Here is a 68,680-nt window from a genome sequence, read left to right on the forward strand (position 1 = left end):
CAGGGTAAGCCACCACTTGCAATACAGGCATCCTGTATCAGGGAACCGGTTCTAGTCCTGGCTGCTTTGCTTCTGATCTGGCTTCCGATCCAGCTCCCTGCTGATGCTCCTGGGAATACAGCAGATGATGGGCCACGTGCTGGGGACCCTGCCAGCCATGTGAGAGAGCCCAGTGGAGTTCCGGGATCCAGGGTTCAGCCTGGGCCAATCCTGGTTGTTCTGGCCATTTGGAGAGTGAACCAACACACAGATGGAGGATCTCTCTGTGTCTTCTCTTTCTCTCTCTCTCTCTCTCTCTCTCTCTCTCTCTCTCTCTCTCTCTCTCTCTGATGCTCTGCCTTTCAAATAAGGAAATCTTAGAAAAGAGAGGAACAAGAAAGGATCTTGGAGAAGGCCCCGTCCCTGACTGGACTCAGCGTCTCTGTGGTTCAGTTATTGACAGCTGAAGGTGTGGAGAAGATGCAGACACGCGCGGTCCACACCCCGCCCTCCCGCAGCCCCCCCCCCGGGGGGGGAATTACTCAGCAGGGGGTGAGCCAGGGCCTCCTGAGCGGGGCCTCTGGTGGGGGGGGGGTCTTGACTTCCTTCCGGCTCTGATGATTATAGCTATAATAATGACACCAATAAGAATAATAGGACCCAGATGTTTCTGGACTCCGCCTCTGGGCCAGGCACTGTGCTGAGAGCTCTACAGTATTCACTGTGCCCGCAGCCCCCGCGAGGCAGGCAGGGGCATCATCACCGCGACTTTGCCAATGGGGAAACCGAGGCTTGCCTAGCCAGAAAGTGGGGGCCTTGGTTTCCAATGCCGCATTGAGGACCCAGAGCCTCGGCTTTCTCCCATCTCCCTCCCAGGAGAGCAGAAGCATATGACAGCCACGTGGCTCTTTCAAGGCCAAACTCAAGTTGCTGGTTTGGAGAATGTAACTAATGCTAGCAGTCATTCATTCAAGGATCGTGTATGGGGACCAGTGTTGTGGTGCAGCGGGGTAAGCCACTGCCTACCGCACTGACATCCTATATGAGTGGTTCTACTTTTTTTATTTTTTTTTTTTTAAGAGTATTAGTACGGCTGGCGCCGTGGCTTAACAGGCTGGTCCTCCGCCTTGCGGCGCCGGCACACCAGGTTCTAGTGCCGGTCGGGGCGCCAGATTCTGTCCCGGTTGCCCCTCTTCCAGGCCAGCTCTCTGCTATGGCCCGGGAAGGCAGTGGAGGATGGCCCAGGTCCTTGGGCCCTGCACCCGCATGGGAGACCAGGAGAAGCACCTGGCTCCTGGCTTAGGATCAGCACGATGTGCCGGCCGCAGCGGCCATTGGAGGGTGAACCAACGGCAAAAAGGAAAAGACCTTTCTCTCTGTCTCTCTCTCTCACTGTCCACTCTGCCTGTAAAAAAATAAAAAATAAAAAAAAATAAGGTGGGCAGTGGCATTGTGGTGCAGTGGGTAAAGTTGCTGCCTGCAATGCCAGCATCCCATATGGGTGCCAGTTCGAGCTCTGGCTGCTCCACTTCCGATCCAACTCCCTGCCAATGCACCTGGGAAAGCAGCAGGGGATGCCCAAGTCTCTGGGTCCTTGGACCCACATGGAAGACCTGGAGGAAGCTCCTGGCTCCTGGCTTCCGTGTGGCCCAGCCCCGGTCATTGGGGAGTGGACCAGTGGATGGAAGATCTCTGTGCCTCACCTTTTCTCTGTGACTTTGCCTTTCAAACAAATAAATTCTTAAAAAAAAAAAAAAAAAGAAGGTGCGTGATCACCTCCTATGTGCCAGGCATAGCTAACGGGACCCCAACACAATCGTGGCCACTGCCTTCAAGCAGCCTAGTGTACTACATTGTTCCTCTGATGGCCCCTGTCCAAGTGCAGGCACGACGTGTAACAATGCAGATCCTCAGGCCCTACTCCTGACTCCTGTTCTCAGAATCAGACTCTTTGAAGCTGGAACCTGGGTATCTGCTCTTACAGGCTTTCCTAGTGACCCATAAATATGAGAGATGTGGGAACTCCAGCCTGGAGGCAAGGCCTCCTAGACAAGCAATCAGCACAGAGTGAAGGGAGTTTTCCAAGTGGATGATGGGGGGTTGTCAGGGAAGGCTTCTGGGAAGAGGTGACCCCTAAGATGAGGCTTGAGAGGTGAATAGGAGTGAAGAGGCCAAGAGAAGGGGGGAAGAGACACAGCAACAAAGAAGTCACAGTCCTGGGCCTTGGGAGTTCACAGGTGACGGAGCAGGGGAAGGGGAGGGTGACCTGGCAGAATGACGCACCCAGGGACTGTGAGGGCTTGGAAGGGGCACCTGCCACAGCCTGAGGAACCAGGGGAGACTTCCCAGAGGCGGTGCCCAGCCCTGAGCACCTGCTTCATCATGTCTTGGGTGAAGAGAAGGAGCCAGGGAGAGCATCAGCGTTGGCGGGAGGTGTGGTCTCCAGGGCTGGGGGCGCCTCCCACCAGACTCCGACATTTGGGGGGGGGTGCTGATCTTCCTCAGATCTGATGTGGCTTTCACCTCCATTGTCAAAGCTAAGCCTCTGTTTGTTTGAACTAAGTCCTTCTATGTGGAGTACTCGGTGCCTAGCAGCCAGCAGCGACATTTGAATAAGTGGAGAATTCCTTTGTAACGTGACCCAGAGAACACCTGCTTCTTTCAGAAGAAGCTTGGGCTCTGTCCCTCCTGGAATAACCCACATGGCCACCACGGGTGACTCATGGTTTTCTTTGTTGTTGTTTTCATTTTATTCCAAAGGTAGAGCGGTAGACAGACAGATCTCCTAGGCCCTGGTTCACTTCCCAGTGCCTGCAACAGCCAGGGCTGGGCCAGGGCAAAGTCGGAGCCTGGAACCCAGCCTGAATCTCCAAAGTGGGTGGCAGGGACTACGTGAGCCACCGCCTGCTGCCCCCCAGGGTGAATACTGGCAGGAAGTGGCGCCAGGCCTCCACTCTGGGTGCTCTGGATGCGGGCATCGCAAGTGGTACCTGAACCGCCGTGCCAAATGCCGGCTCCCTTGGCGGCTCATCTCTAGGCCAGGCTGGGTCCATGGCCAGCAACCTGTCCTCGGACACTTGTTGCTGGAGCCGCCTGCGCCTTCGTCGCTTCCGTTGACAGAGGAAGCTTATCACAGCCCTGACTTCTCTCAGAGTTGTTCTGACGATGGAATCAACTTTCTTCAACGTTTACTGATTTGTATTTATTTGAGAGAGACAGAGAGAAAGTGTGCTATATAAGGGGGAGGCACATCAAATGAGAACCGGGGAGAGGAGAGACCCAGGCAGAGGCCCAGCACTTGCAAACGTCCTGAGGTGGTAATAAGGCTGGGTGTTTAAGCACCCAACAAACAGCCAACATGACTAGAGTGTGATCTTGTCCTTACTGTTGTCATTTCATATATGAAGAAAGGACGCCCAGAGACAGCAAGTGACTTGCCCAAGAACACACAGCAAGGGATGCAGGCAAGGTTTGCACCTGGGTTTTTTTTGTTTTTTGTTTTTAAGATTTTATTTATTCATCTGAGAGGCAGAGTTACAGTCAGAGAGAGAGAGAGAGAAAGGTCTTCCATCTGTTGGTTCACTCCCCAGATGGCCACAATGGCCAGAGCTGCGCCGATCCAAAGCCAGGAGCCAGGAGCTTCCTCCAGGTCTCCCACACAGGTGCAAGGCCCCAAACACTTGGGCCATCCTCCACTGCTTTCCCAGGCCATAACAGGGAGCTGGGTTGGAAGAGGAGCAGCTGGGACTCGAACTGGCGCCCACATGGGATGCTGGCACTGCAGGTGGGAGCTTAGCCTACTGCACCACAGTGCTAGACCCCAGTTTATTTATTTAAAAGATTTACTTCTGGGCCGGCGCCGCGGCTCACTAGGCTAATCCTCCGCCTTGTGGCGCCGGCACACCGGATTCTAGTCCCAGTCGGGGCACCAATCCTGTCCCGGTTGCCCCTCTTCCAGGCCAGCTCTCTGCTGTGGCCAGGGAGTGCAGTGGAGGATGGCCCAAGTCCTTGGGTCCTGCACCCCATGGGAGACCAGGAGAAGCACCTGGCTCCTGCCATCGGATCAGCGCGGTGCGCCGGCCGCAGCGCGCCTACCGCAGCGGCCATTGGAGGGTGAACCAACGGCAAAAGGAAGACCTTTCTCTCTGTCTCTCTCTCACTGTCCACTCTGCCTGTCAAAAAATAAATAAATAAAAATAAAAGATTTACTTCTTTATTATTTAATTTTATTTTAAAGATTTTTTATTATTTATTGTTTTAAACATTTTATTTTTTCCTACCTTTGGCCTGGCTCAGCCCTAGCTGTTACCGCCATTTGGGGGAGTGAACTAGCAGATAAGAAAACCTCTCTGTCTCTCCCTCTCTCTCTGACTTTCAAACACACAAATAAATCTTTTTAAATTTATTTTTATAGAAAACTTTTATTTAATAAATATAAATTTTGAAAGTACAACTTTTGGATTATAGCGGTTCTTCCCTCCATAACCACCCTCCCACCCACGAACCAACCCATAACCTTTTTTTTTTTTTTTTAAAGAAGTTAGAGCAGGAGTGGGAGGAGCAGCCCTGGCAGAGGGCTCAGCGTGAGCGAAGGCCCAGAGGTTGGAAGGGGCTGTCACGTTCCAGACACGGAAGGCAGGTGAGCTCAGAGGAGGAGTGAGCGAGGTGCCCTTGGTTCTCATGGTGGAGATAGCCACTGAGTGTAGCCTTTAGGGCCCCGGGGGCAGAATAAGGAGCGTGCGTGCATTGTATCCTAAGGGCAACAGCAGCCGTGGGAGGGTTTTGAACACCCTGGCTGCTGTGTGCAGAATACATCTGCGGGGGTGAGGGTGTGGGAAGGAGACCACCCTGGAGGCCACGGCAACAGCCCAGGGGACAGAGGCAGTGGGAATGGAAAGATCTGACAGGTGCTTCTAAGGCAGAAGCTGTCGCACGAGGTGGCTGACTGGGTGTGCATGCAGGAGAAGCCCTGGTTTGCGGGCCGGGGGACTGGGTGGATGGTGGCACCACTTGAAGGCCACCTAACTGATGAGGTCCCTAGAATGAACAGCCTCAGAGGTCGGAGAACCAGGCACGGAGCCGAGTGCCCACCGAAGCCGGGAGAGGTGCAGGCAGAGTCCTGGGGGCAGAGGGAGTGCAGAGGGGTCCTGGCAGGGGGATGGGATGGCAGCGATGCAGCAGCTGGACAGGAGCTGGACACAGAGGTAGGAAGAGGAGGATGTGGTGTGGAGACTGGAGGCCACTGTGGTGCACACGTAAGGGGAGTGGAGGTGCCCCGGGGAGTCCCCGAATGCCAATCAGATAAGTCAGCGAAGAGAAACTCCGCCTAGTTCTAGCAGAGAAAACCATCTGGAACAGGTTTTTAGCCTAGCAGTTAAGATGCCCACATCCCGAGCCGGCGCCACGGCTCACTAGGCTAATCCTCCGCCTTGTGGCGCCGGCACACCGGGTTCTAGTCCCGGTCGGGGCGCCGGTTCTGTCCTGGCTGCCCCTCTTCCAGGCCAGCTCTCTGCTGTGGCCAGGGAGTGCAGTGGAGGATGGCTCAAGTCCTTGGGCCCTGCACTCCATGGGAGACCAGGAGAAGCACCTGGCTCCTGCCATCGGATCAGCATGGTGCACCAGCCGCAGCGCGCCAGCCACGGCGGCCATTGGAGGGTGAACCAACGGCAAAAGGAAGACCTTTCTCTCTGTCTCTCTCTCTCTCACTGTCCACTCTGCCTGTCAAAAATTAAAAAAAAGGAAAAAAAAAAAAAGATGCCCACATCCCATCATCCCATATGGACTTCCTGGGTTTGTTTCCTGGCTCTGCCTCCCGACTCCAGCTTCCTGCTAATGTAGACCCAAGGAGGCAGTGCTGATGGCTCAAATAGCTGGGTTTCCAGGGTCGACGTTGTGGCATATCGAGTTAAGCCACCACCTGTGATGCCAGCATCCCATATGGGTGCCGGTTTGAGTCCACTTCCGATCCATCTCCCTGGGAAAGCAGCAGATGACCCAAGTGCTTGGGCCCCTGCACCCATGTGGGAGACCTAGATGAAGCTCCAGGCTCCTGACTTCGGCCCAGCCCAGCCCCGGCCATTGTGGCCATTTGTGGAATGAACCAGCAGATGGAATATCTCTCTGTCTCTCCCTCTCTCTCTTTCTCTGTAACTCTGACTTTCAAATAAATATATCTAAAAAAAAAAAAAAAAAGAAGAAGAAGAAGAAGAAGAAAACATGAGTTCCTGCCACTCACGTAGGAGACCTGGACTGTGTTCCTGGGTCCCCGCATTGGCCCCAGGCCAGCTCTGGCTGTTCCAGGCATTAGGAGAGTAAACCAGAGGACAGGAACTCTCGTGGGCTCTCTCCCTCTGCCTCTCTAAATAAATAAAAATCACTTTGTTTTTGACAGGCAGAGTGGACAGTGAGAGAGAGAGAGAGACAGAGAGAAAGGTCTTCCTTTTCCATAAGTTTACCCTCCAATGGCCACTGTGACCAGCACACTGCGGCCGGCACACTGCGCTGATCCGAAGCCAGGAGCTTCTCCTGGTCTCCAATGGGGTGCAGGGCCCAAGCACTTGGGCCATCCTCCACTGCACTCCTGGGCCACAGCAGAGAGCTGGCCTGGAAGAGGGGCAACCGGGACAGAATCCGCGCCCCAACCGGGACTAGAACCCGGTGTGCCGGTGCCGCAGGCGGGGGATTAGCCTAGTGAGCCACGGCGCCGGCCATGCTCGCCTTTTAAAAAAGTGGCCGGTGCCGTGGCTCACTAGGCTAATCCCCCGCCTGCGGCACCGGCACACCGGGTTCTAGTCCCGGTCGGGGCACCGATCCTGTCCCGGTTGCCCCTCTTCCAGGCCAGCTCTCTGCTGTGGCCCGGGAGTGCAGTGGAGGATGGCCCAAGTGCTTGGGCCCTGCACCCATAAGGGAGACCAGGAGAAGCACCTGGCTCCTGCCATCGGATCAGCGCGGTGCGCCGGTCGCAGCGTGCCAGCCGCGGCGGCCATTGGAGGGTGAACCAATGGCAAAGGAAGACCTTTCTCTCTGTCTCTCTCTGTCTCTCACTGTCCACTCTGCCTGTCAAAAAAAAAAAAAAAAAAAAAGGCGAGCACATGGTTCTTCCTACGCTGTGGGAAATCCGTAGCAAGTGTGCACGAGGCAGTTAAAAGGTGCTCGTCCACAGACAGAAACTCTCAGGAGAATACACGAGGCCCCCCTGGGGGAACCTTTTTGGGAATGGAACTAGAGAGGCTGGAGCACCGTGATGGGCGTGCTTGGCATTATTTATCCTTTTCTTTTGTAATTTGAGCCTTATGGATATTTAAATAATTATTTTAATTAATTAATTGATTTTATTTGTCTGAAAGGCAGAGAGAGAGAGAGTGAGATCGCCCATGTGCTGGTTAACAACCCAAATGCCTGCAACAGCCAGCGCTGCCTCATGGGTGGCAGGGATCCAAGCAACACCTGCTGCCTTCCAGGTTGGAAGCTGGAATCCAGGGTGGAGTCGGAAGTAGAACCCAGGCTCTTCCATATGCCACGTGGGTGCCCCAAAGCAGGTCTTAGCCAGTACACTACAGACCCGCCCCTAACTCATTATTAAGAAAAATGCATATGTTTGAAAACAGACTTTGGGATCTGAATATTATCTCTCTCTCAGGCTTGAATCAATTTTGGTTTCTCTGAGCTGCTTTTCCCACATGTGTAAAGTGGGGATAATAGTGGTTCTGCTTTCATTCGTTAAATGAGATAATAAAATGAGATCATCAATATCAAGTGCCAGCACCATAGTGAGCACACGTCAACTAAGCATTAGCACTGATAATTAGTAGTTAGTCGGTGCAGTGGGTTAAGCTGCTGCCTGTGACGTCTGCATCCCATGTGGGTGCTGGTTCAAGTCCCCGCTGCTCCACTCCTAGCCATCTTCCTGCTAATGGTCTGGGAAAGCAGCAGAAGCTGGCCCATGTGGGAGACCCAGAAGAAACTCCGGGATCCTGGCTTTGGCTTGGCCCAGCCTTGGTTGTTGCAGCCATTTGGGGAGTGAACCAGTGAATGGAAGATATTCTCTCTCTCTCTCTCTCTCGCTCTTGCTCTCTAACTCTGTTTTTCAGGTAAATAATTTTGGGGGCCAACACCGTGGTATGGTAGGTTAAGCACCACCTGCAGCACCAGCATCCTATATGGGTGCTGGTTCAAGTCCCGGCTGCTCCACTTCTGATCCAGCTCCCTGCTAATAGCCTGGGAAAGTAGCAAAAGATGCCCAAATGCTTCGGTCCCTGCACCCACATGGGAGACCCGGAAGAAGCTCCTGACTTCGGATCAGCTCAGCTCTGGCCCTTGCGGCCATTTGGGGAGTGAACCAGCAGATGGAAGACCTCTGTCTCTCTCCCTGCTTCTGCCTCTCTGTAACTCTGCCTTTCAAGTAAATAAATAGTTTAAAGAAAAATAATAATTATTTATTAGTAGGAAGTTAGATGGGCACACCCCCTGCAGGGAAGCCGCCTGGATGCACAGGGCTTTGCCAGGGGAGGAGCTGGCACTGCCTCTCTGCTCCTGGGCCAAACCCGGCTGCGAACAGGGCCCCTGGACGACCAAAGGGGCCGGCGGGCGGGCCGGCAAGGACCGTCAGGGCGTCCCCACCCCGCGAGCTGGGGGTGCCTGACCCGGAGATTTGGGGGCCAGCCTCTCCCTTCTCTTGGGGCTCCCAGGCCCCTGCCAGGGCCCCTGAGGGGCACTGTCTGGGAAGTGAAGCTTCCAGGCAAGCAGCCCAAGTCTCGGAGGGAGGGGAGGCCTCGAGGAGTCCCAGGGGCCGGGCGGGGCGTCCCCAGGGCCCTCACAGGTTCCACCTCCCCCGGTCCTGTCCTTCAAGGACCTGGAGGCCAGACGGCCACGTTGAAGGTCGGAGGCTCATGGGCGGCGCCCGCACATGCGAAGCCTGCCACCCACCGGGCGAGAGCGGTACTGCAGGCGCGGCGCCCGCCCCGCCAGGCCCAGACCCCCTGCCGGAAAAGCTGGCTAAGCGCCTCTCCCGCGCCCCAGCCAGGGGTCCCGGCCCTCAGGGGGCTTACAGCCTGGCGGGGGTCTCTTGGTAGCAACTTGCTAGTCTGCTTCTCGAGGAAAGCCTTTGTTCTTATAACGCAAGTAACAGACGCGGGTGCTTCAAAAAGTTCTTGGAAAATGGAGTTAAAAGAGTTTATTTTCATGCAAAAAATTTTGGAACCCAGGCATATATTTTTTCACAATATGCATTTTCCATCAACTTTTGGAAGACTTCCTCCTATATTCATGGCAGAATCCTTTGAAAAACAACAAATAATAATTCACCATTTTTTTTTTTTAATTTATATATTTGAAAGGCAGAATGAGAGAGAGGGAGAGACAGAGAGAGGTCCACCATTCACTGGTTCACTCTCCAAATGGCCACAACAGCCAGTTTTGGGTCAGGCCGCAGCCAGGGGCCAGGAGGTCCATCCGGGTCTCCCAGGTGGGTGCAGGGGGGCCCAAGTACTTGGACCATCTTCCACTCCTTTCCCAGGGAGCTGGATTGGAAGTGGAACAGCCAGGACTTGAACAGGTGCTCTGATATGGGATGCCAGCATTGCAAATGATGGCTAACCCACTATGCCACAATGCCAGCATGTTCTACAATGGTGGAACATTTTAAAAAAGAAATTATAGGTCAGACATCACTCCTGTTAAACTGTGATTATAGTCCTTACAGTTTTTCTATGCAGTTTTACAAACATGGAAGCATATGTGTTATAATATTTTGTAGCCTGCCATGTTGTTTCTAACAGCTTTGTTGAGATACAGTGTGTGGGGGAGACAGATACCATCACATTCCAATAGACCTTTTCTCATGACGTACACCTGCTGTTTATTTTCTTCTTCTTCTTTTGTAATTTTTTTAAAGGCAGAGTGACAAAGAGAAAGAGACAGACAGAGAGCTCTTGCTCTTGTTTAATTCCCAAATGCTCACAACATCCAGGGCTGGGCCAGGCTGAAGCCAGGAGGCAGGAACTCTATCTGGGTCTCCCACGTGGGTGCAGGAGCCCAAGTCCTTGGCTCATCCTCTGCTGCTTTCCCAAGTGCATGAGCAGGGAGCTGGATGGCCAGCAGGACAGCCAAGACTCAAGCCAGCACTCCAGGACGGGACGCCGGCACTGCAGGCGGCGGCGGAACCCGCTGCGCCCAAAACTGCCCGTAGCAGTCAGTGACTAATAATAAGGACAGGATGCTACGTGCTTTGCCCACATCATCACATTCAGTCACCCCAACAAACCTAACAGGAGATGTTCTAATTTTCCTCATTCTACCGATGAAGAAACCGAGGCACAGAAAGGCGAAGCGATTTGTGCGGCAGAAGCAGCAGAGCCAGGACATGGGCCCAGCAAGGCCTGAGAATCTGCATCTTCACCATTTTGCCGTTCATTCTCCTGGCCAGGCTGCAAGGGAATTCAGGGGAATCAGGAAGTAGAAATCTCTGGGAGCAGCGGAAACGGCTCAGCAGGTGTTGCTGCTGCCACCACTAGCAATGCTGGCATCTCTATGGGAGTCCTGGCTGCTCTGCTTCCAATCCAGCTCCCTGCTAACGCGCTTGGGGAGGCAGCAGAAGATGGCCCAGGCGCTTGGGTCCCTGCCACTCACAAGCTGGGTCACTCAGAAGCAGTTCTGGGCTCCTGGCTTCAGCCTGGCTGTTGCAGGCATTTGGGGGAGAGAACTGGATGATGGAAGATCTCATTTTTTCTGTCTCTCCCTCTCTGTCACTTTGCCTTTCAAATAAATAAATCTTGCTTAAAGATAAATAAAATGTATATCAAGAGAAAAAGGTTAGCCAGCGCCGCGGCTCAATAGGCTAATCCTCTGCCTAGCGGCGCCGGCACACCAGGTTCTAGTCCCGGTCGGGGCACCGGATTCTGTCCCGGTTGCCCCTCTTCCAGGCCAGCTCTCTGCCATGGCCTGGGAGTGCAGTGGGGGATGGCCCAAGTCCTTGGGCCCTGCACCCGCATGGGAGACCAGGAGAAGCACCTGGCTCCTGGCTTCGGATCAGTGTGGTGCACCGGCCACGGTGGCCATTGGAGGGTGAACCAACGGCAAAAAGGAAGACCTTTCTCTCTGTCTCTCTCTCTCTCACTGTCCACTCTACCTGTCAAAAAAAAAAAAAAAAGAGAGAGAGAGAGGAAAAAAAGGCTCAGAGAGGTAAAGCAGATGGCCGCTGGTCCTCTCGTGGGGAGGGCGAGGCCCAGGACTCAAACCACAGTGGGGTCAGCATCTGCATCCATGCTCTGACCTGCACAGCTACACCACTCTGCCTGCCTTACAGGACTGCCCCTCTCCTGACCACACCCAGCCTTCTGTGCAAACTACAGTCGGGGCTCTGTCCCCATGGTAAAACTGACCACGGAAAACCTCAGACAAGATCCTGTCTTGTCCCTGACTTTGTGGGTGAGTAGTGACTTAAATTTTTTTTTAAAAAAGATTTATTTATTTATTAGAAAGTCAGAGTTACACACAGAAAGATGGAGAAGCAGGGAGAGAGAGAGAAAGGTCTTCCACCCATTGGTTCACTTCCCAATTGGCTGCAATGGCTGGAGCTGTGCCGATCTGAAGCCAGGAGCCAGGAACTTCTTCTGGTCTCCCACGTGGATGCAAGGGCCCAAAGACTTGGGGCCATCTTCCACTGTTTTCCCAGGCCCATATGGGATGTCGGCACTGCAGGCAGTGGCTTTACCCACTAAGACACAGCACCGGCCCTGGGTGGGTAGTGACTTAGATGTCACCTCCTTCAGAAAGCCTTCCTTGACTGATCTCCAAAGTCCAAACCAAATGCCCTTCTGCTCTGCTTCCGTAGACCCCAGTGCCTTCCCCCTTGGCGATGACAGTGCCAACAGTTCACAGTTACTGAGTGCTCACGTGCGTCAGGCACTGCGCTAAGGCCACTTGCAGCATCGAAGCAGCATCTTGTAACTCAAATGTGTAAGCTTTGGGGTCAGACTTCTGGATCTGAGTCGTAGCTCCATCATTTAAAACTTAAGCAATGACCTGACCTTGTGCTTTGTTTCCTCAGCTGTAAAATGGGATAAGGATAGCCCCTACGACATGGTCACCACCCATCGAGTACATGTATTAAATAATCACACTGTGCTCCATAAATATGCACAATTAAAGTAATCAGAAATGCCAGGGGCCAGCATGTGGTGCAGCGCATCACGCTGGCATCCTATGTCGGAGGAGCGTTCCAGACCCGGCGGTTCCAGCTCGGATTCGGCGTCCTGCTAATGCGCCTGGGAAGCAGCAGGTGGTGGCTCAAGTACTTTCCCTGCTGCCCACGTGGGAGACCTGAATGGAGTTCCTGCTCCTGACTTCAGCCTGGCCCAGCCCAGGTTGTTGTTGCAGGTATCTGGGGAGTGAACCAGTACATGGAAGCTCTCCTTCTCTTTTTCTCCCCTCCCCCCACTCACTCTCTCTCTCTCACTGTCACTGTGACACTCAAATAAATAAATATTTCTTTTTTTTTTTTTTGCTACAAAAAAGGATTTTATTTTGGGAAAATGACCTCTAATTTATGGCAAGTTTTCCTTTTACAAATGAAACCACAGAACAGCACAATCTGATTCAGTCTTTTTTTTTTTTTTTTTTTTTTTTTGGACAGGCAGAGCGGATAGTGAGAGAGACAGAGAGAAAGGTCTTCCTTTGCTGTTGGTTCACCCTCCAATGGCCACTGCAGCCGGCGCATCGTGCTGATCCTAAGCCAGGAGCCAGGTGCTTCTCCTGATCTCCCATGCGGGTGCAGGGCCCAAGGACTTGGGCCATCCTCCACTGCCTTCCCGGGTCATAGCAGAGAGCTGGCCTGGAAGAGGGGCAACCGGGATAGAATCCGGCGCCCCGACCAGGACTAGAACCTGGTGTGTTGGCGCTGCAAGGCGGAGGATTAGCCTGTTGAGCCATGGCACTCGCCCTGATTCAGTCTTAAAGGCTGGCGTGCTGAGTAAGGAATGTTCTTCTTCTTCGTAGGAGCTCCTTCTTTACGCCGTCGGGTACCAGGGCTCTGCCTTTCGGGGCGACTTCAGCCTCCAAGTCATCAACAGTAACGTGTTCTAGTCCTTTTTCCTTAATTACCTCTCATGCAAAATCAAAAAACAAATCATGTCATTTAAAATCATTACCTTTCCAGTGTGCCTTCAATTGGCCCTTCCAGCCACACTTAACTCTCAGCACCTCTTTGAGGCGTTCTCTTTCTCCAGTTTCGATCAAATTTTTTTTTTTAATTGGGACAGGTGGAGTTAGTGAGAGAGAGAGACAGAGAGAAAGGTCTTCCTTCTGTTGGTTCACCCCCACAATGGCCGCTACAGCCGGTGCACTGCGCTGATCCGAAGCCAGGAGCCAGGTGCTTCCTCCTGGTCTCCCATGCAGGTGCAGGGCCCAAGCACTTGGACCATCCTCCACTGCCTTCCCGGGCCATAGCAGAGAGCTGGCCTGGAAGAGGGGCAATCGGGACAGAATTCAGTGCCCCAACTGCGACTAGAACCCGGGGTGCCAGCACTGCAGGCGGAGGATTAGCCAAGTGAGTCGCGGCGCCAACGATCAACTTTTGGTTAATCGCTGCTCTCATCTGCGTGTCTTTGTTCATCTTGCTAACCTAGACATCAACTTGTATTTTCAGATATACAACACAGAGCATTTTCTTCTAAATCCACTAGGCAAGCACCCTAACATGTTTAAGAGTCTATCAACACCATCACTGCGGGCGAGGGCTGTCCCTTCCCAGCAACGAAATGGCCCTTGCGCTGACGACCCTTACCTACCACACCCTCGGGCTGCCCGGATTTAGACCCTCAGTGGCTCGGGCACTGAATACACAGAAAGCTAGAACACACATTTCCGGGGCAGGGTCTCAGTATTTATTCATTTTAACATCAGAGTCACTCACACACACACACACACACACACACAGGTCTTCCATCTGCTGGTTCACTCCCCAAATGGCTGTAACAGCTGGAGCTGGGCCAAGCCAAAGCCAAGACCCTAGAGCTTCCTCTGGGTTTCCCACATGGGTACAGGAGCCCAAGCACTTGGGCCGTCCTCACCACTGTTTCTCAGGTGCATTAGCAGGGAGCTGATTCTGAAGTGGAGCAGCTGGGACTTGAACTGGTGCCCATATGGGATGCCAGTGCTGCAGACCGTGACTTTAACTCTGTGCCACAGAGCCAACCCCTAAATAAATAAACATTTTTTAAAAAGATTTATTTATTTATTCAAAAGGCAGAGTTACAGAGAGGCAGAGGCAGAGAGAGAAAGAGAGAGAGAGAAAGTCTTCCATCTGCTGGTTTACTCCCCAAATGGCCACAAGGTTGATCCGAAACCAATAGCCAGGAGATTCTCCCAGGTCACCCACATGGGTGCAGGAACCCAAGGGCTTGGACCAAACAATATTGGAGAGCCGGATTGGAGGAAGAATAGCTGGACACAGGACACGAACCAGCATCCATATGGGATGCCATACCACAGGTGGCTACTTTATCCACTACGCCACAGTGCCAGGCCCCCATAAATAAATCTTTTTTTAAAAAAAGAACACCAGCTATCTCCTAGGAGTGTTATAATGACTAAATTAGTACCAGTGATGGGCCACTCCATAGTAAGTGCTTAATAAATGACAGCTAGTATCTATCACTCTGTTAATCCCCTGGGATACCACCAGTTTACACCTGAGACTCTTAAGAGGTGACTGGACTCACCCACGATTATGTAGCTAAAGCAGCAGGCCTGGGACTTGAACTTGATACCAAGACCCACGCTGTCCTGCCTCCCCACTGCAGACCCCACCAATCGGTTGTACTAACTCGCTTGTTGTCAATGGCTCCCTCTAGAACGGGTGTTCCATAGGACCACTTCTGTGGCCCCAACCCAAGCCGGGGGGGGGGGGGCCTAACCGAGTGCACAGCAGATGCTGAGCAGCGCAGACAAGCTACACAGAGGACCGAAGTGCTGCTGCTCATGCACCCTGGTCTCCACCCCCCTCCCCCCAGCCTGCTGAGAAGATGCCTCGGTGGGGGTGGAGGGCCGGTATTTGCTGCAGCAGTAAAGACCCTGCTCTGGCAACCCGCACCGCGTCCTGGAGGGCTTGGGTTCAAGTCCCAGCTCTGCCCCCGACTCCAGCTTCCTGTTAATTACACCCTGGGAGGCAGCAGGTGATGGCTCAACGACTCGGTTCCTGCCACCGACGTGGGAGACCCCGGTGAGGTTCTCAGCTCCTGGCTTCAGCCCCAGCTGCTGTGAACATCGGGAGAGTGAACCAGAAAATGGAAGAATTCTGTGTCTCTTTGCCTTTCAAAAGATAATAAAATGCTGGAAAGAAAAGAATGCTTCAGTGCTTGTCCTAGGGTTAGGCTCTTGACAGATAAATATTTATTGGTTTGGGAACTAAAGGTGCTCTTGGCACAGAGCAGGCCCCAGATAAGATTTCCCCTAAGCAGGCCCTGGCCTTGGCTAGGCAGCCTCCCCCAGCCTCGTCCCCACGCCTGCCCCACCACCAGCAGCTGTCCCGGGGGCGGGCAGAGGTGCTCACTGGCCAGCTCCCTGTGACAAGGACAGAGGGCGTCAGAGAGAGCCTGGTAGCCTCCGCGTGAGGGTAAACACCACCAGCTGCTGGGGAGGGGGGTGACTTGAAACCCAGGCCTGTCTGGCCATGGCCTTGGGGAGACTCCCAGCATGGAGAGGCCTGGTATCCCAGGTGGGGGGGGGGGGCAGGAGTGGGTGTCACAGGGACAGGCAGCACTTGAGGAGCTGCCCCCAGCACCCAAGGACACACGGTATGCACCCGCTCGCAAGGGTGATGTGAACTATTTTTGCTTTCCAAGCTCACTGAAGTCCAACAGGAAGCAGAAGTTCCTTTTCTGGCTAGTCCCTGCGCAGAGCAGCAGGTCCGTGTGAGCGCGACAGCGTCACCTCCTGCCATTAGAATCATTCTCCTAAACGCGAGCCTGGGTGGCTTTGAGGGTCACAGAACTGGCTGTAGTCCACAGCGGCCTGGGTCCACCCCTTGCCCAGAGCCGTGGGGCCTTGGGCAATTTCCTGCATGGCTCACCAGAAAAATGGGGAGAGCAGTCTCCACTTCCCAGGTGGCTAGGGTTAACGTATACTCCATGGGTGTCTGCCGTGAGCCAAGCGCTGGGATCACACGGTGAACCAAGCGGTCCCTTCCCCCAGAGGTGCTCGGTGGAGGACGGCGGATGACGACCCCATACGTATTTCATATAGCAGATGGTGAGAAGTGCACTGGAGACGGTAAGGTGCCGCAGACGACAGAGTGGCAGGGTACGGAAAGGTATTTTACTTTAGGGTGGTCTCAGAAGGCCTCTCTGATGACATTTTTAAAGATTTATTTATTTATTTGAAAGGCAAATAAATAAATATTATAAAGAAAGAGAGAGAGAGAGAGAGAGAGAGAGAGAGAGAGAGAGAATCTTCCACCTGCAGATCTGCATGTTCACTCCCCAAATGGCTGCAATGGCTGGGGCTGGGCCAGGCTGAAGCCAGGAGCCAGGAGCTTCTTTGTCTCCCATGTGGGTGCAGGGGCCCAAGCACTTGGGCCAATTTCTGCTGCTTTCCCAGGCACATTCGTAGGGAGCTGGATGGGAAGTGGAGCAGCCAGGACTCAAACCGGCACCCATATGGGATGCTGGCACCACAGACAGCGGCCTGTCTATGCCCTTTCTTTTTTTAAGATTTATTTATTCACTTGAAATGCAGAGTTACAGGGACTAGCGCTGTGGCGTAGCAGGTAAAGACGCTGCCTGCAGTGCTGGCATCCCATATGGGTGCTGGTTCGAGTCCTGGCTACTCCACTTCCAATCCAGCTCTCTGCTGTGGCCTGGGAGAGCAGCACAGGATGGCCCAAGTCCTTGGGCCCCTGCACCCGTATGGGAAACCCAGAAGAAGTTCTTGGCTCCTGGCTTCAGATCAGTGCAGCTCTAGCCCTTTTGGCCAGTTGGGGAGTAGATTCCAGAGGATGGAAGATCTCTCTCTCTCTCTCTCTCTCTCTCTCTCTCTGCCTCTCCTCTCTCTGTGTAACTCTGACTTTCAAATAAATAAATCTTTAAAAGAAAAAGAAAGGCAGAGTTACAAAGAGAAGGAGAGACAGAGAGAGAACTTCCATCTCCTGGTTCACTCCCTAAATGGGCACAACAGCCAGGGCTGGGCCAGGCTGGAGCCAGGGGCCAGGAACCTTCATTTGGGTCTCCCACATGGGTGTAGGGACCCAAAAACTTGGGCCATTTTCTGCTGATTTCTCAGGCACATGACAGGCACCTGGATCGGAATGGAGTATCTGGGACTCAAACTGGCACCCACATGAGATGCTGGCGCTGTAGGCTATGGCTTTGATGCACTGTGCCACAACACTGGACACGATGGCTTCTAAGCAGAGATCTGAGTGGAATAAGGGAGCAATCCAGGGGGCTGTCTGTGAGAAAATACTTCCAGGCAGCGACATGAGCATGTGCAAATGTCCTGAGGCGAGAGTGTGCTTGGTGTGTTCAAGGAAAAGCACAGGCCAGTGCAGCTGGATAAAGGGGGGCGGGATGGTGGTGGGAGAGATGCAGAGAGGGGTTAGGGGAAGGTGGTGTAGGGCCTCGGAGCCCCAAGTAAGGACCCAGGGTAAACTCTGAGTGACAGGGGAGGGTTTTGAGCAGAGAGTGATCTGACTTAAGGATCTCCTTGCCTGTCATGTGGAGCCCAGACTGTAGGGGGCCGACAGCAGGAAGACAGGTTAGAAGGTGCTTACAGTCGTCCTGGTGGGAGATGAGGATACCTCGGACTAAGCTGGCAGCGGCAGGTGGTAAGAAGTGGCTGGGCTTTTTCACCAAGATGGTGCTGACAGCGAGGAAGGAAGGTCCTGCTCCTCCCAATGACGAAGCCCAAGCAAAGGCTTTGAGGCCAAGAAGGCAGTGCTGAAGCATCACAGCATCCCCACACACACACACATATGCACACACACGCATACACATCCACGTGTCACCCATGTTCCAGTGGCCCAGGGCACTATGCCTCCGTCCACAGCACAAACATTCCTGAGAAGAGCGCCCCCAGGAGACACAAGCTTGCCCACTGCGCCATCATCAGGTTCTCCCAGCACTGAGTCTGCCATGAAGACAGAAGACCAAGGCCTGGCCGGCGCCGTGGCTCAACAGGCTAATCCTCCGCCTTGCGGCGCCGGCACACCGGGTTCTAGTCCCGGTCGGGGCACCGATCCTGTCCCGGTTGCCCCTCTTCCAGGCCAGCTCTCTGCTGTGGCCCGGGAGTGCAGTGGAGGATGGCCCAAGTGTTTGGGCTCTGCACCCCATGGGAGACCAGGAGAAGCACCTGGCTCCTGCCATCGGAACAGCGCGGTGTGCCGGCCGCAGCGCGCTACCGCGGCGGCCATTAGAGGGTGAACCAACGGCAAAGGAAGACCTTTCTCTCTGTCTCTCTCTCTCTCACTGTCCACTCTGCCTGTCAAAAAAAAAAAAAAAAAAAAAAAAAAAAAAAAAAAAAAAAGAAGACCAAGGCCAGCGAGCAGCAGATGTAACAGGCTGTGAAGGAACCTCTGTGACACTGACGTGCCAACATGAACACCTGCGCAGAGCAGGTGTGGCGGGGAGCAGGTGCTCCTGATGACGATGCCTCCGATGTCACTAAGAAAACTGGGACCACCTAAACTGAGTCCAGCTGGCTAATTCTAAGTATGTGTTTTCACCATTAAAAAAATTGAAGAAGAAGAAGAAGGAGAAGGAGAAGGAGAAGGAGAAGGAGAAGGAGAAGGAGAAGGAGAAGAAGAAGTGGTCAGGTGCTGAACGCATCTGAGGGAAGAGCTGGCAGGATTCATTGATGAGCTGGATGGACAGGAGTCCAAGGTGGCGCCAGAGTGTCTGACCTGGGGAAAGGGTGGGCATTTACCGAGGTGGGGAGGACAAACTAAGTGCCCAGCGCAGACATGGACACCAAGTAAGTGCTCAATAAATACTAGATATTGTGACGGATATTGTGGTGTAGCGAGTGAAGCTTGGCACATCCACATTCCACATCGGAATGCCTGGATGAACCCCAGCCACTCTGAGCCAGCTTCCAGATAAATACACCAGGGGGCAGTGGGTGATGGTCCAAGCACCTAGGTCCCTGCCACCCACATGGGAGACCCAGATGGAGTTCCAGGCTCCTGGCTTCAGCCTGGACCAGCCCTGGCTCTTGCAAGCATTTCGGGAGCAACCCAGTGGGTGGAAGATCTTTCTGTCTCTTCTCTCTCTTTCTCTGTCATTCTGCCTTTCAAATGAATAAACAGATAAATAACTCTTTTAAAAAATATTTGATATTTTTTGTAGTGCTAATTGTGGTTTTCTGGTCTGTTAAGTTCAGTCACCCAAGACTTTGCAAATGCTGAGTATACCTGTCAATAACATCATAGTTAGGGGCCGGTGCTGTGGCATAGCAGGTTGAGCCTCCACTTGCAGTGCCAGCATCCCCATATGGGCATCAGTTTGAGTCCTGGCTGCTCCACTTCCGATCCAGCTCCTTGCTGGTGCACTTGGGAAAGCAGCAGAAGACAGACTAAGTCATTGGGCCCCTGCACCCATGTGGGACACCTGGAAGAAGCTCCTGGTTCCGGACTGGCCCAGCTCTAGCCATTGTGGCCATTTGGGGAGTAAACTGTCAGATGGAAGATCTCTCTCTCTCTCTCAAAAATAAAAATAAAATAAAGTGAATCACAGTCCAGCACGTGACAGCCAGAATCTCTACACAGCAGTCGCACCTGCAAGGTGTATGGAGCCCTGCGAGAACAGGAACATTGGTTGAATTCTTCCTGTATTCTAAGCATTTGGTATTTCTTAGTCATCTCTTCGCTACCAGAAGGCAAGCTGTGTGACAGAGACAGCTAACACGGCGGCTCTGTGGACTACTTCCCACTCCTGGCACACGGAATGCACCTTGTTAAACAAATTGCCGTTGTTACAGATGGAAGTTGAGTAACTTCCCAAGGTGGAGCTGGGTGTTAACAACTATTTGCTGGGTGAAGGGACGCGCGCATGTGTGTTACAGTCCCACGCACTGCAGAGAGGCAGCCGCATAGTGGATAGCGGTGGCACACCTGAGATCCGGACCCAGGACTCGCTGATCCTTAAGCTTGGCCCTCCCTGCAGCCACACGGTGGGGCCTCACACACCCTTTGGCTGTGCTTACAGATGCTTAGGGATTTTATGTTTCTGATTACACCACGAAGTGTAAAAACGTGGGCTACGCAGGGAGAGACTGAAGGCTAGACCAGATTGTGAAGCGCTAGAAAGACGAGCCCCAATTTTTTGATGATTGTTGTTTATTTGAAAGGCAGAGAGACAGGAAGAGAGAGAGAGTGAGTGAGAGAGAGAGAACCTCCTATCTACCAGTTCAATCCCCAAGTGCCTGCAACAGCTGGAGCTGGGTCAGGCTGAAGCCAGGACCTGGGAACTCAATCTAAGTCTCCCACACAGGGCGGGGGGGGGGGGGGGGGCAGGGACTGGAGTACTTGAGCCCTCTCTGCTGCCTCCCAGGAGGTGCTCTGGCGGGAGCTGGAGTCGCAGTGGAGCTGGAACTCGGACCCAAGCACTCCTACAGGGGACGCAGTGGCCCAAGTGGTGTCTTCACTGCTGGCCACATGTCTGCCTCTGATCCCCAATTTTCGTCTTCATGAAACTGTATGACCTTGAGGCGTTCACTTCTCATAACTTCCCCAAGGTCACAGAGCTTGTAAGGGGACGAGATGTGAGCCCAGTCTTCCCACACGAGGGTCCCTGTTTGTTCTACCTGACGCAGCACAAGGAGTCTTGGGGGTCTTCAGATATACTTCCCAGTCACTCCCCCCACATTGCTAAACTGTGTGTTCACTCACAGAGGCATTTTTGGGGAAAAGGATTCAAAGCTTTAATTACATTTTTCTTTTTTATACATATTAACATTACAAACAAGGAATATGCAGCTCACTGTTGTAGCTTGATGACCTTCCCTCATTTATTAAATTATTTATTTATTTATTGGAAAGGCAGAGTTTACAGCAAGAAGAGAAGAGACAGCTCTATCTGCTGGTTCACTCCCCAAATGGTTGCAATAGCTAGGGCTGGGCTGGGCCAAAGCCAGGAGCCAGGAGCTTCTTCTGGATCTCCCATGTGGGTGGCAGGGGTCCAAACATATAGGCCATCTTCTGCTGCTTTCCCAGGCACATTAGCAGGGACCTGTATCAAAAGTGGAGGGCCCAGGGGGTCGGGCTGTGGCATAGAGGGAAAGCCACCACCTGCAGTGCCAGCATCCCATATGGGCGCTAGTTCAAGACCTGACTGCTCCACTTCTGATCCAGCTCTCTGCTTTGGCTTGGGAAAATAGTAGAAGATGGCTCAAGTGCTTGAGCCCCTGCACCTACATGGGAGACCCAGAAGAAGCTCCTGGCTCCTGGCTTTGGGTTGGCCTAGCTCAGCTGTTGCAGCCATTTGGGGAGTGAACCAGTGGATGGAAGATACCTCTCTCTTTCTCTGTAACTCTGCCTTTCAAATATATAAACAAATCTAGAAAAGAAAGTGGAGAGCCCGGCTGAAAGAAGTAGGGGTATGAATTGTGTAGACAACACTTAACAGATACCAGAATTCCAAGGGAGAGGAATCCAAGTGACCAGAGGCCAAAAGTTGAGGCTGTTGAGCCAGGATTAGAATCCAGGTCTTGGCCAGCGCCGTGGCTTAACAGGCTAATCCTCTGCCTAGCGGCACCGGCACACCGGGTTCTAGTCCCGGTTGGGGCGCCGGGTTCTGTCCCGGTTGCCCCTCTTCCAGGCCAGCTCTCTGCTGTGGCCCGGGAGTGCAGTGGAGGATGGCCCAAGTGCTTGGGCCCTGCACCCCATGGGAGACCAGGAGAAGCACCTGGCTCCAGGCTTCGGATCAGCGAGATGCGCTGGTCGCAGCGGCCATTGGAGGGTGAACCAACGGCAAAAAGGAAGACCTTTCTCTCTGTCTCTCTCTCTCACTATCCACTCTGCCTGTCAAAAAAAAAAAAAAAAAGAATCCAGGTCTTCTGGCACCAATTCCAGGGCTCCTACCGGTTCCAGCTGTCATTCATTCATTCAGCATGCGGTATACGGGCCAGGCACGGCTCCAGACATCACCATTCACAGATTATGCCGAGAATGCCGCAGTGGCAAACTCCCGGCATCACAGAGTAAACTCCAGTGGGGAAGAGGAACAAAATGATGACGACGAGGACGTCAGGTGCCACGAAAAACAACGCAGAGGACGGCGAGGAAGGGCGATGGCGCTTCAGGCGGGGCGGCTCCTGCTGAGACCTTCCAGCGTCGTCCATGGACTCCGGGGCAGCGAGTGGGGACCGCAGGGAGACCCGGCGCACACGCATGCGCACGAAGGGAAGGCGCGGCTCGCAGCCGGGGTGCCGGCATCACGCTCCTCCTATCTCGGTGTCCCCATCTCTCCCTCAGGATTTTGGCAAGGACTCGGTCGCTCTGGGTGACAGTGCGCAGACTCCTTGGTGCCTGTTGATGCGCGTGAGCCGTCGCCCAATAGGAACTTCCTTTTGAGGTTGTGGTCCCACCCCCCCAGAGCCCTTTTCCTACTTCCGCTTCCGGCGCTCGGGCGGTCCAGGAGGAACATGGCGGCGGCGGCGGTTGGGTCCAGGGTTTCTCGGCTTCTAGGTCGGTCCCGCCTCCAGGTGGGGCGGCCTATGTCGAGCGGCGCGCACGGCGAGGAGGGCTCAGGTACTAGGGCTAGGGTCGGGGCGGGTCTCAGCCGAGGCCGGACGGGACCGTGACCTTGGCTGGAGGCCTTGGGGGAGGAGCGTGCGAGGCGGCCGACCCCCGGCCCTGCCGGGGCTGAGCGGCTGTGGCCCCTCCGCAGCTCGCATGTGGAAGGCCCTCACCTACTTCGTCGCGCTCCCCGGCGTGGGCGTGAGCATGCTGAATGTCTACCTGAAGTCGCACCACGAAGAGCACGAGAGACCCGAGTTCATCGCCTACCCCCATCTCCGCATCAGGTCCAAGGTACGCCCCTGCAGCCTCTCCAAGCGCCCTGCTTTCGTCCTGAAGTCCAGGCCAAGTTTCCTGATAATCATTTCCAGGGGGCTTTGTTGAAGACCCCTTGTGTGTACGATTTCAGAGCTTTTGCGACAAAGCCGTATTTGCACGAACTCTTCTGCAGCGGCCGTGTACGTGCCCTGGTCCAAGCTCTTCCTGTGCCGTGCGTGTGCCTCAAGGTCACGCACTGTGTCCCTTTGCCTGGGTCCTCCACCTCCTGCCCTCAGGAGCGGCGTCCCTCGTATAAAATCTGAGGTTGGGGAATCCCTTCCAGAACGGGAGAGTCGGCGGCTGAGCCGACCCGAGCAGCTGATGCTGGTGGCTTCCTCTTCTCCACCTGTTCCTGTCTTCTCTCCCGCTTTGCCCTCCGACTGTCGGTACGGATGTTAAGGTCGTTTGTGGTTCAGCGCTTGCTGTGTTTTACACAGGGGCCTCTTCTGCCTCTGTAACTGTTACATCGCTCATAGCCTCTGGAGGACTGGCCTCGTAGAACCGTAACCTAGACTCTGGAAGTTCTGAGTCTTTGAGCCCCACCTCCACCCTGGTACGGTAGAGTTAGAAGCTGCACAGCAAGGTTTTTCATCGACAGTATTGACATTTGGGGCGGTTAACGATGTTTTGCGGAGTCCTTGGCTCCTGCCCGCTAGGTGGCAGTAGTGTCTTGCCCCCAGCCCCCCGCCGAATGTCTGCAAATAGGCGCAGAGACCCCTGGGTTGGAGACCATGGTCCTAGTGCTCTTTAGAGGTGATGGACAAACTACTTGGGGGTTGGATGCAGTTTCCCAGTCCGTAGATTGTTTCAGGTCTGGGATGGAGCCGGGAATCTGCATTTAAGCCTAAGCATCTGCTCCCCGTACCCACTGCACCATTCTGATTCGGGTGGTTTGAGGATTATACTTTCATACACAGCACCAGTTACCAGGGGGCGGCCTAAGAGTGACTAACTTGAGCTTGCTCTTCCTGCTGTCTGCTCTAAGAAGGGCCTCCTTGGTGGCTATGTAAGAGCGTCCTTAAATTGTGGGAGGCTGTGCTCGCTCCGGCAGCGCATGTACTAAACTTGGAACAACAGAAGATGAGCATGGCCCCTGCGCAAGGATGACATGCAAATTCCTGAAGCGTGGCATATTTTTACTTAAACACTGACCGGTAAATAGAATTGTGCACTGTAGTTTGGGTTATTTATACTTTTTTTTTTTTAACTTTTATTTAATGAATATAAATTTCCAGTGTACAGCTTATGGATTACAATGGCTTCCCCCCCCCCCATAACTTCCCTCCCACCCGCAACCCTCCCCTCTCCCGCTCCCTCTCCCCTTCCATATGGGTTATTTATACTTGACGCACTCAGCCTCTCCGCCCCTCAAGTATGCTGCTATGGAAAATAGCAGAATTGGCTTGTTGCTATGAGAGGAAAGCAGCCACCACTTGCACTGCGTGAAAACATAACAAGCAAATGACGGCGAGCTCTCAAGTTAACGGAGCGGAGTCCACCATTAGATGTAAAAGTAAAATAAGTTTTAAAAAATTATGGGAAAGCTGAAGCATGCCAGTAGCTAACAGACTAATTTACATGTTACGTTTATGTCTGATCTGTCACTGTTAAGTGTTCTTGTGAACTGTTTTCTGGAGTTAATCTGACATCTTCACTCCACAGCCCTTTCCCTGGGGAGATGGGAACCATACTCTGTTCCATAACCCTCATGTGAATCCACTTCCAACTGGCTACGAAGATGAATAATGAGAACCTGGACCCTCACAGGCACCGGGGACCACCACTCTGCATGCGGACCACAGAAGTCTATGGGACCTTAAGCTCACCTTCCTTACTTGTATCAAATGACGACCATCATACAGCTCTTCCATCTCTTTGCTTACGGCAGGAGATGGCTTAAATAAATAACTTAAACCTAAGATTGGCTGTGAGTTGACTTGCATTCTTCAGTATGTTTTATTCTTTTGAAAGAGTTACAGAGAGAGGTAGAGCCAGAAGGAGAGAGAATCTTCCATTCTGCTGGTTCACTTCCAAATGACCCCAGTGGTCAGACCTGAGCTGATCTGAGCCAGGAGTCAAGAACTTCTTCGGGGTCTCCCACCCGAGTGCAGGAGCCCAAGGACTTCCCCTGCTCTCTCAGGGCACAGCAGAGAGCTGCGTGGGACTCGAGCCGGCGCCCATGTGGGATGCTGGCGCTGCGGGCTGGGCTTTAACCTGCTGCACCACAGCTCTGGCCCCCAGTATGTTTTTCCTAGGCAGTTAGCATTCAAGATATTTCTGGTTCTCCAGTGAAGGCCTTTGGCTACTATCTTAAATGTTTCAGGTGCAGGTCAGCCCACTTTTTTTTTTTTAAGATTTATTTATTTATTCGAAAGTCAGAATTACACAGAGAGAGGAGAGGCAGAGAGAGACAAAGAGGTCTTCCATTTGCTGGTTCACTCCCCAATTGACTGCAACGGTCGGAGCTGTGCCGGTCCAAAGCCAGGAGCTTCTGGGTTTCCCATGTGGGTGCAGGGGCCCAAGGACTTGGGCCGTCTTCTACTCGTTTCCCAGGCCATAGCAGAGAGCTGGATCAGAAGTGGAACAGCTGGGACTAGAACTGGCACCCACATGGGATGCTGGTGCTGCAAGCAGCGGCTTTACCTGCTACACCATAGCGCTGGCCCCACTTCTTTTTTCTTTTCTTTTTTGACAGGCAGAGTTAGAGACAGAGAGAAAGGTCTTTCTTCTGTTGGTTCACCCCCCCAAATGGCGATCAGGAGCCAGGTGCTTCCTCCTGGTCTCCCATGCAGGTGCAGGGCCCAAGCACTTGGACCATCCTCTACTGCCTTCCTGGGCCATAGCAGAGAGCTGGACTGGAAGAGGAGCACTCAGGACAGAACTGGCACCCTGACTGGGACTAGAACCCGGGGTACCGGCGCCGCAAGGCGGAGGATTAGCCTAGTGAGCCGTGGCACCGGACCCCCCCCCCCTTTTTTTTTTAAATTTATTTATATATGGGATACCGGCACTTCAAGCCAGGGCATTAACTTGCTGTGCCACAGCGCCACCCCCCCCCCCTTTATTTTCAATAAGCCCCTTGGTTCCTTGTGCCTGGGGTGGGTAAAGGCAAGGGACCAAGAGTACAGGGCTGTCAGTCCTTGCGGGGCGGAGAAGGGCTGCAGCTTACCCCTGGGGAAGACCTGTGATCCTCAGGAGGCGCTGTCCCTGAACCTCAGCTGCTGTCCCCGCCCACCAGCATCTGCTGCAGAATCCTCCCTGCTGTTGGGTAATTTCCTCCACAAGTGTCAAGTTCTTTGGGGTAAGACTGCCCTTGGCACCCTGACAGCCGGCAAGTTCAGAGACCTTTGGAGAAATAAAGGAATGTGACATAATTCTGCTTATAGCATTGGCTTTGTTTCTGTGTTCAAAACTACTTTGTAGCCAAAAGCATTAGGAAGAGAGTGGTTGTTACAAAGTCATCCTGAAAGGGCAACTAATTGAAAACTGCAGTAGCTGGGGTGGTTGGAGGGAATTTGTGGAGAATGAAGTCAAAATGGGTGAGAAGCGATCAGAAAGAATAGTTCTCCCAGTAGGAATTTTAGATGTTGATCGTGGCAAGATGTGGCCCTAAAAGCAGGTTAGCTACATAACAGAAATAAGAATAGCGTTAGGTAACTGAATGTTTCATCAGTTCTGGCAATCAGCGGGTAGAATGTGGTTGGCTTAGAGCCGGTTTACTGTCAAGGCTCAGCAAGACGGTTCTGCGGTAAGCCTCACGAGGCTACAAGGTATTCTGTCAGTGCAGAGGTGAGGAATGTGGAAATGGTATGCAAGCCGCATCCTGTAAGGAATAATCCTGGAATCTCTGCCACTTTGTGATCTAACAGCCGCACTGCGGTGTCCCTGTACGGCTGTTTTGGTTGTGGCCACTCCGAGTTTAGGAAAGATGTACTTCAGCCTGCCACCTGAGCTCCCACTGCTGGGTTCCAAATAATCTTTGAGTAATGAATGGGCCTTACTATATACATAGAATATTTTGAAATTACATTAAGGTCTGGTTGGACAGCTGCATGTGAAGTAGTAATTGGTAAACTAGAGAGAAGACAACAGAATTTAGGCCTTCTGTAATCAAGTTTCATAGTACAAAGGTAAGACTACTGCGGAAATACATTTTAGAAATCAGTGAGGGTTCTATTTGCCATACCAGACCACCTGGTTTAGACAACTCTGCTTTTTCTTCACCTTTAAATTATAAAACAGAAACCCTCCCCAGAGAATGTATGAGCTATGTGTGGTAACAGGCATGTAATGAGAGACACTAAATGTTACAATTTATTCCATCTTCATGATCACAAACATTACAGCGCAGGGCAGGTAAACAAGGCCAAAAAAAGCAAATACCGTTTTCCCCTACAGAACGAGAAGCAGCATGTGGCATTTTTAGGACCTGTAGTTGGCTTAATTTAATGACTCGGGCTCAATGCTGGGCTGGCGAGAGCAAACCTGCAGTGCAGGCTCCTCTCTCATGACGACTGCAGGTTCTGCACTTCTGAGATGCAGCGTGAGCTCCGAAATCGTGACCACCACAGCACTCCTGAAGGTTTCCCCTCTGAACCTGACGTCTTTTGTTAAGGCAGGGAACTGGTCCTCTGTTCCCAAAGCACTGATCAAACCATGGTGCCCAGGCCCCTTGTCAGAGCATTAGCTCCCTGAGAGAGAGAGAGAGACCCTGGCCTACTGCTTTGATGAAGAATGACCCCAGTACAGTGTATGCCATATCATTCGCAGCAAAAATCAAGAGGTCAGGCAACCTTGATCATCCTGGCTAGTTTATCATTATTTACCTACAAGGTATATTCAAAGCTGATGCTAGACCAAATATTGCACCCATAGTCCCAAGAAAGTGTTCCTCTCAGCACAATGAGTTCCTGCAAGATGCTAGAGCAAGTGAGAGATCATCTCGAAGCAGAATGGTGGTTGGTTCATCCTCTTACAAGTGAGGAAGCAAACTAAACACCACATCAAATCCAATGGTCATCTTCACAATCTCAGTGGACACGTCCAGGGTCCTCAGTTTCCTGATTGGAGGGGGTACAACTGCAAGGTGTCTGTCAAGGTCAAGAAGAGTTTTCAGGCTTTTCTTTGCTATGGCCCATGAACTCCAGTCCTTCAATAGGAATCTCCTTCTCCTTTATTGCTTTCTGATGAGGGGAGAAAACACATTATAAGGTCTACACGATGCTCAAAGACCAAACTTTGTAAACAAGATATGATGGTACAAAAGTAAAATCAAGGGCTGGTGCTGTGGCATAGCAGGTAAAGCCACTGCCTGCAGTGCTGGCATCCCAAATAGGTGCTGGTTCGAGTCCTGGCTGCTCCACTTCTGATCCAGCTCCCTGCTAATGTGCCTGGCAAAGCAGTGGAGGATGGCCCAGATCCTTGGGCCCCTGCACCCATGTGGGAAACCTGGAAGAAGCTCCTGGCTCTGGATCAGCTCAGCTCCAGTCACTGCAGCCATTTGGGGAGTGAACCAGTGGATGGAAGACTCACTTTCTGTCTCTACCTCTCTGTGTAACTGTCTTTCAAATAAAATCTTAAAGTAAAATCAAACTATGCTATACAGACTCAGCCATGGGATGGGCATTTTGCCTGGCAGCTAAGATGCCTGAGTCCCCATATCCCACACTGGGGTACCTGGTTTGATTCTCATCTCCAATTTCTAGATTCTGACTCCAGCTTCCTGCTAACGTAGATCTCAGGAGGCAACAATGATGGCTCAGGTAACTGGGCTCCTGCCACCCAGAAGGGAGAATGAGTTACCACTTCCTGGCTTGGCTAGGTTGCAAACATTTAGGGAGTCAGCAAGCAGACGGAAGTGCTCTCTCTCTGCCAAATAAACAGGATTCACAACCATGGTGCAGGTCATACATTTGTTTCTTTCTCTCTTTCTCTCTCTCTCTCTCTTTCTCTCTCTCTCTCTTTCTCTCTTTCTCTCTTTCTCTCTATCTCTCTTTCTCTTTCTCTCTTTCTCTCTTTCTCTCTTTCTCTCTTTCTCTCTTTCTCTCTTTCTTTCTTTCTTTCTTTCTTTCTTTCTTTATGTGTGACACAGAGATAGATCTTCCATTTGCTGTTCCCAAATGCCTGTAACAGCGGGGTTGGCCCAGGCTGAAGCCACGAACCAGGAGCTGCATCCAACTCTCCCCGGTGGGTGGCAGGGACCCCAGTAACTGGGCCATCATTTGCTGCATTCCCAGCTGCATAAGCAGGACGCTGGATCTGAAGTGGGTAGCCCAGACTCAGCCAGCACTTCACCATGGGATGAAGGTGCCCCAAGTGCCGGCTTAACCTGCTGCACCACAACACCTGCCCCAAACCACACATTTATATTATTGTTTTTCCAGATCACTTTTAAATAGACAGAAGTTCTACTATGAAGCAACCAAGTGTAAAACCAGAGAAATTAAAACAGGAGTTGTGAGAGGCCATTAAAATTCAAAAGTGAAACCTGAATGACAAGTCTTCCCCCTTTTATCTTTGTGACAGACATGGGTGCAAACATGGGTGCCGGGACTTCCTGGCTGTGTGACCTTGAGCCGACCTCATTTTCCTGGTCAATAACTGGGGTAAAGACAGCAACTCTCTCACAGTCAGTGTGAAGCTGACTTAGGTTACCTTCTTGGGAAGGCCTGGCTCAGTGCTATTGTAACTCAGAGCAGTTCCACATCCACTGAGCCTGCATGAAAATTTCATAGCCGCGGCTCACTAGGCTAATCCTCCGCCTACGGCGCCAGCACCCTGGGTTCTAGTCCCGGTTGGGGCGCCGGATTCTATCCCGGTTGCCCCTCTTCCAGGCCAGCTCTCTGCTGTGGCCCGGGAAGGCAGTGGAGGATGGCCTAAGTCCTTGGGCCCTGCACCCGCATGGGAGACCAGGAGAAGCACCTGGCTCCTGACTTCGGATCAGCGCAGCCCGGCCGTAGCGGCCACTTAGGGGGTGAAACAATGGAAAAAGGAAGACCTTTCTCTCTGTCTCTCTCTAACTCTGCCTGCCAAAAAAAAAAAAAAAGAAAGAAAAAAGAAAAAAAAAAGATTTTAACAACAAAACGATGGGATCTTCCATAGTGCCTAAAAGCTGGAGAAAGACTAACCCTCTGAGCTGTCAGCCGCTCTCAGTAAATGGCAGAGGGTCAGGTTTTGGCTAAGCGGTTAAGCCGCTAAGACGACCGCGTCCCATTATCTGGGTGCCCGGGTTCGTTTTGCCCCAATGCAGACCCTAGGGGCAGCGGCGATGGTTCAAATAATTGGGTTCCTGTGTCCCAGCCAGGAGACCTGAACTGAGTTCCCAGCTCCAGCCCAACCCGTTAATTCTGAGTGTCGTTTACCATGGACAAATTACGGACAACTACGCCCACTGTGTAAGTTTGGAATAAGCACCAAACGAGCCAAAGGATGTCACTGTGCTCTATAAAAAGCAAAACACTGCGAAAATAGCTACTTCGCCTTTCAGAGAGGCACCCAGGCGGCTTCGGTGCTTTGGGCGGGGAGAGGGCTCCTGCCGCCGCCCTCACTACGGCCCTCATCCCCGCTCTCGGTTCCAACCCCGGCAAGACGTAAGCAATGCGGCGGAGCCCACGGCAGAGAGCAGGGGACGTGGTCAGCGGCTCACCTGAACGCACTGCTGGTAACGCTTGAAGAGGTCGGTGCACGGGTCCCCGGAGCCATCCCCCTTGAGGAACTTCTCAGCAAACCAGCGATTGAAGCACTGGTCGTACTCGCGCTTCATGTCTGTACACGCCTCCCCGACGCTGTTCATGGCGATGGCTGCGAAGGAGGCGGCAGGGCGCGCCCTGATGACGTCACATTTCGGCGCGGCGCTCGGCCTTACGGGTGGCGCACTACGGGTGCCGAGAAGGGGAGACATGTGGGCGCGGGCAATACGGCTGGGCCTTCGGGCTCCCCTGGGTGGGTCCCGGGCCTTCACCGCCAAGGCGGATCCTCAGGTAAAGGCCCGGGCCGTCTAGGCGGGTGGCGGAGCGGGCCGCCTCCGTGTGACCCACCCGCCCCGATTCGTTCCCCAGGGAAGTGGCCGGGTGACGGCCGAGGTGATCGAGCACCTGGAGCGTCTAGCGCTCGTGGACTTCGGCAGTCGGGAGGCCGTAGCGCGGCTGGAGAAAGCCATCGCCTTCGCCGACCGGCTGCGCGAGGTGGACACGGACGGGGTGGAGCCCATGGAGTCGGTCCTGGAGGACAGGTAAGCTCGCGGCTGCGGCCCCCGGGCCGGACGGAGGCACCCCCGCAGGCCGCTCCAGGTGGCGGCCGGAGCCCCCGTTTCACAGTGACATGTGTTCATTATGCATCCTGTCACCCCCGCTTACAGTGCCCGCGCCCGCCCGACGTAAGCGGGAGCAAAATCCGAACGGCTACTCCTCGCCGTGGAGGCCCCTCCTCCTGGGGTCCCTGCTGTCCCCCTCGTAGGGGCTGTGCTGCCGCTAGGCCGGCTTCCCCGACCGCTTGGGCCACCAGCCGGGTCGGCTCTCATTGGTACATTCTGCCTTCCGGAGTTTGCACGGCTGGCTCCCCCTTGGCTCTTTGACCTGGGCTTATCTCCTCAGAGTCCCCCCCCCCCTGGCCACTCCGAATCCCCTCTCCCCTTCCAGTCACCGACTCCGTCTCGTTGGGGGCTTCCTGCGTTGATTTGTTGTCTTTATTATTATTACAGTGTGAGTTCACTGAGCTGCTTGCTGTCTCGAGATTTTAGGCATTTTCTGATGTACTGATTCCCTATGGAAGTGTCTGTGAAAGGGCAGCCAGACGCAGGCACGTGCCCATGGCAAACCTTTCAGAACACTAAAAACTGGACCCAGAAACAACCTAAACAAATGGCAAATACACTCTTCCACAATGGAATATTCAGCAGTTGTTTAAAAATAACGAAACAACTGCATGTTATATGTGTGTATCGCGTATCAGCCTACAAATAGCATCATATACGCTGCTATGGAGAAGTTTCCAAGACATGCCTATTTTTTCTTTCTTTTCTTTTCTTTTTTTTTTTTTTTTTTTTTTTTTTTTTTTTGACAAGCAGAGTGGACAGTGAGAGAGAGAGAAAGGTCTTCCTTTGCCGTTGGTTCACCCTCCAATGGCCAGCGCGCTGCGGCTGGCGCACCATGTTGATCCGAAGCCAGGAGCCAGGTGCTTCTCCTGGTCTCCCATGGGGTGCAGGGCCCAAGCACTTGGGCCATCCTCCACTGCACTCCTGGGCCACAGCAGAGAGCTGGCCTGGAAGAGGGGCAGCCGGGACTAGAACCCGGTGTGCCGGCGCCGCAGGCGGAGGATTAGCCTATTGAGCCACGGCGGCGCCTATTTTTTCGTTAAAGGCAACATTAGAGCAGTACTGTTTGGGGCCCTTGTGGTGCAGCAGGTGCTTGTGACACTTCCAGTCCCAGCTGCCTGCTATGCGCATGGGAAGGCAGCAGAAGGTGGCCCAAGTACTTGAGCCCCTGCCACCCACGAAGGAGACCCAGACGGGAGTTCCAGGCTCCTGGCTTTAGCCTGGCCCAGCCCTGGCTGTTGTGGCTGTTTGAGGAGTGGACCAGCAGATGGAAGCTCTCTCTCCCTGTCTCTTTGAAATAGGTAATAAATCCTTTTAAAAATCAGTACACATTGCTTCTTGGCCTTTTGGCTAAGATCAAGTGTAAAAATCAATACTGTTCATACCATATGTGTAGTCTATATCTGCTGGTGTACAATTAAGGAAGGAAATGCAAGAAATTAACAGAATGATTAATTCATGGGAATGTTAAGGAAACTTTGTTTTTTTTGAAGATATATTTATTTACTTGAAAGAGTTACAGAAAAGCAGAGGCAGAGAGAGAGAGAGAGAGGTCTTCCATCCACTGGTTCACTCCCCAGATGGCCGCAATGGCTGGAGCTGGGCTGATCTGAAGCCAGGAGCAGGAGCCTCTTCTGGGTCTCCCATGCGGGTGCAGGGGCCCAAGCACTTGGGCTGTCTTCTACTGCTTTCCCAGGCACACTAGCAGGGAGTTGGATCGGAAGTGTAGCAGCCGGGACTCCCATATGGGATGCCAGCATTGCAGGTGGTGGCTTTACCTGCTACACCACAGCGCCGGCCCCCAAACATAATGTGCCTGAGGGCACAGTAGTAACCCGATGAGTGAAGTAGTGCAGTGTCATGCAGTGGGGAGAGGTGACTTGCTGACAAACCAGCTTGTGAACAGCAGGAAGGCATTTCCACCCACCTCTACCAACAGTTGCCAAATCTTAATTTGAAAGGAAGTGCTTGCTTGGGGCAAAGCTTCATCCCAGCAGCACACCTGATTTGCTGTTGGGAGCTGCAGCTGCTTGAACAGGAGGATGGGTAACTTGCTGTGTTCCCTCCCCCAGAGTCAGGCAGGACGTTAGTCCCCAAAGACTTAACAGAACTGAGTAGAAACTTAACTCAATCATGGTGCTTGGTGGTGGGACCTTGGGGTGATTAGGTTAGGTCATTAGGGTGGAGCCTGACTGGAGTCCTGGTGGCCTCGTAAAGGGTCAGACAAATCAGATTGACACATAGCTGCTGAACCCGGGACCCACCTGATCCTGGACTGTGAACCTCAGGCCCATAAGCCAAAATAAACTTTGTCTTTAAAGCAGCCTGTCTCGGGTAATTTGTTATAAAGTCAACTACTACATAGCTCATAATCATAGGGACAGTTGACAACTATCCTAGCCTTTTCCTTATAGAAATAATAAACAAAAGCAGTCCTAACTGAAAGTGGACGCAAGGAAGATTAGCTGCCTTTGGCCAGTGAACAGGCTCAGCCAGACGATCTGCGACTACATTCTGTGTGAGTCTTGGCTTCCTAACTGCCACGCTGAGGCCTTCCAACCTTTCTTCTTCCTTGCAGTCTGGCACTCGGGTCTGGCCAGGGCAATGAGTCTGCTATTACACTGCACTTCAAAATGGGAATCTGATTTTCATTCTGTGGCCCGCGTCCTGGAGGTTTTACACTGCTCCTTAGGGTGAAGACGGCATCAGGGGAGCCTGCGGGGAATCATCAAACCTAGCCTTTCAGTGCTTCACGCGCTCTCCTTCCTAGAGTTCCGGCCTGGCCTTCACTCCCACCACTCCTCCTTGTCTACTTCAAATTTCAAATGCCACCTCCTTAAGGAGTCTTTTTTTTTTTTTTTAAGATTTGAAAAGCATAACAGAGAGAGATCTTCCATCTGCTGATTCACTTCTCAAATATGGCCACAACAGCCAGGGCTGGGCCAGGTGGGCCATCCTGGTCTCCCATGTGGACAGCAAGGGCCCAAGCACTTGGTTCATTTCCTGCTGCCTCCACGAGTACATTAGCAGTTAACTGGATGGGAAGGGCAGCAACCAGGATTCAAACTGGGGCTCCTGATATGGGATGCCAGCATCGCAGATGGCTTAACCTGGTGTGCCACAATGCTGACCCCTTCATTGTACTGAATTAGGTTCTTTCAGGACAGGTGACTCTCTTCATGGAATTCAGTAAGTACAGTACACCTATTTACACATCTGTTTGAGTGACACCTGATTTCTCTGCTCCTCTCCTGTTCATCTGTGTTCTTGGGAGCATGTCTATTGCTGCTCATGTTTGCAATGTGTAACACCAAATAGATACTCAGTAAACATTTACTGAAAGACTGTTCTTTATTAGTATCTTTGGGAAAGGAAGGAACCGAAGCGTGAAGAGGAGTCAGAATCTTCCATCATCTAGAGGGTAACTATAAAGAAATAAAATCAGGGGCCGGCGCCGTGGCTCAACAGGCTAATCCTCCGCCTTGCGGCGCCTGCACACCGGGTTCTAGTCCCGGTCGGGGCACCGATCCTGTCCCGGTTGCCCCTCTTCCAGGCCAGCTCTCTGCTGTGGCCAGGGAGTGCAGTGGAGGATGGCCCAAGTGTTTGGGCTCTGCACCCCATGGGAGACCAGGAGAAGCACCTGGCTCCTGCCATCGGAACAGCGCGGTGTGCCGGCCACAGTGCGCTACCACGGCGGCCATTAGAGGGTGAACCAACGGCAAAGGAAGACCTTTCTCTCTGTCTCTCTCTCTCTCTCACTGTCCACTCTGCCTGTCAAAAAAAAAAATAAATAAATAAATAAATAAATAAAATAAAAAAAAAAATCAGGGGCCAGTGTTGTGGCTTAATGGGTTAAGCTGCCACCTGCAACAACCCTCAAGTGGGTGCTGGTTCGAGTCCCAGCTGCTCCAGTGCCAATCCAGCTCCCTCCTAATGTGCTTGGGAGGGCACTGGAAGATGGCCCAAGTCTTTGGGCCCCTGCACCCAGGTGGGAGACCCAGATGAAGCTCCTGGCTTTGGCCTGGCGCAGACCTGACTGTTGCAACCATTTGGGGAGTCAACCAGCAGATGGAAGACATCTCTAACTCTGCCTTTCAAATGAGTAAATTTTTAAAAATTACAGAGGGAGGGGCTGACACTGGTGTAGTAGGTAAAGCCACCACCTGTAGCGCCAGCATCCTGTATGGGTACCAGTTTGAGTCTTGGCTGCTCCACTTCTGATCCAGCTCTCTGCTATGGCCTGGGAAAGTAGTAGATGGCCCAAGTCCTTGGGCCCCTGCATCCGTGTGGGAGACCCAGAAGCAGCTCCTGGCTCCTGATAGACCGACCCAGTTGCAGCCATTTAGGGAGTGAACCAGTGGATAGAAGACCTCTCTCTCTCTCTCTCTCTGCCTCTCTGTAACTCTGCCTTTTAAATAAATGAATAAATCTTTTAAAAAATATATATATATATACAAAGGGAATTTGTGAAGAAGATGAGGGACCTGGATCTAGCAGCTGGGATCTCAACTTGGCATTCAGTGATCTGCACCTTCTGTGCATTAGAAAACCAGTTTGCGTTAGTAATTCACATTCAGTTTTTCTTTTTTTAATGCCAATTTATTTTCATCTATTTGAAAGGCAGAGAGATAGAGATCAATTGACCTTGCATCTGCTGGTTCACTCCCCAAATGTCCTAAAAAGCCAGGCCATAGTCAAAAGCCCAGAACTCCATCCAGGTCTCCCATGTGGGTGACAGGAACCCAAGCACTTGATTAGTGGCATTTAGGCATTCAAAGTGGCAGAGTTTTTAAAGGTTTATTTGAAAGCAGAGCAAGAGAGGGATAGAAATATCTTCTATCCACTGGTTCTCCCCAAGTGGTCACAATAGTCAGTTCTGTGCCAGGCCTAAACCAGGAACTAGGAATTCCATCCTGGTCGATCTTCCATATGGGTGGCAGGAGCCCAAACTTGGGCCATCATCTGCTGCTTTCCCAGGCACATTAGCAGAAAACTGGATTGGAAGCAGAGCAGCCAGAACTTTGCAATATGGGACATTAGTGTTGCACAGCCTAACTCCGCCACAACACCAGCCCCCATTAATAATTTTAATGTGACATTAGTGGGATTTTAGTGTTTTTTTGTTTTGTTTTGTTTTTTAAGATTTATTTATTTACTTGAAAGGCAAGGGTTACAGAAAGACAGGAAGAGACACACGGGTATCTTCCATCCATTTGTTCACTCCCCAGATGGCCACAACAGCCAGGGCCAGCCCAGACCAAAGCCAGGAACCAGGAGCTCTATCCAGGTTTCCCACATGGGTGGCAGGGGCCCAGGTACTTGGGTGATCCTTTACTGCTATTCCCAGGCCATTAGTAGGGAGCTAGATCAGAAGTAGAGCAGCCGGGACTTGAACTGGCACCCAAATGGATCATAGGCGGCAGCTTTACCCACTATACCACAACGCCAACCCTAGGATTTTAATGTTTGAACACACTACCTCTCAGAATTTGGAATGAACTCAGATAAAGTGAAGACAGGTATTAAATAGTTTTAAGCAACAGACATAATAGAAATCTGTACATGAGTAATATCACTTGGCTTGAGATAAAAAGCATTAAAAAAAAAAAGCATGTTTACATGCCAGGAACTAAAAATTTATATTACATTATATTTCAAATACAACCCTGGAAGGTAAATGTAAATTTTATGGGAGAAACTGGGGCACAGAAAGTGTACAAACATGGCTAACATTTCATAAGTAGTAGGAAGCTAAACCAGGATTTGGGACCCATAGTCTCTGCTCTCAAGTGCTGCTCTAGCTATGCCAATTAATATCATCCTCTAGAAACTGCTCTTTCATCTCAATCCAGAGACTGACTTTATCTGAAAGCCAGAGTTAGAGAAGACAGAGACAAAGGAGACAAAGCCAGAGATCTTCCATCCACTGGTTCACACTCTTTAATGGCCTCAACAGCCAGAGCTGGGCCCGACCAAAGCCAGGCACCTGGAATTTTATCCGGGTCTCCCACATAAGTGCAGAGGCCCAAGCACTTAGGACGTTTTCCACCAGGCATATTAGCAGGGAGCTGGATCGGAAATGGAGCAGCGAGACGTGAACTGGCACTCATTTGGGATGCCAGCAACACAGGCGGTGGCTGAACCCGTTACACCAGCCCGCTGGCCCAGACTTTGTTTACGGCATCACTGCAGCTACATGCTTGAATGCTCAGGGTGTCCCAGAGCCTTAAACCAAAAACATATAACCAAACTGATTAATTCTCATTACAGTTTGATTCAGTCAGTATGCAGGGAAAAGGCTGGAAGGGCAACCTGCCGCCCACAGAAGCTACTCCTGCCAGTCAGCTACCAGGGAAGAGGCAAGAACAAAAGCAGTGGCAGAACTGTCCATCACCCAGTCCAAGGGCTCACAGCACCACACACCAAGTCATTCTTCCTCCCTGCTGCCATGGCACTCTGCATGCCTTTTTAAAAGGTAGCACTTCCCAATTACTGGCTTAAGGGAGTTGTATGTGAGCTTTGGCATGCAAGGAGTTCCAGGCTTCCTCATTTGAAGCACGAACAGTCTAGGAAATATTTTTAATTCTCCCAGTTGCACAGATTAGTTCCAATGCACAGAAGAAAGATTCATCATCAAAACCGGTATCCTGGGATAACTGGGGTATCTTCTCTTATAGGATCTTGACTGAAGATGACAGGTGAGGCAGAATTTAGTCAATCAGTAGTGGACCTGGAGAGCTCATCTGGTCCCGTTTGTCTTGTACATGATTCTCAAGCCCAGGAAGGGTAAGCAGCTGGCCAAGTGAGGGGTCTGCTTAGTGTGTCAGAGACCCTAGGTTCAGCAGCCCAATGAAGAAAATGGAGGCAAGGGTCTATTCTAGGAAGCACACCTTTATAATCAGTAATTAAGCAAAAATGTGTGGATTTAAAGGGGCAAATTTTGTTTTTCTGGAAATTTCACTTATATAGGAAGTTCAATACTCAGATAAATGAGTAAATCAGTTGCTCTCAGATCTATGGGAAGTAGCTCTTAACCCTGTTAGCAATAGAGAAAGATTACTTTGTTAGAATCCAATGCTAAACAGGTCAAGGGCATCTCATTTTGAAAGACTGATGGAGACAGAGGTATACAGGGGTGCAGGCACCACTCAGCACCTACCTTACTGCAGGCCCAGCATTTTCAGACCTTACTTTAAATTATCATTTCACTTAAATCTTCCCACTAAAAGTGAAACAATCAGTAAGCGTATACTGAGATTTGAATTCAGCATGAGCTCCTAGCCATTTTGTTAGTCCAAAAAAAAAAAAAAAATATATATATATATATATATATGTAGAATATATATGTGTGTGTGTGTGTGTGTATATATATAATCTAGTGGTTACCACTGAATGGCACAATTAGGATTTTAATTTTATTCTCCAAGTTTTCTTAAATTAATGTGTAATGCCTGTGTGGTTAAAAAAATTCTGGTGCAACTCACTTCTTAAATTTTTGAGAGGCACAAAAGACACAGGTCCCATCTGCTCATTCCCTTTCCCCAAACACCTGCAAGGGGCACTGTTAGGATGGGTCAAAGCCAGCAGTCAGGAACCCAATCACTGCTGCCTCCCAGGGTCTACACTATGAAGTCAGGAACCAGAAACTGCACAGCTACTCTGATGCAGACGTTGTTAGGCTTACCACCTACCCTAATCCTGATTTAAGGTCTAGAAAGGTCAGACTTATTCAAGGCCACAGTTAAGACAGTGCCATATCCTAGAATGGCCTCCAGCTCTTCTCCCTTTATATGGTATTTGTTGTGTCTAGTTCTGAGATGGGGGCCACAAAAAGGAGAACCAGTCCTTTCCTAAAAAGAATCTTGTGAGAACTTAGCCCTCATGTGCGACCTTTGTCCAGATGTTCATGTCACATTCTTGCCCCTTTGGCAACTCAAACCCCATTAGGATTAGCTTCAGCCTGTGCCCCACTCAAAGCAGGCGTGGCTGCTCCCAGATCACTGTTTAGGAGACTGCTGGTACTGTAGCCCCAGTATTGGGAAGCAGCCTGAGACCTCTCATTAGGAACCTCTATACCTTTAAACAAAGAAGCCTCATGTATATGTCCAAGCTCCTGGTTGGTTTTACCAGTTTGCCATCTGGATACCTTGAGTGAAACCACAAGGCTCAGAGAACAATGGAAGCCTTTTTATTTTTTTAAAGATTTATTTATTTGAAAGGCAGAGTTACAAAGAGAGGGAGAGAGGGAGTGAGGGAGAAGAAGAGACAGAAAATCTTCCATCTGCTGGTTCATTCCCCAAATGGCTGCAATGACCAGGGCTGGGCCAGGAGTCAGTTTTATCCAGGTCTCCTTCCGCTGCTTTCCCAGGAGCATTAGTAGGAAGCTAGATTGGAAGTGGGCAGCCAGGATTTAAACCAGTCTCCACATGGGATGCTGGTGTCACAGGTGGTGGTTTAACCCGCTACAGCACAATGCCAGCCCAATTTAAGCCACGTCTGCCACATTCTTGCCCAAGGGCAGGTACTTTTGTATCAACTCAGGTGGCTGGAGTGAAAAAAGCAGCTTAGTGAAAAATGAGCTTAGATCCCAGTGCTGTCCTTATGAGCCAGTGTCCCTCCCATCTCTGCTTAGGCTTCTAGCTTCCTTTTCTACCCTGGGCAAGCCAAGCTACAGCTTGCCCAACTTCTGGCCTGCCTCTGTTTACAGTGGTTCCTGCTGTACCTGCCGGGAGGTCTGTTTCCCATCCTCACCATCCAGCTACTTCTTGCCCATCCTTTAGCACTACCACCCCCTGTTCTAAACAGATGCTCTTCACCCAGGCTGGCCAGGTACCCTACTATTCCCTTGGCAGGATTTGCCTCTGTTAGATTTAATATACAGTACTATAAATACCTTTATACCTGTTTCTGCCAAAAGTAACTTGCCCATAGTGATCACTCAAAAATATTTGTTAGACATACCAATTCCAAGGAATAATTACCACTTACCTCTCTGGGTTGCCAGGACAATCTATAAACTGTAGATGGTTGTTTGGTCTACTGTTGCCCACAGCTTCTCTATCTCTGAGCAGTGACCACAACTCAAGAACATGATGCTGCCCGTTCTCCCATTCTTGACCCTCTCCACCATACCCTAGAATCCCTGCTGTCTGAGAAGGTAACCTTGAGCTTCTGGTTTTGTAGATGTCTATACCTGAGATCCGACAATGTAGTAGAAGGCAACTGTGCTGAAGAGCTACTACAAAACTCCCATCGCGTCGTGGAGGAGTATTTTGTGGCCCCCCCAGGTACGTGTTGCCCAGAGTGGTTTACCATCCAGATAGTCTCACAGTGACCTAAGGAATGAAGTAGGAACTGTGAGGACCAAAGATGCTATGTGAAGGCATTTTGAAAAGGACAAAATGCATACAGATGGTGGCATGAAAGTGGCAGTAGAGTACCGGGGTTATACTCACCTCTAGGCCCCAGTTAGTAACAAGAATGTACAAAATGGCACTGGGGGTGGGGAGGCACAGTTAGGGGCAGATCTGAGCTCAAGCTCTGCCCAACGCTCTACCTGCATTCAGGGCTTCTTATTTGGTGCCAGGGAGAAAGTGAGCCCGTTTTCCCAGACTGCCTGGATACCTGGCATTTTTGTGTGATACTTCCCACATTTTCAGTGTTGACAACCAATTCAAGAATTTTAAAAGATGCCATGCAGGCCAAATAAAGCAGCCTGTGAGCCAGTACGGCTCTGCACTGCTTGCCTCTTTGGGATATTTTAAATGGAAGCCTTAAAATAACTGGGCCAATGGTAAAACCCAGTCCTGGGGTAGGCTGATTGTTTATACCTGCTCTGCAGAGGGCTGAGTATGCAGAGCGGCTGTACCCTCTGGGCATGTGGGACTAGGACTAGCCAAAGCACTCCAGAAAACTGTTTTCCAAATGCCAACTTCCGGTTCAGGCTATCCCCTGGGAAAGAACCTCCACCCAAAACACCAACTCTTCCCCAAGACCAACAAGTTAAAGGAAAGCTCTGATTGAAGGAAGGATAGGAAGCAAAGCTGGCAAACTGTTGAGCTAAACTGGGATAAGCAACCTTTTTTCTGCCAAGAGCCATTTGGATTTATAACATCATTCATGGGCCATACAACATTATCAACTAAACAACACATGTTCTCTATCCCTGAGCTAAACTCTTGTAAGCATGGCTGACTGACCTGTTAACTGTCGAGAGAAATAAGATTTGAAGATCTCTCCATCTCAGGGCCTGATTGTTGCTGGTTCATACATACATTCTGTCTCTCAAACAGAACCTTGCTTCAGACTTTGCTTCTTGAAACAAATGTAGTAATGGTTTTTTCCTTCCACTCTTATCTGCATATACCTGGCTAATTTTTATTTTATTTTATTTTATTTTATTTTATTTTTTGACAGAGTGGACAGTGAGAGAGAGACAGAGAGAAAGGTCTTCCTTTTGCCGTTGGTTCACCCTCCAATGGCCGCTGTGGCCGGCGCACTGTGGCTGGTGCATCATGCTGATCCGAAGCTAGGAGCCAGGTGTGCCATGCGGGTGAAGGGCCCGAGCACTTAGGCCATCCTCCACTGTACTCCTGGGCCATAGCAGAGAGCTGGCCTGGAAGAGGGGCAACCAGGACAGAATCCAGCACCCCGACTGGGACTAGAACCCGGTGTGCCGGCACCGCAGGCGGAAGATTAGCCTATTGAGCCGCGGCACCGGCCATACCTGGCTAATTAACCTGTCTACACCTTTTTTTTTTTTTTTTAATAATAAGCATTGACTTGCCTTCACTTATGATTGGGATTAAGTTAGAAAAACAGGTTACTGTCTACCTTTATTAACTGCTTATTTTCCAGGACTGACCAAGTGATTTGTTAGCTTCCTTGAGCCAGTTAGGTAGCAGGCTCAGCTATAACTTTCTCTCTTGTTGCTGTTTTCAAACAGGTAATATCCCTTTGCCAAAGCTGGATGAACAAGAGTCCTTCCCACACAACTGATTAGCTATTTTGGGAAGGGAGCACCCTGCAAACATGTGGAAGCACAATGATGGAATTTTATTGTAAACACTAATGTCCCCATTTCCTTCGGTCACCTGGAAAAAATGGATGCCTTTCTTAATCAACTCTTCTGAAGATAGAATTGGAAAAGACCTAGCAAAAATGAAGCAATGAGTTCCTGGTGCTAACGGAAGTAAAAGAGCAAAAGCTTCCAAGGAAATGGATTGAGTATTTCACTTAGAGGCCTGTTCAGCATGAAAAACATTATTCTCCCTTATCTCCCTCTAAAAAGACTGTCTACCAAACTGCATGAGTAGCTTTTCTGTTTAAGTAACTGGAAGGCAGAGCACTTGACCACTGTGTGACAATCTCAACTGTCATTTTCACTGCTGTTTCTGGGACTCAAGCAGCTGTATCTCTATTAAACATAACTTGAATTTGCTTGTGGGTACCTGCTTTGTTCCAAGCACAGAGCTAACTTTCTGCTAAGGTCTGAAGAGAATTCAAAATAGACTACAGCTTGGGAACTCCTACCCTAGAACTATCTGCCATCCCACAAAGTGATTCTACAAAAAAAGCTCTGGGCCTGAAATAAAATCTTATTCTTACCTTTCCCTTCCTTTATTGCAATGCCCCCTTTTTCTTTAAGGCACCTTGATTTACAAGCATGGCCTTGAATGATAAGAGAACACTGAACCTGCCCTTGAAGTTCAAGCCAACATCAGAGCAACTGTCTATCCCCAAATATAGTTACCTACTCTTGCTTCTTACCAACTGGATATAAGTGGCTAAGTGTGCCTGTTTGATAAAATCTATTAACTTAATTAAGGACAACCACACATGTCAATTACCAAACGTTTAAAATATATTTCTAAACAGAATGGGCCGACTCAGTCACAGTAACTGCTGATCTCCAGAGCAGAGCAACCCACAAAAGACACAGCACTGATTTTTTTTTTTTCCCATAATTGGGGGTGAAAAATATACAACTTGTTTCTGAACCAAAACCACAATTTCTGCAGTTTAAAACATTTCACTGCTAATATGGCCCTGGTAGAAATTATGTAAGTTTTTTATTTCCTTAAAAAAAAATTAAAAAAATTTCCTAAGCCACTAAATCATCAATCTGGAATGTAGATTCTGAGCACAAAGCAGCTCAGTTCATCTAAAAAATAAAGAAAAAACTCCCATCACCTGTCTCAGTAGGGTCTGAAAGGAGAGAAGTAGTGTGGGGAACCCCTGCTTTGGTATGGAGAGTCACGGCCCCTTGACCCAGACCGAGACCGTGAATAGCCATAGCTGGTGCTTCTCTCAGGATAAACTCGGATGTAGGAAGTTTCACCCTGAAATTCAAACAAAAAGATATGTCAGTACTGAGCACTTACTCTGTGCCTGGCACAATGTTACCTCATTAAACCATCTCAACATTATGAAATAGATACTCTTCTATTTCAACAATTATGAAAAATAAAGATTTAAGTTATATCATTTGCAAAAGGCTATACAAATTAGTAAATGGCAACTTGGGGATATGTTTGAAGGAGCTAATGTAGTCAATACCTCCCAGGGTTCAGGAGCTGCGCTGCATGCTCTAGATGTTACAGGTCAGCTTCCTGGCAGGTCTTGTGACTTGCTGTTACGAGAACATTTCACATTGGAGGATCCAAGATTCAGAATAGCAGCTCAGCCAAGAAATTCATAAGCAAACAAGGAGTCATGTCTAGGCTGGCCTTTCTCCAGGCCCTATTGGCCCTCAGGCAACATCTTCAGATGCTAAGGTCAAAGAAGCCAGAGGTGTTCTCACATTAGGTCAAAGTCACTGAATTTACCCTTACAGAATTCCTTCTTTGCAGCCTGAGGTCAAAGTGCTGCTCTCTTCATGCTACAAATTCAAGTCCTAGAGGACAGCCTGAGCCAAAGCACTGGTAAGCCATACAAGCCATAAAATTGAGGAATTGTACGAATTCTCAGAAGAAATGAACCCAGAGGTCTGTGTTCCCCAGGTCTCCCCAAACACCACAGCAAGTCAGAACAGAATAACCACAAAAAAGCAACGTCCGACTCCTGAAGTGGCATATGGTGTCAATGACATCAAAGGGAGGCACCACCCAAATCAGACAGATCCAAAGTAGCAGCTGCCTTCCTGAAAGGAAGGACAACAAGACTAAGTTCTGGGGCCGGCACTGTAGGGTAGCGGGTAAAGCCACTGCCTGCAGCGTCAGCATCCCATATTAGTGCCAGTTTGAGTCCCGGCTGCTCCACTTCCAATCCAGCTCCCTGCTATGGCCTGGGAAGGCAGAAGATGGCCCGAGTCCTTGGGTCCCGCACCCACGTGGGAGGCCTGGAGGAAGATCCTGGTTCCTGGCTTTGGATCAGCTCAGCTCCAGCCGTTGCGACCATTTGGGGAGGGAGCCAGTGGATGGAAGATATCTCTGTCTCTGTCTCTCTCTCTGCCTCTCTGTAACTCTGCCTTTCAAGTAAATACATAAATCTTAAAAAAATAAATAAATAAAAGAACTAAGTTGTAAGAGTGAGGGGATGGGGCCTGTGCTGTGTCACAGTGGGTTAACGCCCTGGTCTGAAGCACCGGCATCCCATATGGGTGCCAGTTCGAGTCCCAGCTGCTCCTCTTCCAATCCAGCTCTCTGATATGGCCTGGGAAAGCAGTGGAAGATGGCCCAAGTCCTTGGGCCCCTGCACCCACGTGGGAGACTCGGAAGAAGCTCCTGGCGCCTGGCTTCGGATCGGCGCAGCTCCAGCCATTGCGGCCAGTTGGGGAGTGAACTAGCAGATGGAAGATCTCTCTCTCTCTGCCTCTCCTTCTCTCTGTGTAACTCTGACTTTCAAATAAAATAAATAAATCTTTAAAAAAAAAAGAGAGAGAGAGAGAGAAGAAAAGAAGTTATGCTACTTGCATGTGATGTGAATCTCACCTCAAATTTTTTTAAAAAGAAGAAATCCAAGTTTACTTCCTGGTCATGTCAATTCATGTGAAAAAACATCTGAAAAAAAAAACACCTATTCTGGGGCCAGCCTTGTGTTGCAGCGGGTTAACGCCCTGGCCTGAAGCGCCAGCATCCCATATGGGCGCTGGTTCGAGACCTAGCTGTTCCATTTCTGATCCAGCTCTCTGCTATGGCCTGAGAAGGCAGTGGAAGATGGCCGGGCCCCTGCACCCATGTGGGAGACCCGGAAGAAGCTCCTGGCTCCTGGCTTCGGATCGGCGCAGCTCCAGCTGTTGCAGCCAATTGGGGAATGAACCAGCGGATGGAAGACCTCTCTCTCTCCTCTCTCTGTGTAACTCTGACTCTCAAATAAATAAATAAATCTTTTTTAAAAAAAAGTGAGGGGATCAACTACAAGAAAAAGCCAGAGTGATGCACGTTTCAGAGACAATTTTTTTTTTTTTACTCTGGGGAAACAAAAGTGAAGTGTCAGCCTTGTAGCAATACCTAGCTAGAAAGGATGAAATTGGCCTGCAGAGCCCAGACTAGACCCAGAGGAGGGACAGCCATAAGAGTTAGGTTTACTTAGGGACATTGATGATTAAGCTAGTTAGGAAAGGGGTGATGTTAAAAAACAGCTCAACCCATTATGGCAGACTGTACCAATACTCCCTCCAGGTTAAAAATCAGGCAGGTGCCTGGCACAGCAGTTACAACACCTGTATCAAGACATCAGAGTTCCTGATTTGAGCCCCAACTCCTCCACTCCCAATTCAGTTTCCACTATATGTATCCTGAGAAGCAGCAGATGATGGCTCAAATGCATGGATCCCTGCCACTTATGTGGGAAACCCAGTTGGAGTTCCTGACGCCTGGCTTTGACCTGGCTCAGCTCCAGCTGGGCATTTGGGGAGTGACCCCCACGGATGAAAAAAATCTGTTTCTCCATCTCTCTCTACCCCTATCTTTCTTTCTTTCTTTCTTTTTTTACAGGCAGAGTGGACAGTGAGAGAGAGAGAGAGAGAGACAGAAAGGTCTTCCTTTTGCAGTTGGTTCACCCTCCAATGGCCAGCGCACTGCACTGATCTAAAGCCAGGAGCCAGGTGCTTCTCCTGGTCTCCCATGCGGGTGAAGGGCCCGAGCACTTGGGCCATCCTCCACTGCACTCCCGGGCCACAGCAGAGAGCTGGCCCGGAAGAGGGGCAACTGGGACAGAATCCGGCGCCCCGACCGGGACTAGAACTCTGTGTGCCGGTGCTGCAGGCGGAGCCACGGCGCCGGCCTGCCCCTATCTTTCAAAAAAGGAAGGGGGACAAAAAAAATAAATAAATAAAAGAACTGCATGCACACTTCTCTGCTATGACCCTAGAGGGCTTAGACATGGCAAATTCCTTGGCTTTGTCCATTTAAGACATCCTTTAACATTTTTTATTTATTTGAGATAGTGATACACAGAAGAGAGTTCCTATCCACCGGTTCACTTCCCAAATGACTGCAATGGCTAGGGCTGGGCCAGGCCAAAGCCAGGAGCTGGGGAGTCCATCTGGGTTTCCCACATGGTAGCAAGGACTCAAGTACTTGAGCCATTACCTGCTGCCTTCCAGGAAGCATATTAGCAGGAAGCTGGAAACACAAGTGGAGCTGGGACTTGAACCTCCAATATGGAATGCAGGCACCCCAAGTGGCATCTTAACTGCTAGACCAAACACCTACTTCAGGAGAGATTCTTAATGGTACTATGAAGAGGTCGTCACAAGGCAAACACATGGCCTATTGCTACTTCTTCTAGATCAGGTTCAGGTACAGTGAACAGAATACAAGCTCTTAAACAACATAGGAACCCACCTCATGAGAGCGGAACTTGGTGTCATCCAGTTTACGCAGGGCATATTCCATGTCTTCCTTTCTAAGATATTCAACCATCCCCATTCCATCCTTCTGCACATCTGCATAACAGACATCCCCAGCTTCTCGCATGTGATCTTTTAGGTCCTGCCAGCTGCCTGACGGAGGAAGTCCTGGACACGGAGAACACAGAGAAGAGCCCATTTCTTTTAGCCATGTTAACTGCCCTGTTAAGAGCCAGCAATCCTTTCTCTGTGAATCACTTAAATCCTGAGAGTCTCCAAATCACAAATCTTGATAAGGGACATGAAACCAGAGAACACCAAAGCATTAAGTGGTAAGCCACTTTTAAAAACTGGTCCTAAGCTAGTATTCCAGAGATCAAGCCTTTCCAACATAGCAAGAAGTCCATCGTGTTACAGTTTTAGTATCTTTGAGTTCACAGCCTATTTCTTCATCCTTCACAATCAATACAAACCCCTAAGACTTTGAGTTCCAATTTTTTCCATTATGAGATTTATCAGTACCACTTATTTCTTGCCTGACTGGATTTCCCAGGATATGGGAAGTCTGAAACAAGCCAAGGAAATACCAAAATATGTCTGAAGGTAACAGCAACAAAAATCTGCAGAGTTTGCTTTCTTGTAGGTGTGAATGACTGACGAACTAGACCAAGTACCTCTTAAGAGATCAGCAAATTCTTCAATACAGTGAGGGAAAGGTAATACTCAGATGCTAGAACTAGTCAGGAGTCATACAACCCTACCTGATGTCATGAAAGGGAAATGTGCTCCTGCTTTCAAAGGCTGTGTTTACCGCTCACAGCTCAGGACTGCAGCCATTTCCTAAAAGTTTTCTAAGCAGATTTCAGAGCAGCATGGAGAGAAAAAAAGATAACGTATGACATCCTGAAGGAGGGAATAGAGTTCTAGGGTTAAAAATTACAAGGGGACACAAGATAGGCAGTATCACTCTTAAGTACATTGCAATCTGCTGTGATTGCTGACATTCACATCTTAAAAAGATGCCAGGCTGCTTAATACGTTTTACTCCACGAGGCCCTAAACTCCCTTGCGATGGCCAGAAGGCCCCAGGTCTTTAGTAGTGTGTTAATATTTCAAAGACACACAAACCTCTGAGTGTAACATTTCATCACGTGTAAACCCTAGACAGAAATATTCTATACTTTTCAATACAATCCCCAAGACTCTAGAAGTCATGAGGCTTTTGTTTTTCTTAATAAAATTCTGAAATCATAACAAACTCTGGCCTTTTTAAGATCTAAGACTGGGAAAAGTTACTCAGAACTGGCTCCTGGAATACCCTTCCAACAAGTCTCATACCAAGGTCCATTTCAAAAGGAAGCATCTTTGGAACTCCTGCTCACAAGGTTTTGTCATCAGCTTCCCTTTTCACCACTTTATGAGAAAACCTCTTTATAAGAAGCATGTTCTTTAAAGGCCGCACAACAGTGCGATTTCATTTGCAGGATACCTGCCTCCCTGGATAGAGCTTCACATTGTCACTATGCACAAGCTAACACAGAGCCCTAGAATCCCATGCACTGAGTGTAACACGCAACACTTCCTGGAGGCCAGTTTCTGTGCTAAGTATTTTACATGCACCATCTTATTCAATTTGAAAGGAAATTACCTGAAACAAGAACTCGGAAATCAGATCTTCTTGTAGGCGGCCCGTTCCTCCCACCACGGGGCCACCCGCCCCGACCTCCGTAAGTCCTGGGGAACTCCACACGAAGCCGACATTGGCCATAATCATAACCATTCCTGCCATAAATTGCATCCTCAGCATCTCTGCAAAGAAAAGTTTAGAGTTAGTGCTGCCCAGGAGGCTAAGTGACTTCCCAGTGAAGGACATAACAGGGAAAGCCAGAATGAGAAGAAAAACAAACAAAATGGGATCTTGGTGTACTTTTGCTTTGGTTTGAAGATCTTTCATGATACTGAAATTAAATGTCACAGTTGAAACATACAGGGTTTTCTAGGTATGAAATGATAACCAATGGGGGCCAGTGCTGTGGAACAGTGAGTTAAGCCACTATCTGAAATGCCAGTATCCCATATGGGCACTGGTTTGAGTCCTGGCAGCTCCACTTCCAATCCAGCTCCCTGCTAATATGCCTGGGAAGGCAGTGGAACACGGCTTAAGTGCTCGGGCTCCTACAACCACGCAGGAAAACTTGGAAGAAGCTCTGGGCTTCCTGGCTTCAGCCTGGCCCAGCCCTGTGTGGTGAGGCCATTTGGGAAGTAAACCAGTAGATGAAAGATCTAACTCTGCCATTCAAATAAATAAATCTTTATAAAGAAAAACAACAAATGAAGAAACAGTACTTATAAAAGGGCTAAACCAGAAAACTGTTGACATGATTGTGCTAATAAGCCAGAGTTTATCTAACTTTAAGAGCAATTTCTCAGAACACATACCGTACTTTAACCCCTTAATGTTCTTTTACAGGCCTAGCATCTTAACTCCTATAGAAAGAAAAACCCATTTAAAAAGTGAGCTCAAAACAAATGCAAATGAGTGTATGGAACTCACTCTCTCTCTCTTTTTTAAAAGATGTATTTATTTATAAAAGCCACAGAGAGAGGTAGAGCCAGAGATAGACAGAGGGATATCTTCCACCCACTGGTTCATTCCACAAATGACTGCAACGGCCAGAACTGAGCTGAGCCAGGAGCTTCTTTCCAGGTCTCCCACGTGGGTGGAGGGGCCCAAGGACTTGGGCCATCTTCCACTGCTTTCCCAGGCCATAGCAGAGAGCTGGATGGGAAGTGGAGCAGCCAGAACTCGAACCGGCGCCTATATCGATGCCGACACTGCAGACCAGGGCTTTAACCCGCTGTACCACAGCATTGGCCCCCTGGAACTCTCTTAAGTGTACCTTTTCAGCAAGGTTTGAAGAATTGAGTTGTCAAAAACCAGTCTCTGTGTACAATTTTGCTGAAAGAGATTAACATTCGATAGTTACTTTAAGTGTTTCCTAGGGCTCTAGGACAGTTAGGAATGCCAAGTTCATTATCCAAAATGGCTTTGAAGATTGGGTGGACGAGTGGAGCTGAATGTGCTAATGAGGGCATTGTTCAGTGCTATAGGTACAAAACTGCTTATGAGGTTCCAGGACCATGGCAACAAGGACATCTAGTGTAACCCTGACTCTTTTTTGAAAAATTTTTATGTATTTGAGAGGCAGTGTAAAAGAGAGAGAGTGAGTGAGAGAGAGAGAGAGAGAAGGAGACACAGAGGTCTTTCATCTGCTGGTTCACTCCCCAAATAGCCGCAGTTGCCTGAACTGGGTCAGCCAAAGCTAGGAGCCAGGAGCTTCTTCCAGGTCTCCCACATGGGTACTAGGGCCCAGGCACCTGGGCCACCTTCCACTGCTTTCTCAGGCCATAAGTAGAGAGCTGGATCGGAAGATGAGCAGCCAGGATTCGAATTGGCACCCATATGGGATGCCAGCATTGCAGAAGGAGGCTTAACTTACTATGCCCCAGCAAAGGCCCCAACCCTGACTCTTATAACAAAGTATGGAGGAAGGATACAGCAGCGAGGGCTTAAGAGTAGACTTGATTTTTGTTTTAAAGATTCAATTATTTATTTGACAGAAGAAAGGGAGACACAGAGAAAGAGATCTGTCATTTGCTCGTTCACTCCTCGAATGCCCTCCACAGTCAAAGCCGGGTCAGAACAAAGACAAGAACCAAGAACGCCATCCTGGTCTTATATGAAGGTGGCAAGGCCCCAATCACTTGGGTCATCTGCTGTCATTGTAGGTACATTCGCAGGGAGCTGGCTATTAAACAGAGCACGAGCTTGGTATTGTGGCACAGCAAGTTAAGCTGCCGCCTGCGCAGGCATCACAAAACAGAAAGCCAGTTAGAGTCTGGGCTGCTCCACTTCAAATCTAGTTCCCTGCTAACGACCCTGGGAAAGCAGCAGAAGATGGCCCAATTGCCTGGGTCCTAGCCACCCACGTGGGAGACCTGGATGGAGTTCTCAGCTCCTGGTTTGGGCCGGACTCAGTCCTGGATATTGTAGCCATTTGGGGAGTGAACCAGCAGATGTACAATCTCTTTCATTCCTTTTCTCATTATCCCCCTGCCTTCCAAATAAATCTTAAAAAAAAAAAAGCACAGCTGCGACTTGAACTGGCACTCCAATGTAGGATGCAAGAGTCCCAAGCTGGGGTGGACACTGTGGTGTACTAGGTTTAGCATCTGCCTGTGGTGCCAGTATACCATATGGGCACTGGTTTGAGGCTGGGTCCTCCACTTCCAATGAAGGGGCCCCTGCACCTGCATGGGAGACCCAGAGGAAGCTCCTGGCTTCGGACTGGCCCAGCTCGGCCATTATGGCCATTTGGGGAGTGAACCAGCAGATGGAAGACCTCTCTCTCTGCCTGTCCGTCTCTCTGTAACTCTGCCTTATAAATTAAAAAGAAAAGAGTCCCAAGCAGCAGCAACTGCAACACAACCTCAACCCCTTAAGAGTAGACTGAATATTCTTCTACTTCCTAGTAGTTGTGTTTAATCAAGTTTTTATGTGTAATCTAAGTAAAATGCCTATCCCACAGGGTTACTGCAAAATTTATTTATTTATTTATTTGACAGGCAGAGAGGACAGTGAGAGAGAGAGAGAAAGGTCTTCCTTTTGCCGTTCGTTCACCCTCCAATGGCCGCCGCGGTTGGCGCGCTGCAGCCGGCGCACCGCGCTGATCCGATGGCAGGAGCCAGGGGCTTATCCTGGTCTCCCATGGGGTGCAGGGCCCAAGCCCTTGGGCCATCCTCCACTGCACTCCCTGGCCACAGCAGAGAGCTGGCCTGGAAGAGGGGCAACCGGGACAGAATCCAATGCCCCGACCGGGACTAGAACCCGGTGTGCCAGCGCCGTAAGGCGGAGGATTAGCCTAGTGAGCCGCGGCGCCGGCTACTGTAAAATTTAAACAAGATACTTCGTGTACAGTGCTTTGCTTGAAACTTGGCATCTGGAGATATTAAAAAAAGCTTTTCTTTTATGAAAGGAATGAGGGGAAAAATGACAATGTAGCATACCACACAGTAAGTTTGTATTCCAAGGGCAGAACAGGGAGTTCAGGTCCAATCTTGATCCCATTGCTAGTCCCTTTTATTAACAATTAAATCCTTAATTTCTTCTTCTGGTAAAATGTGGTTTATTGTATGTAACTCATAGATTACTGAAAACGCTAAAGATCACACTGCATGGTACTTGACAGATAGGGACTGTTCAAGAAAACACGTGAGCACCAAGAGGGGCAGCCTTTTCCTGTTTAGACACCAGCTCCAGGAATGAGGCCCGCCAGAGTCTGAGGGTGCCTCCCGCCTCCCCATCTGTCCCCGCCCGATCAATTCCTCCACCCGGGGCAAGCGGGGCACCCTGCAGCCATTCCGGGTCGTGAGGCAGCCGAGGGAATGTTGGTTCCTCGAGAGGAGGCTGGGAGAACGGAGAGCGGGTTCCTACTTAACCCCGGGCGCAGCGCCCAGAACCACCACCCGCAGTTCTGCAAGCTCCCTTTCCACAAAGGTTTGCACGGTCAGAGAGACCCTCCCTGGACAGTTTAAAGACCCAAAGCTCCCCAGTCCCTGGGGGCTTCAAGACCCAGCAGCGCCCCCCACCCCCAGCAGGGGAGCGGAACGAAGGCGGAGATCCCCTCCGGCGGCTGGGGAAGTTTAGCCCCGGGGCCGGGCTGCAGGTCCGTCCAGCAGAGACACCCCCCCCCCCGCGACCTCCAGAGGCACCCACATCCCCCCGGGCAGAGCCGCCGGCGAGACTCGGGCTGCACGCGCGCCCCCCACCCCCACCCCGGGCCGGTGCAGGGGCGCGAGCTTCCCCAGCCCGGGGGCTGCTTCCTCCTCCGGGCGCCTCCCCGGGCGCGGGGCGCCGAGCGCGCATTGGTCCCACCCTCCGAGGCCGCGCCGGGCGCGCTCGGGCCCTCCGAGGGCCCAGATTGTGTGTTTTTAAGTAAAATAATAATAAAGGAAGTGACGACGGAGCCAAGGACGGGCCGAAGCCCGCGGGGAGAGGGAGAGGACGCCGCCGCCTCCTCCTCCACCCGGGGGCGCCATGAGGGGGGTCTGTGCTGAGGGGGAGGGGAGGCTCCGGAGGGGGAGGGGAGACGAGGGCAGGCGGCGGGTCTCACCGGGGGTCCTCGAAGCGCACGAAGGCGAAAGGCACGAGGCCGTGCCGGTTTTTGAGCTCGATCTCGCGGATGCGGCCGTACTTGTAAAACAAGTCCTCCAAGTCTTTCTCGCGCACGTCAGTCGGCAGGTTCCCCACGTAGATGCGCCCGTCGCCCTCGCCGCCGCGCTCGTCCACCCAGCCCGACATCCGCACCGCCCGACGCCGCGGGCCCGCCGCAGCCCACGTCGCCGCCGCCGCCGCCTCAGCCCGGGTCCCCCCGCAGCGTCCCCGCGGGCTCTGAGGCGCTCAGCCGCACTGCATCATGGGAACGCGGAGCGGAAGCGACAGAGTCGACCGAGGCAAAAGGAATTCTCTTAAAGGGGACGCGGCGGAGACGAGTGCGCGTGCGCGCGGGCCGGCGCCCCCTGTAGGTGCCGACCGGCCCGGGGCGCCCCGTACCCTGCTCCGTCGCCTGCTGCGTGGGCCTGGGCAAGCGACTTGGGCTGCCTGAGCCTGGGTTTCTCCCTCTAGCGCCGCCTACCTCACAGGCTTTTGTGAGCGCTCACTGAGCTGAGGGGGCGCGCACAGGGCCGGCCGGCGGCTGTCACTCTGCGTGCGGGGCGCCGGAGGGAAGGAGGCCGGGGCGGCGGGCTGACCCCTCAGCTGTCCTCACAGCGGCCCTCAGCCTCAGGTCAGTAGCCCTCCGAGCCCCGCGGTCCCCATTGAGCTTTTGGACTCGCGGGTTTACCGGAGATGAGGAAGTGATGGGCGCATACTTATTCTGTCAGGACCGTCTCCGGAGAGCGCCTTGTAATCCTGACACAGGATGGAAGGACCCCGGTGTGACAGGGGGAGAGAACAGAGGCCCCAGAGGGGTCAGCACTGGAACCCACAGCCCCGCCGTCCGGTCTGAGTACTTAAGATGGGCTCCCGCCTTGACTTTTCCACATGCAGAGGATTAAACCCGGGCACGTGTGGTAAACGGGACTGGCATCAGAAGAGAATCTAGGACATTTGTCATAGCGGAAAGGAACGCTCTGGGGCGGGCATTTGGCGCAGTGGTTAAGCGGCTACGGGGGCGTCCGCATCCCGTATCGGAGTGCCTGGGTTCGAGTCCGGGCTGCTCTCCTCATTCCCGCTTCTTGGTCATGCACACCCTAGGAGGCAACAGGTGATGGTCCAAGTACTTGGGCCCCAGCCGTTCACGTAGGAGTGACTGAGTTCCAGGCTCCTGGCTTCTGTGTCTACTCCCCAGCGAACCAGTCTGTAGGAGATACGTCTCTCTCTGTCTCTCTCATCATGTTTAATGATGGTTTTTAGAGAAGAGTGTTGAACCTAGCAGTTAGGGTGCTGTTTGCAGAGTGCTTTTGTTCAGATACCTGGCTCTGCTCCCAACTCCAGCCTCCTGCTAATGCAGACTGGGAGGCAGCAGCGATGGCTTCAGTACTTGGGCTTCTGCCACCCGCATAGGAGACCTTGACTGTGTACCCGCCCCTGGCTTCCGGCTCCAGCTTGCCCCAGCCCTGGCCCTTGCAGGCATTTGCAGCGTAAACCAGTGGGTGGGAGCTCTCTCTGTGTCTCTTTGTCTCTCTGCCGCTCAAATAATTATTAAATGGTATTTAAATGGCAACTTTCACTTTAGATGTCATGCGTTTCTGTAGAGTTGATTGTTGCAGCAGCAATGCTTCATTTTCATATTCTCAGAAGAAAAATAAATTTTTATACAAGGGCAGGGGTCTCCAAGTTTGAGTCCCAGCTGTGCTTCCAATTCCAGCTCCCTGCTAATGTGCATCTTGGGAGGCAGCAGGTGATGGCTCAAGTACTGGGGTCGCTGCTACCCATGTGGAAGACCTGGATTGAGTTCTGGGCTCCTGGCTTCAGCCTGACCAGCCCCACCCATTGCAGACATTTGGTAATGAACCAATGGATGGAAGATCACTCTTTGTCTGACAGACTCTCTTTGTCTCTCTGCCTTTAAAAAAAAAAAAAAAAAAAGATAAAAAATTTAAATGTTTTAAAAATGTATACAATATCACAGTCCTATACAAGAGGATATATTTGCAGATGCATACATTTGTGTGTGTGTGTGTGTGTATTCATTATTTGAAACAAAAAAGCATAGAAGAAAATAACCTTCAAATGTTGTGGAGATATCTCTTAATGGTATTGATTTCTATATTTTAATTATTTTATTTCTCTTTTTTGTGCTTATCAAATTGTCATGTACTCCTTTTATAACTGGAATAAAACAAATAAATGATTTCTAAAGTAAACCAGAACCACCATTTTCTGGATTGTGTAATGCCTGTAGCTATTCTCTCCTAGGCTTCAGAAGGCAAGCAGGAAAGAGCCCTGGCTAAGTATGACCTTGAATCTAAGAACGCAGCCTTATAGGAACTTACTTATCCCAGAGGCATCCTGCAGTCCAGATGCCCCCTCATTTCGGGGGATGTGTTTAGGTGTGTTAATGCCATTGTCTGAGTCCTGCCATTCTTATGCAATTGTTGCTTACAAAGATAAAAAGAAAAAAGTGCTGCCAGAGACACCTGGGCAGTGTCCTAGGGAGAGAGGAGTCAGCTAAGTGACCAATAGGACTCTGTTAGGTGGAAGACTCCGTGCTGATTGTAGTGATTCATCTTGTAGTGTGCAAGGTCCTGCGGCATGCTATCTTCAAAGGGGTTCAGTTCCCAAGCCTAGAAAATGTGGCACCTAGATGTGGGAACATGGCAAACACAGGCTTACTGGATTAGGACAAGCACAGCTAAACTGTTGGGGGCTTTTAGGATCCTCCACACAACTCCAAAGGTGGAGTTTGTTTCTTTGAGCCCAGGTGAAGACCTTTACAGTTAGAACACAAAGGAAGCCGATGCCATGGCTCACTAGGCTAATCCTCCACCTGCGGCGCCAGCACACCGGGTTCTTGTCCCAGACGGGGCGCCGGATTCTGTCCCGGTTGCTCCTCTTCCAGGCCAGCTCTCTGCTGTGGCCTGGGAAGGCAGTGGAGGATGGCCCAAATCCTTGGGCCCTGCACCCGCATGGGAGACCAGGAGGAAGCACCTGGCTCCTGGCTTCAGATCGGCTCAGTGTACCAGCCGTAGCGGCCATTTGGGGGGGGTGAAACTAAGGAAGGAAGACCTTTCTCTCTGTCTCTCACTAACTCTGCCGGTCAAAAAAAAGAACACAAAGGAGGCCAAGATTATCACTTAGTGCTCAGAGGGTTCTTGGGCTGCATTCTCTACTAAGGCCATACACTAGGCAGGAACGTCCTTTTGAGCTTTTTTTCCTCTAGTTACTCGACATCACTTACTACATCCTCGAATTTTTGCTCTGTGTGAAGCCCAGGACACAAAGTAATGTAACTGTCCTCAAGTTGTATATACATGTTGCTGACACACCCTCGTGTGGGGTACAGTTGTGATAAGGGAAAGCTGCTTAAGACTACACTGGAGGACCTCCTAATGCAGACTTAGAGTTTCTATAGAAGATTCCTAGAAGGAGATCTTTAGGTTGAGTTTGTAGGACCAGCAGGAGTTAAGCAGAGGGAAGAAGGGAAGGAGGTTTCAGACAAAAAGGACAGCAGGAATGGTAACCCAGACAGAAGACAGCTTGGCTACACTGTGACTGGAGTCGGGAGTTCCTGTAGGGAAGTAAGGGAGAAGGGGCTGGGGCTGGGACTTGCAAGGCCTGGTAGGCCATGTTGTGGAAATCGATTCTGTTGAGGCAATGAGTAAACTGAAGGGTTTTAAGGGGCTATGATGGGATGAGACTGTCTCAGTAGGAAACGGCAGCTGATGGATTGGAGAAATGGAGAAGGGGAGGAGACAGAGCTAATTTGACCAGCCGACAGCTGCAGGAGAGTAGGCAGGAAATGGAGTGACAGTGGAGGAGAGGAGAGATGTGTCAGTGCCATTGTGGAGGAACTTGGAAAAAGTGAGAAATAACTAAGGGGACAGTATAAGAAGAGTCACAAGATAATTACTGTGTAGGTCCCCTCCTGTGACTTAGTAGATCCTTATGTAAAAAAAAAAAAAAAAAAAACAACTGCATTATCCTGGGCTGATGCTTGGTTTAGCAATTATGATGCCAGTGTATCATATTGGATATATGGATTCAATACCAGTCTCCAGCTCTTGACTCTACCTTCCTGCTAATGCATACCCTGGGAGGAAATGGTGATGGATGAAGTTGCCACCCACAAGGGGGACGCAGGATTGAGTTCCGGCTCCCAGCTTTGGCCTAGGCCCAACCTTAGCCCCAGAGCTCTTGTGGTTATTTGGGGAATGAACCAGTGGATAGACCAAGAGCTCTTCTATATCTCTCTGCATCTCAAATAAATAAAATTTTTATAAAAATTACATTACCCCTGAATGATTTTGGAGTTACAGTCTTAGTTTTCCTTTCTTTTTTAAAAAAGATTTATTTATTTATTTGAAAGGCAGAGCTACAGAGAGGCAGAGACAGAGACAGAGAGAAAGAGAGAGAGATAGGAGGTCTTCCATCCGATGGTTTACTCCCCAGATGGCTGCAGTGACTGGATCTGGGCTGATCCAAAGCCAGGAGCCTGGAGCTTCTTCTAAGTCTCCCACATGGGTGCAGGGGCCAAGAAGTTGGGCCATCTTCTACTGCTTTCCCAGACTATAGCAGAGAACTGGATTGGAAGTGGAGCAGCTGGGACTCAAACCGGCACCCATATGGGATGCCAGCACTGCAGGCGGCAGCTTTACCTGCTACATCACCACACCAGGCCATAGAGTCTTACTTTTCTAGAGGAATATGATAGTGTGTATTCAGGTGAGCATTAGGTAAGACAGAAATAGATCCAAATGGCCCATTGACTAGCAGGTTACACACAAAAATAACAGGGTAGATTGGAAGTCATGGCAATGGGTACAGGGAGACCAGCAATCTTCCAAACAAGAGATACCTGTAAGGGCTGGCACTTGTGGCTCAACCATTTAAAGCTGTGGCCTGCAGTGCTGGCATCCCATACGGGTGCCTGTTCAACTTATGGCTCCTCCACTTCCCATCCAGCTCCCTGCTAATGTGCCCGGGAAAGCAATGGAAAATGACCCAAGTCCTTGGGCCCCCGCAACCATGTCGGAGACCCAAAAGAAGCTCCTGGCTCCTGGCTTCAGCCTGGCTCAGTCCCAGTCATTGCAGCCATTTGGGGAGTGAACCAGCAGATGGAAGATCGATCTCTCTCTCTCTCTCTCTCTCTCTCTCTCTCTCTCCCCTTCTCTCTGTAACTCCACCTCTTAAATAAATAAATTTTAAAGAGAGAGACCCCTGTGGCCCGATGTACAGTGATGAAGATGAAGAGATACTTGAGGAGTTAAGAATTTACAAAGAAAGGAAATCATAGGATGTGATGGATTGGATCTGGGGGTTGAGGAAGAAGGAGGGTCCAAGTTGACTCCCTGGTTCCCTGCTTGGGGAACTGGTTGGGCGATGGCATTCCAAGATGGAGAGTAAAGCGGCAGGAACTGATAGGTCTAGAGAGGGAGGAGCAGATCCACAAGGGATGGACACTGATGAGGTCAGATGTGCATGCAGGACAAGGAAGGATAAGAGATAGGACAACCATAGGCTCCGTGTGACCTCTCCACTGAAAACAGCGCTCCAAGTGCATGAGCTAATGCGGTGAACGGACATTCCTCAGATACCTGAGACAGGACTGCTCTTGCATCAGGGAGCAGCTTTCACTCAAAATATATGGCGGCTTGATAAATATTCATCATCCCTGACACAATGACAAAAAAGGTACAAATGAGCTTCTCCTTGGATTTATTAGTTTATTTACTTACATTTAAGGATTATTTTATTTATTTGAAAGGCAGAATGACAGAGGCAGTGGGAAGGACAGAGAGAGAAAGAGATCTTCCATCTGCTGATTTACTCATCAAATGGCCACAGTGGTCAGGGATGAGCCAGGCTGAAGCCCAGAGCTAGGAGCTCCATCCAGTAGCAGGGGCCCAACTATTTGGGCCCAGCTTCCATTGCTTTCCTAGGTGCATTAGCAAGGAGCTAGAATTTGAAGTGGAGCAGCCACATCTCCAACTGACGTTCAGATATGGGATGCTGGCATCTGAGGCAGTGGATTAACCTGCATGCCACAATGCCAGCCTCTCTCCTTGGATTTCAAAGAAATCTTTGTCCTTGGCAGACTGTTCAGACTTAATGCAGGGGTGGGCATTTGGCACAGTGGTTAAGATGCTGCTTGAGACACTGGAATCCCATAGTAGAGAGCCAGAGTTCAAGTCGTGACACTGCTTCCAATTCCAGCTTCTTGTTAATGTTCATCCTAGGATACAGCAGGTGATGGCTCAAGTAGGTGGGTTCCAGTGACCCATGTGGGAGACCTGGATAGAATTCTTGGCTCCTGGCCGGCGCCGCGGCTCACTAGGCTAATCCTCCGCCTTGCGGCGCCGGCACACCGGGTTCTAGTCCCGGTCGGGGCACCGATCCTGTCCCGGTTGCCCCTCTTCCAGGCCAGCTCTCTGCTGTGGCCAGGGAGTGCAGTGGAGGATGGCCCAAGTCCTTGGGTCCTGCACCCCATGGGAGACCAGGAGAAGCACCTGGCTCCTGCCATCGGAACAGCGCGGTGCGCCGGCCGCAGCGCGCTACCGCGGCGGCCATTGGAGGGTGAACCAACGGCAAAAGGAAGACCTTTCTCTCTGTCTCTCTCTCTCACTGTCCACTCTGCCTGTCAAAAAATAAAAATTAAAAAAAAAAAAAAAAAAAAGAATTCTTGGCTCCTGGCTTCAGCCTAGGCCAGACCTGTTGCAGACTTTGGAGAGTAAACCAGCAGATGGCAGGTTTCTCTCTCTTTCTCCCTTACCCCCTCCTCTCTTGTTCTCTCTGCTTTTCAAATAAAATTAAAAGAATTCAAAAGAAAATTTAGAGTTAATGCACTTCTCACAGCAAGCCATTTACTCTCTGCCAGAGAATAGATCAAATAGATTTGTAAATTCTTTTTTTTTTTTTTAATTTTTTTTTGACAGGCAGAGTGGACAATGAGAGAGAGAGAGAGAGAGACAGAGAGAAAGGTCTTCCTTTTTGCCGTTGGTTCACCCTCCAACGGCCGCTGCGGCCAGCGCATCGTGCTGATCCGAAGCCAGGAGCCAGGTGCTTCTCCTGGTCTCCCTTATGGGTGCAGGGCCCAAGCACTTGGGCCATCCTCCACTGCCTTCCCGGGCCATAGCAGAGAGCTGGCCTGGAAGAGGGGCAACCGGGATAGAATCCGGCGCCCCAACCGGGATTAGAACCTGGTGTGCCGGCGCCGCAAGGCAGAGGATTAGCCTGTTGAGCCACGGCGCCGGCCAGATTTGTAAATTCTTGCAAATAATAATAATGATTAACACTGCAGATAACACATTCCATGAACCTGAACAGCTGGTTTTCTGCCTTTCCCTGTGACATCAGTCCCCTTTGGCATCCCAGCAAAATGTTTCCTTCCCTGTCAGCTCAGTCATGAGCGTCTCCCAGATCCTGGCCCTTGGTAGCAGTGGGCAGAAGAGGAAGAGGTGAGGGAGTAGATAACAGTGGAAAAATGAGTCATCTTGGAGAAACTGGTCCAGGCTGGCAGGCAGAGCTGTGGGCTGCGTCATGGTGGGATGTGTTCCTGGCCACAGCTCCCTGGATCTTTCTAGCCTTTGCCACTGTATTTATGATGGGATGAAATTGAACAGTTCTACTAACAACTAGACCACGCCGGGGAGGAAGGGGGGCAGCAGCAGCTGTAGGGAGGTTTAGAGAGACTTTGAGATTGAGGGGGTGGAGATGAGAGGGGAGGTTAAGAGAGCTTTAGGGAAGCAAGTGCAAGTGTGGGAGGATGAGAAGACAAAGATGAAGATAACTGAAGATTTGCAGCCTGATATGTGTGTAATTCTCCTTTGGTGGCTTCTGAAGCAACAGCAGAAAACCTTGAACACTGTTTTTGATTATTTTTAGATAAGGAAGGAATTGATGTTTCTTTGAATGTGGCCAAACAGGTGGGAACACAGCGCTAGTTTTTTCTAAGGTTGTTTCAAGCAGTGAGAAGACTGAATTTACTTATCTATCTATCTATGCTAACTTGGTATATTCTGCAATGGAATCCTCAAACAGCATTTTTTTAAAAAAGATTTATTTATTTATCTGAAAGGCAGAGTTAGAGAGAGAGAGAGAGAGAGAGAGAGAGAGAGAGAGAGGAGGTCTTCCATCTGCTAGTTCACTCCCCAGATGGCCATAACCAAGGGCTTATTCTAGGTCTCCCACATGGGTACAGGGGCACAAGCAGTTGGGCCATCTTCCGCTCCTTTCCCAGGCCATTAGCAGAGAGCTGGATAGAAAGTGGAGCAGCACAGACTTGAATCAGAGCCCACATGAGATGCCGGCACTGCAAGCGGAGGTGTAACCTACTACGCCACAGCAGCAGCCCCCTCAAACAGCTTTTCACAGAAGGGTTTCCTTGTCTTGAATTTGTCTCCTCTCCCCCAGTCTCCACCTCTTGACCCTGATTCTGCAAAGTTGTGAATGAACATTGTGTGCAAAATTTTGTACCTGAGCATAAAAGTCTCTTTGTTCTGAGTAAAGAACCCAGGAGGCACTGTCCAATAAAACTTTCTCCAGTGATGGAAATATTTTCTAAGTATTATATGGTAGCCTTTAGCTCCATGACGCTTTTGAGCACTTAAAATATGGCTATTGCAACCGAGAAGTTAAATTTTTAATTACATTTAAGTATCATTAATTTGAATTTTGGTAGCCAGATGTGGCTTGTGGGTACCATGTAGGACAGGACAGAAGTTCATCATTCTCAGTGGTCTACAAGCCACGCCCAGAAAGGTCAAGAACTGCTGGGACCAATCCCCTTCCTTTTATAGCCCTATTGTGCTGACATGTAGTAGATGCCTAAACACCTGTTGATTTTACTAACTAGTGTGTAAAAAAAGAGTTCTACTGTCTCCAGAAAAGTGGTACTAAAGTGCAAACTGGCAAATGGGCTCATCAAGTTCCCCAGATTTTATTTTCTAAACCCCAAATTTCTGTCCCTTAACTCAGAACTTTTCCCTAAATGTTTTTACACCCTGTCAAATAACTTGGAATCTTACTCTAGGGCATAGTAAAACAGAAACACAAGCAAAAGGTAAATGGGGTGTGAAAAGATTCGTAACAATGCTAAGAATGGTTTCTGAAGCAGCGAAAGGACACATTTATTTAATAGGACCCTAACTTTTTTTACCCAAATCAATTTTGTACTAAGCAGATTTCTAGTGAACTGTGTCTAGATGATTTAGTAATGGTGCTGCCGAGGGAAACGGATTTCTTTTTTTTTTTTTTAATTTTTTTTATTTTTGACAGGCAGAGTGGACAGTGAGAGAGAGAGAGACAGAGAGAAAGGTCTTCCTTTTGCCGTTGGTTCACCCTCCAATGGCTGCCGCGGTAGGCGCGCTGCAGCCGGCGCACCGCGCTGATCCGATGGCAGGAGCCAGGGGCTTCTCCTGGTCTCCCATGGGATGCAGGGCCCAAGCACTTGGGCCATCCTCCACTGCACTCCCTGGCCACAGCAGAGAGCTGGCCTGGAAGAGGGGCAACCGGGACAGGATCGGTGCCCCGACCGGGACTAGAACCCGGTGTGCCGGCGCCGCAAGGTGGAGGATTAGCTTAGTGAGCCGCGGCGCCGGCCTGGAAACGGATTTCTTAAAGGTAAAAAAGCAAATATGAGAAGCATCTGGAGGTTTTTAGAAGTTATAAAAAAAAAACTAAGAAGCTTCTCAGCCACACATCCCCCAGTGTTAACACGTGCACAGTGGCTGAATTTCCTTGTGTCTGGCGGAGGCTCCCTCTCCCCCTCAGCCAGCACATGTGCAGGGCTTCTGTGAATGTCACATTGACAAACATTCCCTGGAGCCAGGCAGCTGGGAACCATTCTTTTTTGGTTGTTATTCTGCCTGTCTCCTGGGCTGCTAGTTCTTGCTGTGGCACGATCCTTGAAGGTACAGGCAGGAAGCCAGGCTTTCTTTCTCTCACAGTAAGCGAAGTTGCAGCCCCAGCTCCAAGAGCCCAGGATTGTGATCATGGCTTGTGGGACTTGGGTGGCTTCCCCACCCCTTGCTTACTCAACATGGCTCATTCATTCAGCTGATATTTACTGAGTCATGGAAGTGCCTGGCTTTGTGCTAGATATTGAATGCTAGAAACATAGGACTGAGTTAGACCTAAACTCTGATGTCACACCATTCACAGACAACCAAAAAAACATTACAACCAAGTGAGATATAGCCAGTCCTCCATAGCTGTGTGTCCCACATCCATGGATTCAGCCATTGAAAATGTCTGAAAAAGAAAAAATTCCAAAATTTTCCATAAAGCAAAACTTGAATTTGTCACACCTTGAGTGCTAGGCTGAATCTATGTGAATGAAGTGATATGAAGGCTCACCCTGCTGTGCCTCCAGCCCTCTCAGGTCTCAGTCTGCCTTCAGCACTCTCCTTTGAGCATTGTTCAGCTCACATCTTGTTCATATACTGCGCAGTTAGGCCTACAATGGTTGCATCTGTACTCAACATGTAGACTTTTCCTTGTCATCATTTCCTAACCAATAAGAACTATTTACATTTATTAGGTTTTATAAGTTACCTGAAGATGATTTTAAAGTATACAAGAGGGGATATGGGCATTTGGCCTAGTGGTTAAGCCACTGGTTGAGCCATTGGTACTCAAGTACCACATTGCAGTTCCTGGGTTTGATATTCAAATCCATATCCCAATTCCATCTTCCTGCTAATGTGCACCGGGAGAGGCAGTGGTGATGGCTCAACTAGTTGGGTCCTTACCACCCACATGGGAGATTTGGATTTAGTTCCTGGCTCCTGGCTTTGACGTGGCCCAGCCCTGTCTGTTGGAGACATTTGAACCAATGGGTGATATCTCTGTCTGTTCATCTGTCTCTCCAATAAATTGAATAAATAAATACATAATTTTTAAAATAAGATGGACTACCTCTCAATGTATTTTAAAATAAATATACAAGAGAGTGTGTGTGGGTTATATGCAAATACTGTACTATTTTATATAAAGGACTTGAGCATCTGTGGATTTTGGTATCCTCAGGGGTACTGGAACATACCCCCCACCCCCCTGGGGATTCTGAGGGCTGAGTGAATGTGCTGTAAGAAATACAGTACAAGGTAGTCCTGCTGTATGTATAGGCTGGTATTCAGGGAAAGCTTTCTGGAGGGAGTGGCCTCTAAACTGGACCTGAAGAACCGGATGGTGTTAAGCAGGTACATAAAGAGAAGAAAAGCATGCCAAGCAAAAGGAAAGCACAAGAAAGCTAGGAGGACAGAAGAGAGCTGGGTGTTTTGTGAATTCATTCAGCATAGGGAGCACATGGGGTGGCAAAGGAGCTGTTCTTTCTTACTCCAGAGCCACAGCCGTGGAGACTTACTGGAAGATGCCCCAGTGTAAAGCAGAGCCCAGCTGGGTTGGGTTGCACATGTGAGCCCTAAATAGTTCAGCTGCCCAATGGAAGTTGCCTTTGCCATACAAATGCTTATTGTATATGCCTGAATAGGGTGATTGTAAAGGAGAGGCAATGCTCAGGCCTGGAGGTGGAGGGGCCTGAGAGGAATATGGCCTCACAGTCCCTGAAGGAGAGCCATGCATAGCAAAAAGATGCTAAGGGAGCCACATAGGACTCAGCGGAAATCCAATGATCCTTCCTGGTTTGATGAAAAAGGGCTTTGCGGGGAGCTGGGTTCGAAATACTGGGGTTTTTATTAATATCTCTACTTCCTCAAAAGCTTAGTGGAACCAATGGCTCTCAATGTCCATCCACTGAGGACTTGTTATATGGGCAGTGGGTCATTCTGGAGGCAATCCCAACCACTTGCACATGCTTGCCTTGACCTTCAGACCTTACCTCCAGCAGCTTCTTTTCATCTGCTACTTCCCTTCCAGTCCTCTAAGACCTGCTAGGCCTGGAAGCCTGCACGTTGCTTCCCCTAGGTCTCTGCTCTGGCTGTTTCCTTTTGCTGGAAGAACATGGTTTCTTTCTCCACTTGGACCTCCCCAGTCTTTGCCTGGCCAAGCCTTCAGCTCCCTGACTTAGTGAGATTAGTGGTGCTCAGAACTCTGTGTTGCAATCTAGAACTTTTCTCTAAGTTTATACTGCTGAAAGGTCTGGTTGCCTTCCATTACTCCTTTTCCACTCAACAATATTTTTTTCTGTATTTTATTTTAAAATTTATTTGTTTTCATTTTATTTGAGAGAGGGAGAGGGGGAAAAGAGCTTTGATTTGCTGGTTCACTCCCCAAATGCCTGTAAATAGTTAAGGGTGGGCCAGGTCAAAATCAGGAACCTGGAACCTGGAACTCAATCCAGGTCTCCCACGTGGGTACCTGGTACCCAAGCACTTAAGCCATCATCCGTTGCCTCCTAGTACGCGTTAGCAGGAAGCTGGATCAGAAGCAGAGGGAACTGGGTCTAGAACCCGGCACTATGATATGGGATATGGGCATCACAATCCAGGCCTTAACTGCTGCACTACTTATGTATGATTCCCTTTAAGTATTTTCATTGGAGTGGTGTTATATCTCCAAATCTACATAGGGAAAATGGTTTTGTTTATTTTCCAATCTAGAATCCAGCAACATTTCATTCCTTAAAGTAGAATAAGGGTTCCAGTAGTCTGGGCAAAGAAGGTTGAGAGTTTTTTATTTTACTTTTCTATAATTTATTGAATTTTATTCTATTTTTGAGAGGCATAGAGAGAGATAGACAGTGAGAGTGAGACACACAGAAAGAACTCCCATATCCTGGTTCATGCCCCCCAAATACCTGTAAGGATGAGAACTGAGCCAGGAAGAAGCTGGGAGCTAGCAACTCAATCTAGGTCTCCCATATTGGTGGCAGGGTGTGGGGAACTGCAGGCTGGCCACCTGTGGAAACCTCATCTACATAGCTTGCAGCAATCAGTTGACCACAAGGCCTACGAAAACAACCAGGTGAAACAGATGAAACAGAATGGACTCTGCATAAACAACTAGGAAGAACCAGGTGACACAGATGAACTTTCGACCTGAGGCTATACGTGCCCTTTCATCTGATTGGACGATATCAGCATAAAGGGACATTGGGATCTGGGCAGGCCGATGCGGCCGCCGCGGCCCCTCCTCTTTTCTCCTCTCCCCACTTTCCTTCTGCTCCCACAAGTAAAAGTTCCTTGAGAACCGATGAACAGTGACCGTGTCGTGACTATGTTGGACCCTCGCCGGCAGGGATCCAGCCACTTGAACCCAATATTTGAGCCATCACCACAGCCACCCAGGGTGCCCATTAGCAGGAAGCTGGAGTGAGAAACAGAGTCAGGACTTAAATCCAGGAACTCTGATATGGAATGAGGATGTCCCTAAGTGGCAAGTTAGCCACTGTACCACATGCCTGCCCCTCCACAGGCTTAGCCCTGAGGGTCTGGTTGCTACCCACACTTTCAGCTTCTACCTTGCCACACACAACTGCTCTGTAGCCAGGCTGACTTTCCTTTATCTGTCAACCTGGTTCCAGCTTCAGATATTTGAACATGCTGTTTCATCTTCCTGAAAAGCTCCCTGTACTTACCCTTGGCCTGGTTTCCTGCTCTAGTAGGTTGCTTCTTAAATGTGGCATCTTAGAAAAGTCTTCCCTGTTTCCCAGGCTAGAGCAGAGCCCCCATTAATAGCTCTCATAGCAGCTTATCCCGTATCTGTTGAAACTGTAATCATATCCTGCGTGCATCGTTGTTCAACAGGCAAAATGTAAACTCTGCATGGATTGGAGCCATGTCTGACTTGCTTGGTGTATGGGTGCAAGTGCCTAGGTATTGGCTTTGTACCAATAACTGTCTTTTAAAAATGAATAAGTGACTAAGAGATAACATGAGAACTCTTAAGGCTTATCCTCTAAATGACCCAAGCACTTAGGCAGGAAAAATTAAATAAGCAATGGAGCTTCTCTTGGGCAGAAGCCAAGGGAAGTCCATCTCTGTGTGGAGCACCTAGATCAGAGCCTGGCCTGTTGTAAATGCTCAGAGAATATTGCTAGCTGAATATGCATTCCCTTTTTCATCTACACATATCCTTCCCTCGATGGTGATCTCATCCAGGCCCATGGCTTTAAATGCCATCTACAAGCTGATGACTCCCCAGATTATAACTCCAGCCTGGCCCTCTTCCCAGAACTCATATATTTAACTGCATATTTGACATGTCCACCTGGAATGTCTACTTGGCATCACAAACTTATCATGGCTCAAACAAAACATTTTGTTTCCCATGCCCACCCTACCCATTTCAATCTTTCTTCTCACCATTCAGGCCACAAGTGTAGCTAGAGTCGTCCTTGACTACTCTTATCCCATCATATTCTGCATTCCAATTCATCACAAACTCTGTCAGCAACATCTTCAGAATGTATTTAGAATCTGATCATCTCTCATCCCGTCTCTGCCAGCACCACACAGGTCCAAGGCCCATCACTTCTCACCTGGATTGTTCTAGTAGCCTCCAACTGGCCTCCCTGTTTCTATTGGCTTGCTCCATGCTCCATCCAGTAGCCAGGTCATCAAGTCTTGGCTCAAATGGCACCTTCTCAGAGAGACCTTAAAACAAGAATTCTTCACCCTGTCACTTGGTTTTCTTATTGTACTTTATCCATTGCACTTACCAGCATCCCTAAATATTTTTCTTGTTTATTATCTTTTATTCTCCTGCTGGAATATAAGTTCCATGAAAAGAGAACTTCTTGGCCGGCACCACGGCTCACTTGGCTAATCCTCAGCCTGCAGCACAGGCATCCTGGGTTTTAGTCCCAGTTGGGGCGCCAGATTCTTTCCCGGTTGCTCCTCTTCCAGTCCAGCTCTCTGCTGTGGCCCAGAAAGGCAGTGGAGGATGGCCCAAGTGCTTGGGCCCTACACCTGCATGGGAGACCAGGAGGAAGCACCTGGTTCCTGGCTTTGGATCAGCGCAGCGTGCTGGCCATGACAGCCATTTGGGGAGTGAACCAATGGAAGGAAGACCTTTCTCTCTGTTTCTCTCTCTCTCTCTCTCACAGTCTAACTCTGCTTGTCAAAAAAAAAAAAAAAAAAAAAAAAAAAAAAAGGAAAGAGAACTTCTCCTCTTTTGTTCTCCTTTGCATCACCAGCATCTAGGACAGTGCTTGTCTCACTTAAAAATATTCAGTAATATAAATCTGAACCAATTCCAGTTCTGCTTCTGCAGAGTCAGATTTTCTCCCAGTCAAAATGAAAATGCCAGAAATCAGGCACCAACCACCTGTCCCTTTATTTGGAACCCTGGAATAACTTGAGAATTAACTGGAGACCCCTTTGCATGTAATTACAGAGTGACACTGAGGTTATCTACTGAGTCGGAGGGGGC

General features: G+C 50.2%; 5 protein-coding genes and 1 non-coding gene across 6 annotated transcripts; 3 read left to right on the forward strand and 3 right to left on the reverse strand.

Annotated features, from left to right (window-relative positions):
• Window positions 1-12,927: 12,927 nt before the first annotated feature.
• Window positions 12,928-13,597, reverse strand: LOC133752259 (transcription and mRNA export factor ENY2-like). Its single transcript, XM_062182687.1, has 3 exons — window positions 13,547-13,597; window positions 13,125-13,212; window positions 12,928-13,079 (listed from the first exon to the last, which is right to left on the reverse strand). The coding sequence occupies exons 1-3, from the start codon at window positions 13,586-13,588 to the stop codon at window positions 12,928-12,930; spliced, it is 282 nt and encodes a 93-aa protein (XP_062038671.1). The 5' UTR covers window positions 13,589-13,597.
• An 8,979-nt stretch (window positions 13,598-22,576) lies between these two features.
• Window positions 22,577-24,942, forward strand: LOC133752169 (cytochrome c oxidase subunit 6A1, mitochondrial). The gene is made up of 3 exons (XM_062182527.1): window positions 22,577-22,717; window positions 22,857-22,999; window positions 24,686-24,942. The coding sequence occupies exons 1-3, from the start codon at window positions 22,612-22,614 to the stop codon at window positions 24,767-24,769; spliced, it is 333 nt and encodes a 110-aa protein (XP_062038511.1). The 5' UTR covers window positions 22,577-22,611; the 3' UTR covers window positions 24,770-24,942.
• On the forward strand, window positions 24,059-24,161 carry LOC133752373 (U6 spliceosomal RNA). The gene has a single exon (XR_009864921.1). It is a non-coding gene; the product is annotated as a U6 spliceosomal RNA (small nuclear RNA).
• Window positions 24,943-27,314: 2,372 nt separating the features above from the next.
• TRIAP1 (TP53 regulated inhibitor of apoptosis 1) lies at window positions 27,315-30,865 on the reverse strand. Its single transcript, XM_062182572.1, has 2 exons — window positions 30,669-30,865; window positions 27,315-28,206 (listed from the first exon to the last, which is right to left on the reverse strand). The coding sequence occupies exons 1-2, from the start codon at window positions 30,813-30,815 to the stop codon at window positions 28,123-28,125; spliced, it is 231 nt and encodes a 76-aa protein (XP_062038556.1). The 5' UTR covers window positions 30,816-30,865; the 3' UTR covers window positions 27,315-28,122.
• A 17-nt stretch (window positions 30,866-30,882) lies between these two features.
• On the forward strand, window positions 30,883-42,773 carry GATC (glutamyl-tRNA amidotransferase subunit C). The gene is made up of 4 exons (XM_062182571.1): window positions 30,883-31,002; window positions 31,081-31,253; window positions 40,518-40,621; window positions 42,280-42,773. Exons 1-4 carry the CDS (start codon window positions 30,922-30,924, stop codon window positions 42,330-42,332), a joined length of 411 nt encoding a protein of 136 aa, XP_062038555.1. The 5' UTR covers window positions 30,883-30,921; the 3' UTR covers window positions 42,333-42,773.
• A 402-nt stretch (window positions 42,774-43,175) lies between these two features.
• SRSF9 (serine and arginine rich splicing factor 9) lies at window positions 43,176-53,525 on the reverse strand. Its single transcript, XM_062182570.1, has 4 exons — window positions 53,301-53,525; window positions 48,776-48,936; window positions 47,123-47,295; window positions 43,176-43,675 (listed from the first exon to the last, which is right to left on the reverse strand). Exons 1-4 carry the CDS (start codon window positions 53,486-53,488, stop codon window positions 43,532-43,534), a joined length of 666 nt encoding a protein of 221 aa, XP_062038554.1. The 5' UTR covers window positions 53,489-53,525; the 3' UTR covers window positions 43,176-43,531.
• Window positions 53,526-68,680: the final 15,155 nt, after the last annotated feature.

The sequence above is a fragment of the Lepus europaeus genome, chromosome 23, assembly GCF_033115175.1.
Source record: "Lepus europaeus isolate LE1 chromosome 23, mLepTim1.pri, whole genome shotgun sequence".
NCBI classification, from domain to species: Eukaryota; Metazoa; Chordata; class Mammalia; order Lagomorpha; family Leporidae; genus Lepus; species Lepus europaeus.

Coding starts and splice junctions, on each gene's coding strand:
- LOC133752259 (XM_062182687.1), bottom strand. CDS start 13,588: ATGAACAAAGACACGCAGATGAGAGCAGCGATTAACCAAAAG. Junction 13,213..13,546: donor GAGCAGCGATTAACCAAAAG/TTGATCGTTGGC, acceptor AAAAAAAAAAAT/TTGATCGAAACTGGAGAAAG. Junction 13,080..13,124: donor ATTGAAGGCACACTGGAAAG/GTAATGATTTTA, acceptor ATTTTGCATGAG/AGGTAATTAAGGAAAAAGGA.
- LOC133752169 (XM_062182527.1), top strand. CDS start 22,612: ATGGCGGCGGCGGCGGTTGGGTCCAGGGTTTCTCGGCTTCTAGGTCGG. Junction 22,718..22,856: donor GCACGGCGAGGAGGGCTCAG/GTACTAGGGCTA, acceptor GCCCCTCCGCAG/CTCGCATGTGGAAGGCCCTC. Junction 23,000..24,685: donor ATCTCCGCATCAGGTCCAAG/GTACGCCCCTGC, acceptor TTCACTCCACAG/CCCTTTCCCTGGGGAGATGG.
- TRIAP1 (XM_062182572.1), bottom strand. CDS start 30,815: ATGAACAGCGTCGGGGAGGCGTGTACAGACATGAAGCGCGAGTACGAC. Junction 28,207..30,668: donor GTTACCAGCAGTGCGTTCAG/GTGAGCCGCTGA, acceptor TCCCCTCATCAG/AAAGCAATAAAGGAGAAGGA.
- GATC (XM_062182571.1), top strand. CDS start 30,922: ATGTGGGCGCGGGCAATACGGCTGGGCCTTCGGGCTCCCCTGGGTGGG. Junction 31,003..31,080: donor CCGCCAAGGCGGATCCTCAG/GTAAAGGCCCGG, acceptor TTCGTTCCCCAG/GGAAGTGGCCGGGTGACGGC. Junction 40,622..42,279: donor GTATTTTGTGGCCCCCCCAG/GTACGTGTTGCC, acceptor GTTTTCAAACAG/GTAATATCCCTTTGCCAAAG.
- SRSF9 (XM_062182570.1), bottom strand. CDS start 53,488: ATGTCGGGCTGGGTGGACGAGCGCGGCGGCGAGGGCGACGGGCGCATC. Junction 48,937..53,300: donor GTGCGCTTCGAGGACCCCCG/GTGAGACCCGCC, acceptor TTTTCTTTGCAG/AGATGCTGAGGATGCAATTT. Junction 43,676..47,122: donor CCAAGTTCCGCTCTCATGAG/GTGGGTTCCTAT, acceptor TTTGAATTTCAG/GGTGAAACTTCCTACATCCG.